This window comes from Akebia trifoliata, chromosome 8, assembly GCF_017979445.1.
Source record: "Akebia trifoliata isolate Shusen 1 chromosome 8, ASM1797944v1, whole genome shotgun sequence".
Taxonomy (NCBI): Eukaryota; Viridiplantae; Streptophyta; class Magnoliopsida; order Ranunculales; family Lardizabalaceae; genus Akebia; species Akebia trifoliata.
Window position 1 is genome coordinate 44,437,536 of NC_141382.1, and position 72,089 is coordinate 44,509,624.

Consider the following 72,089-nt stretch of genomic DNA (forward strand, 5'->3'; position numbering starts at 1 on the left):
TTGGAGAGATAGTTAGCTTGCCACGTTGCTAGTTTCCTTTCGATTCTTTCTATTATCGGATCCCAAACTGCCACCCTCCTATATGGGGTCCCCAACGGAATCCCCAAATAAGAAGAAGGTAGTCTACCAACCTTCCATCCCAACGAAGCTGCAAGAAAAGTGACGCATCTAACCATATCCACCTGAAATATCTTGATTTTCTTCATGTTTACCTGGATGCCTGACACCGCTTCAAAACAACATAATAAACCACCTAATCTCCTTGTTTGATCTATAGAATCATCTAAGAAGACTAGTGTATCATCTGCGAATTGAAGGTGCGAAATAGAAAAAGTGCCTTCTCTTACTTTGAACCTCGAGAAATAACCATTTGCCACCCCTCTCTCCATCATCTTCCCAAGTGTTTCTGCCACAATGATAAACAAAAAGGGAGAAAGGGGATCCCCTTGCCTGAGACCTCTTGTGCTCTTAAAAAAATCATGGGGTGTCCCATTCACCAAAATCGAGAAGGACGGGGATGAAATGCACGCCATAACCCAAGAGATCCATTTCTAACCAAATCCCATTCTACCCAGCATGTATTCTAAGAATTGCCAGTTGATGTGATCATAGGCCTTTTCAAGATACACCTTACAAACCAACCCCCACTTTACCAGATCTCACTCTAGAATCAATACACTCATTTGTTATTAAAACCCCATCCAGAATTTGCCTCCCTTTGATGAATGCACTCTGATTACTCTCTATGAACCCTTGTATGACACCTTTCAGTCTTGTAACAAGGAGGTTCGTGATAATTTTGTAACTAGTATTCACCAAGCTGATAGGTCTCAAATTTTTAACATCTTCGGTTCCTCCTTTGGAATTAAAGCAATGAATGTACAATTGGAGCTGATGTCAAGCACTCCATCTCTGAAGAATTCCTCTATTACAGCGATAAAATCACCCTTGATAATTTCCCAACAAATTTTATAAAATTCCACAGGAAAACCATCCGGCCCAGGAGCTTTATCATTCTTCATGCTTGAAATAATATCCCAAATCTCATCTTTTTCCACGGGTCTTTCCAGTCAATCACGTTGAAGATCAGAAACTCTATTAAACTGCAACAATTCTGGTTTTGGTTTGATAAGGATATCATCGGTATACAACTTCGTGTAGAAATCTACAACCCCTTTAGCAGCTGCCTCTTCCCCCTCTAACCACTCCCCATTCACATTTATTCTTGTGATGCGATTGTTCCTATTCCGGGCATTAGCCATGCAATGAAAAAACTACCTTTCACAACAGTATTGATATGGGTGTGATCTAATGTTTGTTGTTTTCACGTTTCGATCGATGATAATGTGATTGGCATCCGTATGGAGGTAGTGTAAGCCATGTGCAGCCCCAATGTAGATTTGAAGCCTTTGGTTCCATGGGAGGGGTGGCTTATTATTAGAGGTGCACATGGTTTGGTTTGGTTCGGGTTGGGAGCAAATTTGAAATCGATCCGAACTTGATCGGATCTACAAATCTGGAATCAGAACTGAACCAACAACCCCCTAGAATCGAACCAACCCAAACCGACCATAGTTTGGTTCGGTTCGATTCAATTCTCGGTTCTCTAAACATATAACCCCATCACACATACATTGCAACCCTCATTTCTACAAATCCAGCCACAACAATAGCAACACATGAATCCACACATTCATTTCAACCCCATTTCTACAAACCCAACTACTACACCACCACCACATTAACCCCCATTTTTAAGGGTAGTTTTGATCAACTAGATTACCACCTCAGTAATATAACACCACAGCCCTTTAAGTAGCTTCGAAAAACTCAATCCAACATGAGTTTTTTTTTTTCAGATTTGAGGAGAGTGAGAGCTAGGGACTCAATTTTTTTGAAGCGAAGATGAGAAAGGGACGCTATTGTTGGTTTTTTGTTGAAGTTTTCTTGTGAGATTGGTGGGATTTGATCTTTGTTTCTTTCTTGAAAGATATTGAGGGAGAGATGGGTGTTTGATTGAGGTTAGGGTTTTAACATAAAGCTATCAAGTTGAGAGAGAGAGAGTACCTCTTCATTTTTTTCGACGAGGCAGTAGTAGTGGTGAGGGGTGATGAGTGACGAAGGTTGAGGTTCGACGGCTAGGGTTCACCAAAGTATATATGGGAAAGAAAGAGTTATAGATTCTCTTTCATTCTTCTTATATTTATTTTTTAAATAAATGTAACTATACCAATATTATATAATATATAAGGATGTGGTTCAGTTCTAGGATTACCCTGAACCGAGAATCGAACTGAATCAATCGATTTTTTGAAAAAGCAACCTAGAATCGAATCGATGACCTTAAAAGCGAGAAACCAAACCAATCCGAATTGACTTGGTTTGGTTTGGTTCGGTTCTCTGTTTGAATCGATCCAAGAGGCACCCCTACTTATTATGGATGGTCTTATAGAGGTGCTTGTGAAGGGTTCCATGAACCATGTAATCGTACACAAGGATCATTTCACAATTCTCTTCGCAATACCCAATTAGTGAAACAAGGTGACGATGTCGTAGTTTCGAAAACATTTTAATCTCTATCAGAAACTCATGAATCCCCTGCTTAGAAAATGGGTATCTACTTTTAATAGCAACTTTAGTCATCCCACCATCAATTTCACCCTTGTAAACCTTACCAAAACCACCACCACCCAAGACTAGATCGTTGTCAAAGTCGTTGGTAGCAGCATTGATTTCCAAAAATGAGAAGTTACGACAAAGATTAGAAGGTGTTGAACACAAGCACATTATATGTTTTATTTGCTATTGAATTTATAGATGATTACAATAACAGAAAACCAAAAATACAGGGCAACACTACTAACAAACTTCCTAAAAACACTATACTACTCAACTACCTTCCTAGAATATATCACTTAACTAAGTTGAGTCAAAGAAAGAAGCAACTAATTCTTAAAATTCTGCTATCAAAATAGAAACAGTCATTGAGACTATTTTCTGTCATACTTTCTCAGTCAAACACACAGATGGTGATGACTCTCAACATTTCCTTTCAACACCAACTCTTTATTTATCACTCCGAGTTCCTTCCTGAACTTCACGAACTTCTTGTAACACAATCCTTTGGTGAATATGTCAACAATTTGCTCATCTCTGTGGATTGGTATAAGATAAATTTCTCCTCGAAGTATTTTCTCCCTGATGAAGTGATGATGGACTTCCACATGCTTTGTTTTAGATGGAAAATAGGATTTTCTGCAAGCTTGATCGCACTTTCATTATCACAATGTAGCCTTACCACCTAATTTGTAGATTGATGCAAGTTTTTTATCAATTGCATCAACCATACACTTTCCTATGATGCCATTGTCGTTGCACAGTATTCTACTTCAGTTGTGGACAAAGATACAATTGTTTGTCTCTAGCTGCACCATGAAATAGCTCCTGAACCCAAAGTGAAAAATATCTTGTGGTTGACCTTCTAGTTGAAAGATTCCTCATTAAGCTGAGAAATCTCATGACAAATCCCTTTGACCTTCATGAAGTACTGAGAAATCTTCATGTTCCCTTTGTAGACACCCCATTTTTGCACTTGCTTGATTAATCAACTCGTCAACCCGATTGCGATGGTTCCCAATGATAGATGGTTATTCCAATGCTTTGTTTGTTACTAGATATGTTTCAGAAATTCAGATGAGGTATCTCAAGCAAACAAAATGTAGAAACCACGCTACGCTAGGAAAATGTGCCCCAAAAACATAGAAATCATCATTTTTCAGATAAAGAGAAGCTTCACGATAAAAATTACTAAAAAATGATCAAATTACCAAAATACCCCTAACATTAAAACATCCCTAGAGCCCACAGTATGCTTAGGAAAATCCTTTCAAACACATAAAATAACAAATTGAAGTCAAATAAACTATTTCGCAAATTTTCACCAAATTCGATAAAATTATAAAAATACCTCTCATAAAGTTCACAATCATTTCATTCCAAAAACTTCATAAGTGACACAAATAGATAATTTCATTGAATTCCTTATGAAAAACCGATTCCAAAATATCCTGGAATATCGAAAATCGACTTGAAACGCAAAAATTCTCTTTAGGGGCAAAACGGTAATTTTTCAATTAAAAAAATTTAAAATTTCAAAATTAATAAATAAAAAATTAAATTATGTAAAGTGAAACATTAATAAAATAAATTTAAAAATCTGAACCAAGAAAATCGATCAATCAGGTTCTCAAGCAAAATTGTTGATGGTTGCCCAGATATTTATTAAAGGGCCCCTCCATCTAGGAGCCCAAAGAATTAAAGATATAAAAAAGGAGGTTTTTTAAATATATATATATATATATTCTTAGTCAATTTAATAAGACCAAAGTCAAACCCTAATCTAAAGAAATCTAGTCAATCTAATAAGACCAAAATCAAACCCTAACCTTAATATAATTCTAATTTAACTCTAAAACTATCTTATCTTATCTAAAATAAACCTAATTTAACACTAACTCTATCTAAAAAATTCCTAAAAAAATCTATAAATAAGGACCTTTATAACTTAATCTTGCAGGTCAAAATAAATCCTAAGAAAAGTAGGTCAAAAAGCTTCCTAGCATCTTCCAAATCCTAATTTTGAAGTCCTAACTCCTTACCTAACATCCATACCCCAACTTTAGCTCAAAAAACACCTAGAAATCCATAAACAAATCAGAAAAATTCAGATCTAAGAATGAGGTACTTCGTCTTGGAGATCTAAAGCTAATCCGGTGACAGAACGAAGCAAGGAATATTAATCAAGGGGATCTCTCTGCCAGCTCTGAAGGAACCACCGTTACGATCATCAAGGTAAATATTTTTTATTTTTTATTTAGGTCTTTTTAGCAATGTAGTCTTCTTGAAAAATAGTAAAAACAGGCGTTTAGCGGGCGGGGTTGGTGCCTAACACCTTCCAACCTCGTAACTTAATCCCCGGACTTTTAGAGTCGATGTTCGGTTCCTAGACCGTAATAACTAGGTGGCAACTCCCATACCTCAAAAGTCAAAAGCGAAATGGATCTGTGCACCTCGCGGATCGAGGGCGCTTTCACCCTTGAGAGATTGAATTGATTTCATTCTCAAGCATTTGTAGTCGAGCATCATTTGTTTTAGAGAACAAAGTAGCAAATGAATCCATGCTTCATTTGGAGTTCAAACCTCTCGAATATGATCGAGCAGTTCCTTTTGGATGGTTACTTTCAACACGAACAAAGCCTCGCCGGCTTTAACCCTCCACTTCTTTGAAGCATCTACAATCTCTATAATACCATTGGGAGGTCTAACATCATCACCATTCTCCACCTCCCACAAATCTTGTCCTTGAAGATAGTATTTTATGCAAGACTTCCAGTATTGGTAATTTGTGTTGTTCAGTTTTTCAATGCTGTTTATTGAATTGACAAGATCCATTTGATTGATCAAGCCAATAACAATGTATAAAGTGAGATGCTAGATCTGCAATCTTCTTAACCTGGTCCTTGATCGAAGTTGTTATGGATTTACTTCTCTCTCTAATTGAGAACACCAGGCTTTTTTGCTTTGATACCAAATTGTTGAACACAAGCACATTATTTATTTTATTTGTTGCTAAATTTATAGATGATTATAATAACAAAAAACCAAAAAAACAGGGAAACACTACTAACAAACTTCCTAGAGACACTGTACTACTCAACAACATTCCTAGAATATACCACCTAACTAAGTTGAGTCAAAGAAAGAAGCAACTAATTCCTAAAATTCTGCTACCAAAATAGAAACAGTCATTGAGACTATTTTTTGTCATACATTCTCCGGCAAGCACAAAGATGGTGATGACTCTCAACAGAAGGGAGTCACCCATTCGTTCCAATACTTTCTGTGAATGTGAATTTCCAAACAGAGAAATGAGGAGCCACCCATGCGTCCCAGCACTAGAACTCGAGTCAAAGAAGAAAAACAACAGCAATGCCACCTACAACCCCTCCTGCAATTATTGCAGCCCGATTCTTCAAGTTCCTAGAATTGGATGGTTTTGTGAAAGGCAAGCTGGCCGATATCTGTTTCGGAGCAGGAATTGGATTAGGCCCAGCAAGGTTTCCATCACTATCATTTACTTTAAAAATCTCGAGTCCATTTAGGATCACATTGTAATATTCGGGATGATTTAACGTTTTGGGATGTAATGCAAGCCATAGATCCTGCTGGCCTTTCCCCTGGGGAACGAGCACAACGTAATCTCTATACACTGGAATTCCATTCCCTCCTGTCCAGCCAGCTACATCTGCTTCATCGTCAGCAGTTTGATTATTGATGAAGATCTTAAAAACCCTTTGATTGGGTCGGGTTATATATGGGATAATCTCACAGAAATGGAGTCTAACCAAGTAAAGAAACCCTGGGTCAATTTGGAAAACCCATGTCAGGTTGTAATTCAGGTTTATGCTTGAGCTTGGTCCCATTGATCGAGCTGTTGCATAGATGTCTGTCGGTGCAACATAGGCCGGCATGCTTTGAGGATATTTGATTTTGAGATTTGAATCAGCAAAAGATGTCACACCAACTGCAGCAGAAAAGATGTATGTTGAATCATCAGCCCATGATCGAAACATGCCAGTATCCTCTGAAGGTGATATGTAGTTTCCACCCACATTCAGTCGGATGATATTCTCAAGGGCGGTACTGTTATCAATGTAGAATGGACTCGATTGGCCTACAATAAACACCTTTCCATCGGCAGTGTTGTAGATATCGGGCATCGAAATAATCTCAATCCCATTAACAAAAGCATATGCATTGGACGTATTCGAAGATGGTTTGAACGTTATGTTCAATTTTCCATTCTGTACATTGACAGAAAATTCCTTGACGATGAAGGCAGAGTTCAGAGCTTCGGTAGTTTGGGAGACGTTGAAGTTGCTAAGTAGAGTGTAGGGATCATAGGATACGGAGAAGACTGCATTAGAGGGATTGAGATTCGCATAAATAGAAGGGTAGAAGTAGAGACGGACAAATTTTCGGCCTGGTACAACTGGGAAACTGTAGGTGAATACGGAGTGGAAGATACGTGCGGTCATGTAAGGGATTTGTGTGACAAACGAGTTTTGAGAAGAAGCGGGAGATGTTATTGAATTATCTACTGAAGGTAAGAACTTGGACCCAATATCAGTGAACCATAACTCGGAATCTTGTGTGTCTGAAGGTCCCCCACAGTTCAGGAAGATTTTGTCGGTTGGAATGTACGATGAACTGTTAGCACCGGAGATTAGATGGAGAACAAAGAAACATAGATATAGAGAGTTCGACATGAAAATCATTCCCTATATAAAAATATAAAAAAAGAAGAATATTAAAATCATAGAAAAGAGAATCAGATTCCAGAAAAATTAACTCAGAAGCACTTTCAATATCAAATGCAAACTATTTTCAATAAAATCATAAAGATCATATGAGATGTGCTGAATAGCTCCTTTATATCAAACAGAATTCGACATGAAATCGAAAGAAAAAATGATCAAAAATAATTTTCCAATCTACAGCATCTTTGTAGAAGCTCGAAAGAAGATCCGAAGAGAAAATACTTTCAAACGAACTTATTTCGGTCAAAATTCAGTCGAGATTGATACAAGAAAATACTCCAAACTTCTAAGATTGATCTGAGTTAGTAAAAATTAGAAAGAACACTTATTTCAACATGAAAATACCTTATACCAGTAAAGAATCTGATCAGAAATGCCTGATCGATCCAGATTGTGAGAGATTAGAGTTTAATCTCCGAAATCGGGCAAGAAACTGAAACGAAGCACAAATATTTATAAATAATTTATAAACCAAGAAAACAACTCTTTTATCTACGGAATTATGATTACTTAAGAGTGGGAAGCAGAGCACTCAGCACTCAGCACTCAGAAGTGAGCACCACACGCTAATCTGTACGCGTTTCTCGTTGAAGTACAAATCTTGCGGATTCATGTTGTTTCCATTAGTCAACTCGGCTGAGTCAGACAGTTTTTGAAAGGCACAATAACGACCGAGTCCATTTAGACACATGGTTCACCAAAGCACTAAACTTGATTGTACTTTTATAAGGAGTATTTTAATATAAAATGTGCTCAAAATGTGTCCAACCTTTTCTCACATAAAAACATTTCCATACTCCGTAATATATTTCTAAAATCGTTGAGTCAACTCATTAATCATCTGAGTTCATTTGACACGATTGGATTTTGATGAAACCAAATCACTGGGTCACCTTGACAAATTATCGAATCAACTTGTCCACTTTGTTGACTCAATTAAAAAATGTATCGAGTCAGATCATAAACTCGACCATTGTATTTCTTTTAAAATATTTTTTATATATATATATATATATATATATATATATATATATATATATATATATATATATATATATATTTGCATGTATTTTTAATATTTAAAATTTTATTCTATTTTTGTTTGATTCATGAGTTTTCACAACTCATTGGACATTTGAGTGGTATGTTTTGAGTTTTAAAATTAGAGTGGGGCCAACTCATTAGTCACCTGAGTTCACTCGAGCACCACTCCTGTAGAAATGGCCATTATCATCCAAAAAGATGCCATTTCTATATATATTTAAAGGGTTGGCTCCTAAAGGGTTGTTTTTGACGATTTTCAAGGCAGAGTTACCTCGAAATCGAACCAAATCAAGTTGAATCGATGGATATTAATGGTTAAATCTTGAGGTACAATCTGGAGGTCACTTAAGCATTATTCTTAAATAAAATAATTACATGGACCCCACAGAAATAATGTCCACACGACAGAAGACTTTGACTTCAATTGACGTACAAGCCTTGGATCGAGAGAAATATCTCTAAAACTTTGACTAAGAGACTTTCGTGGGCCCACTAAATAGGCATTGAGTGCAGAGCCCACGTAAACCGATATGTCATCAGAGGAATTCGGGTTTGATGCGAACTCCTCGCACCCAAAAGCTATGTAAAGAACACGAATTCATTGTATTTCCCGAAAATAATAATAAACTGGTAGAAAAACATAAGTGCGTCAATGGGTCGGTCTAAAACTATGAATATTAGAATAATAATCTTTGTATTTTATCGATTTCGATTCTTATTTGCTCCGATTCTAATTTTAAAATAAATGGAATTGAAATCAAAATCATGAAAAATCACGGGTATCCATCGATTTTGATTCTCAAGAATCGAATGAGAACAATTATTTCAAAATCATTATAAAAAAAATTCCTTCTAAAAAATAATATATTATTTGTAAAGTATCAACTTAATAATAATTTATTCCATTAAAATGATGATTTAATGATTTTTATTTTCAAATATTAAAATTTATTTCCTTAACAAGTAATAAATTTAAAAAGAAATGACTCATTGTAAGCTCAAATATTTAGTTTATATGAAATTTGAAGAACTTTATATAATATATGTTAATTTTAAAATATAAGATTACCTTGAATCATGTATAACGTAAAAATAAATGAAAAAATAAATCAATTCTGGGTACCTGCGAGTACCCATTGGATAGAACCTAATGACTTTGATTCATATCGGTTCGATTCCATATTAGACCCGACTCTAATTGGCTTTAATATAAATTGGGGTTTTCGATTCCGGGCAAATGGGTACCCATTGACAACCCTAGAAAAACATACTAAAATATCCTACACAGAACCATAGGTTTTTCTTTGTGTATCTCAAGGAATAAATATTATACACAAGAAATAAAAAATTATATGGTTTCATGTGTTAGAGTTTATTAATATGCACATTCCACTTCAGTTGAGTATGTTTGAGTATCATTTTTATTTCACTATTGTTGAGGTGACATTGGATTTACTACGGTTACTCACATTTCTGACGTGGAGGTGCACACATAACTATAGATCTATTTTTTCTTATCTCAAGGAAACATATCTATGGTTTTGTGCACACCCCACATCAGAAATGGGAGAATCGCAGTAAATCCCAATGTCACCCCAGCACAACTCTTTTTTAGTGAGTTTATCACGACTCATTTCTTGAGAGTTGATGTGACATCTTTTTGGACCCACTAAGTCTAGAAGTTGGATCTCTTGATGAACTTATGTGCACAAACATTCAACTTGATTAGTGACGTATAGTTATTAGATTTAGTGATTTTTTTAATATTATATCGTAAGATATCCTTCACATGCATGTCTCCATCTTATGAAAGTTTACCAACTTAGAAAAAAGTAAATTTAGATTTTGAAACACAATCTGAAGAAGCAAACCCCTGTCGCTAGTTCGGTTTGCAACCTGAGCGAGTTGGAGGCAGACCCAAGCTCAACTCAAGTGGTAGAGTCCTCAACCAATGTTCAACTCAACCCACACATTGAGCATGAGTTCATTAACCTAAGCTCAAGCCTAGTTTGAGCTTTTAAACTTGGGTTGAGATCTGATTGCTCAAGTTTGGTAGTTTTGGGTTCATTGGCCATCGACATAGATTTATCCCTACTTACCTGATATGTATGATTTGTGGGGCATTACATGTACCCGGGGGATTTGGGTGAGATATGGTACTCTGAGAGGCTAGTTGTCTCATCCTTGCTAGTCCGGCCTACAGATCCAGAACCCTCGTCATATAATAAAAAAAATTATGTTAAACAAGAAATACAATAATTAGAAATAAGATTTTACATCTTAAACAAAAATAATAATTAAAAAATAAATAAGAGAGTTAAATATTAAAAGAGAGTTAAATATTTTAATAATTATAAAAATAATATATTTATTTTAAAATACCAAAAACGAATTAAGTCGCTGAACAGCCTAACGTTTTAGTACTCATTGGACTATCCAGCATTTTTAATGTAATTATAAAAGCACCACACGAATTAATAAGGGCATCCCACACCATAGTCAAATTGTTTAGTCTTATATGGGTTAAAAATTTTGGTGAGGATGATCTCCTCGTTATAAAGACCATCCTCACAAAAAATTAGCTCATTCCAAAACTCTTAAGTCGTATAAGAAAAAAATATTCAGTTATGAGTTGTCCTTATTAATTCATGGGGTGTTTTTATAATTATCCGTTAAAGCAAAGTTATTAAAACGCTGGACAGGGCATGTTTGGTACAACAGTGAATTTTAACCACTAAAACATTGGACAGTCCAGTGAGTTATTAAAACGATGGACAGTCTAACTTAATTCTTTTTTGGTAATTTTTGAAATTTTTTTTTTTTTTTTTTGTAAATATTAAAATATTTAATCGTCTTTTAGTAATTTTTCTTGTAATTAATGTAAAAAGTATCTATGTATTATTATATAACCTTAGGTTCGGGTTCAACTTGGTTTCCGGATCCATCAACCCAAGCTTAATCTGAAATAAGGTTGGGTTGAATTATTCTAACTCAAGCTCAGCTCATGTTCTGCATACCTCAACCCAGGCTTGTCCATCAATCTGGTGGAACTCGGGCAAGCCCGCCCAAGTTGCAGCCCTACCACTAGTTTTGCCACTGAGTTTGATTTCTAATCATTGATTTGGTTGTATTAGATACTTAATTCTAACATTTGTAAGTCCTTAATTATACTGAACTTTTTTACAAGAAGATATGGTAAGCATATCATGTGTGAGTCGATCGGATGGGATTTGTCACCAAACATTTTTGAGAGAGGGGATCGTACTTTTTAATATTGATATTCAACCAGCTAATTTAGATATGAATTTACATTTCGTTATTGAAAAATATAAAAAGGGCCATCAATTGGGCCAACTTGCCTGCGATTGCGAGTCAATGGCTTAGAAAGTTGATTCTTAAGACCGAGTTGCTTCGAAACTCAATAGAGTCAACAATTTTAAAGCTATGCCTCGGTGATCTTTTCTTGGAAGTGTGGATACGAAATCATATATATTTTAGGTTATTTTTCATTTTTTTTTTTGAGGAGGCTTATGATAATTTGCAAAAGTATTTGTCTAAATCATTTGTATTTTTTCTATAATATGGGCTGCCATCTACCCTTGTTTTGATTGATTAATCTTATTTTCAGTTCTACACTCAAGTGTTGAGTTTTGAATCTTATAACATGGATGAGAGTTAATCTATAAACAATAAGTGTTTGTTGAAAAAATAAAAAAGCACCTTGAAAAGTTTGATATTTCTCTTCCTGAATGTGCTTTGTTGCACACTTAATTGGGCTAATTAACCTCATCATGATATTGAATACTCCTGTCCATGCCCGGTTAATATAAATGGAATGGACTTGGTCTAGGTTTTGTTAGGCCTGATTAAATGATCCGTTTAGAGCCTGATCCAAGTCCATCATGGGTCAACCCATTGACAACCCCACTAACCTAGACCCCAAGGGACGACTGTTTGAAAAGTCTTCCCACTTTGACCTCGAACCTATCCAGGGAGCACTGCATGTTTAGTGGTACACTCGATGACGATTACACATCTTTGGGGTTCTTCTAGCATTGTGTAATCCTCAGACATATGTGTTGTGTATGAGACATCTTGTATTCTGTTGGCGCTACACAGAGTTGTGGGCGGTGTAATCTTGAGATATATGTGTGCTGCTGGCACTACCTAGAGTTGTGTAATTCCAAGGCACATGTGTATGAGATGTCTTGTAATTGTGTAATATTTTCTTAAGTTTTTTTTTTTTTAGGGAGGGGGGAGTGTAAATTCCAAAAAATTTAGGTATTTCCGAAATGTTGCTAATGTTGACTAAGTCGTCACATAGTGTTGACAATTTGATAATATTTTGTCAACATTACATGAAAGTTGTGTCAACATTAGCAAAATTTCAAAACATCGAAAACTTTTGTAATTATAAAATTTACCTTTTCTTAATTGGGGAGATTTATATGTTTTAGTAACTCCCGATCTTATAAATAGAGATATCTAGAACTGTAAAACTAAAGAGAAAATGGTGATTATTCTTGTTTTGGTCCATGGACGTAGGCCCACTGTAGAACCACGTAAATCCTTTTGTGTTTTTGTGTATTTGTTGTTTTATTTATTTTACAATATGATATGCCGCTGAGTGGAGGTTACAAACCAATGAAACTCATGAAGCGTATAATTTGTACAAATCTTTCTATTTTTCAATTCCATCTATACATTTATTCATTCTTAGAAGCATTTACTTGCATATATTTCTAGAACACCTCCAATAGAGAGAGAATGGTCAATTTTAAAGAACTTACCATCAACCTCTTTCAGATATGCTCTTATCTTATTCAGAATGGCAGACTTGAAGAAATATCTCAATATAAATTTCAAACATAGGCTTCATAAGGCCTAGGATGAACATAAGAAAATTATATAATCAAGAGAAATTGAGGGATGTTAGTTATTTTAAGTTTCAATACTTGGTTCAAATCTTTGAATTAAGCGATGGAGTAATCCGTTGCTCTGTTCAAAGAAAGCAAGAAAGTGACCTGATCCTAACTTGGAGTAGATAGAAGAGCCAAGTGGCCCTAGTGTAAGTTTTCGCATCATCATCAACATCACCATTTTTTGTTTTTCAATGGAAGAACAAATGGAGAGGATTGAAAATTAGAATCCAGTTTTGGGTCCCCAAAGAAACTCTATTCTCCCTCCAAATTTAAAGCAATTGTCCAATAAAAAACTAATACTACAAATTCCTTGAAAATGACAAATCAATAGATTAAGAAGCTAAAAACTACAAAAAGAGAAAAACAAAAATCATGATATGTCATAATATTCTGAACATATTTTATCGAAGCAAAGACAACTGCTGCTTGTACCATTGGCTTGGCTAAGGTTTTGGCTTCTAAAAATTTGGGAATGATATTGTGGTTTTGAGTCCCATAGATCTCAATTGTGATCCTATCGCATCGCATCCCCTCGCTAGTGTGCTTCAGGATTATTCAACTTTCCTCCTAAGATTCAACGGATAAACCTTCGATTACAAGCACAATAACGAAGATGTCAGAACTCTCAGATGTATTCCAGTGATAGACAGAACAATAGAAAAAAGAGAGATCGGAGTAAAGTGGGAAAATACTAGAAAACTAGACGATATGGATTTTTTCTCAATGTACAAAACCTTCTGAAACCTAATTTAAATAGAATTTAGAACTCTAAAGAGTTTTGTTCTCTCTCAACTCCGAAAGAACTCCTCAAGGAGTTTTAAATCGAGGACACTTGCGATAATGAAGAATAAGTCAAAAAAAGAAAGAGGAATTAAATAAAATAGTTACAAGAAAATTTTAACAAAAAGAAATAAGAAATGCCCACAGCCAATGCTCGACCTGACTTAGTGTGCTTGTGTTATTTTGGAGAGTCTCTTGAATGCTTCTACCAAGAGTATTACACAACATTTTTTTTTAGGGTATGTTTGATTGCATGGAAAGTCACTTTCCATGGAATTTGAAATCTATGAAAAATTAGTTGTGGAAAATAAGTAGGGTTGGAAAATCAAATTCCATTGTTTGATTTCACATGGATAAAATCATGGAAAAATATAAGAAAAAGAAAAAGAGGAGAAGGAGGAAGAAGATGATAGGAGGGGGAGAGGAAGAAGAAGATGACGAGGAAGAGGGAGGGGGGAGGATGTGACGACGAAGGTGACGGCAACGGTGGCGGCCACGACGGCGACGGCGACGGCGACTGTGTCGGTCACGACAGCGACGACGACGACGGCGGTGACGGTGACGACGGAGGTAAGTGAGGAAGATGGGGGGAGAACGTGGTGGTAGTGGTGGCGGATGAGGTGAGGGATGGAGAAGAATGAGAAGAAGAAAGATAAAAGGTGGTCGGAGACGGAGCCGATGGCGACGGCGATGACGACGACGACGAGGTTAGTGTAATGGTGATGGTGGTGGTGGTGGTAGTGGTGGTGGTGGTGGTAGTGGTGGTAGTGATGGTGGTGGTGGTGATAGGGAAGAATTGATGATGGAAAATATGGATGGATTTCATTTTCCCACCCATATAGGTGGGAAAGTGAAATCCATGATTTAGTGGACTTTTTGAATGGGGTGAAAAATGAATTCCATTTTTATGTGCAATCAAACACTTGAAAAATATCATTTTCCATGAAAATTGATTTTCCCCCTATTTTCTATGTGCAATCAAACATATTCTTAATGGTTATCCGTGGAAAAAAGCAACTTACACTGAAGGGAATAAAGTAAAAAAGAGGTCTTGCGATGACAACTTCCCAATACAAAGTACAGAAATTTCATTTAAACTTTACTTTTTGAAAAAGATACTTTTCTATAACAAAAAAAATTAACATTTTCTTCCTTTTATTTTGAAGCTTCTACAAGTTCTTGTCTGTTGGAAAATTATTTTTGATCATTTTTCTTCGATTTCACGTTGAATACTGTGTTTTTCTCCATTTTCATGCAGTGTCTCGATGGATGTAATCATGTAAGGAGCTTTTCTACTCATCTCATATGATCTTTACTGATTTTAGTGAAAATAGTTCGCATTTCATATTTGAAGAGCTTCTGAGTTATTCTATTAAAAATCTAGTTCTTGTCGTTCCCATTAATTTCTTGGAAGATTTTTGCCTCTAGAAATTAAATTTCTTCATAAAGCTTGGCTGACGATTCAATGCACATCGATCATCCACTAGAATTTAGGCTATTCAAAGTTCAAATTCGGTTTAGATTCGTTTTTATCTGTTTGTTACTCTATGAAGAACTCCAAGAATAATCATCTTGTACCCATTTTAATCTCTCTCTATCTATGTTCTTTTCAAACCTCGGCGGCTAATAGTTCATCATATATTCCATCCGATAAAATCTTCCAGGACTGTGGGGGACCTTCAGAAACACAAGATTCAGAGGGCTGGATTTGATTCACTGATATTGGTTCCAATTTCTTACCTACTTCAGAGACCTCATTAACATCCCCCGTTCTTCTCAAGACCTGCCTGTCCCACAAGTCCCGTACATTACAACACGCATCTTCCGCTCCGTGTTCACTTACAGTTTCCCAGTTGTACCAGGCCGAAAATTTATCCGTCTCTACTTCTACCCGTCTTCATATGCAAGTCTCAATCCCTCTAATGCAGTCTTCTCCGTATCCTCCTAGCCCTACACTTTACTTAGCAACTTTAACGCATCCCAAACTACAGAAGGTCTGAACTCTGCCTCAATCCTAAAGAATTTGCTGTCAATGTGCACAATGCAAGACTGAACATAACGTTCAAACCATCTGTGAATGCGTCCAATGCCTATGCTTTTGTTAATGGGATTGAGATTGTTTGGATGCCCGATATTTACAACACTGCAGACAGAAGGGTCTTTATTATAGGCCAATCAAGTCCATTCTACATTGATAACAGTACCGCCCTTGAGAATATCATCCCACTGAATGTGGGTGGAAACTACATATCACCTTCAGAGGATACTGGCATGTTTCGATCATGGGCTAATGATTTACAATTCATCTTTTCTGCTGCTATTGGTATGACACCTTTCGCTAATTCGAACCTCAAAATCAAGTATCGTCCAAGCATGCCTGCCTACATTGCACCGACATTCGTCTATGCAACCACTCGATCAATGGGACCAAGCTCAAGGGTAAACCTAAATTACAATCTGACATGGTTTTTCCAAATTGACCCTGTGTTTTCCTACTTGATTAGGCTTCATTGTTGAACCAGTTATAACACAGCCCAAACAAAGGGTTTTGAGATCTTCATCAGTAATCAAACTGCCGAGTATGAGGCAGATGTCACTGCCTGGACAGGAGGGAATGGAATTCCAGTGTATAGAGATTACGTTGTGCTTGTTACCCAGGGGAAAGGCCAGCAGGATCTATGGCTTGCATTACATCCTAATACGTTAACGCAGCCCGAATATTCTAATGCGATCCTAAAAGGACTCGAGATTTTTAAAGTAAATGATAGTAATGGAAACCTTGCAGGGCCTAATCCAATTCCTGCTCCGAAGCAAGAATCGATCAGCTTGCCTTTCACTAAAACATCCAGTTCTACGAACTCAAAGAATAAGACTGCAATCATTGCAGGTGGCATTGCTGCTGTTTTTCTTCTTTGCCTCATTGTGTTTCTGCTGTCACGACACCGGAAACAGAAAAAGGACTCAAGTTCCAGTGCTGGGATACATGGGACTGCAAAGACAAACACCACAGGAAGTTACACCTCGTCACTCCCTTCTAACATTTGTTGCAAAATTCTCATTTTTGGAGATCAAGGCTGCCACCACCGACTTCAACGAGGCTCTACTCTTGGGGGTTGGTGGTTTTGGGAAGGTTTACAAGGGTCAAATTGATGGCGGAAGCACTACGGTTGCCAATAAACGTGGGAACCCTCTCTCTAAGCAGGGTGTTCCTGAATTTCTGACAGAGATTAAAATTCTTTCGGAACTCCGATATTGCCACCTTGTCTCACTGATTGGGTGCTGCGAAGAGAATTGTGAAATGATCCTTCTCTACGATTACATGGTAAATGGAACCCTTTGCGAGCACCTCTATAAGACCAACAACACACCCCTCCCATGGAAGAAAAGGCTTCTAATCTGCATTGGGGCTGCGCGTGGCTTACACTACCTTCATACAGGTGCCAAACACAATATCATCCATCAAGACATGTTGACAAGAACTGGGTTACCAAGGTTTCCGATTTTGGGTTATCTAAGACGTGGCCTTCAACAGATCACAACCATATCAGTACTATTGTGAAGGGTACTTAACGGTTATGTAGATCCGGAGTACTTCATGTGGCAACAATTGACAGAGAAATCTGATGTGTACTCATTTGGTGTTTGTACTATTTGAGGTTCTCTGTGCACTGCCTGCATTGAATGCAACTCTGGCAAACGACCAAGCGAGCTTGATGGATTGGGCTTACGTTGCCAGAAGCATGGTGTCCTTGATTAGATCATTGACCCATACCTGAAGGGGGAGATTGCTCCAGAGTGCTTTAAGAAGTTTGCGGAGACCGCTGAGAAGTGTGTGGAAAATAAAGGGATCGATCGACCATCAATGAGTATGGAAGACAATGGTGAGGCACATAGCGATGTGGACATTGAGGAGACCCCATTCACGGACAAATATGAAGAAAAGAAGGATTCAGATGCGTCGTTGGAATTATATAGCAATGTAACTGGCTTGATGGGCAATGGGTCAACTATGAGCATTGGGGGTCGGAGTATCGTTAACCAGGATTCCAATGGGTTGACACCTAATGCTGTGTTCTTGGAGATCCTAACAGGGAATGACGGTGAGATTGTGAGTGATTATCACCCACCGCACTGATGTATAATTTATATACTTACAAGAGAGTAGAACGATATTTATTTTTGTTGTAGTAATTATTTTAAGGATATTTTTAGGCTTCTTTTTCCAATGGAGTTCTGGATTTGTCCACAAAATCCCAAGCAGTTCTTTCAAGCCGACCGACTCACAAATGTTTCGCCCGATTCTTGATGGACCTACAAATTGAAAAAGAAAAAAAAAAAACAGACTGATTTGTAATTAATTTCTAGCAATCAGATTCAATCATTGTTTCTGAGATCAACATCAAAAAATTAAATGTTTTGTTCCGAATTCAACCAAAAATATTTTGAAATGGAACAAAACGGATGTAAGGCTCAAATGCCTTTTAAAAGACTGCTCCTATGTTAAATTAAAATCTGCAAGAAAACAGGTTGAATAAACAAGAAAATGTTTTCAAAGCAATCGACTCTTCCATTAACTAAGTCTATCAAATGATCAAAGCAGTTGTTGATTTCCATGACCTGATTGATTGTTTCTTTGTCCAAATTAATCAAAATATGATTGAAAACATTGGGCCCACTTAGGTATGATGCTCACTAAATTTATCCCATCTCATATACAATGGACTTCAACAAAAAACAACAAAAGATACTGTATGCCATTTGAGCAAACTATTATCCCACAAGATTGGACTGAGGTGTTCTCCTATGCATCACGCGCGTATCTTCTCACGTAATCCCTCCTACATTCTTTCCCTGGATTCCACATTTCTTGCAAGGAAACAAATGTTTCCACCTCCAAAAATAAAATAAACATAACCATATCTACCGACATAAATTACGTATCACTAAACATAAATTAGGTATATTTTGAGAAAAAAAAAAAAAAAGTGTCCTCCGGATTGCTGTGGCATTAGATCATGTTTTTAGATGCCAACATGCAATCAAGAAACTTTCCTCACTTTAGAAGGAAAGTATTTTCTTCCCAAAACTAAAAGATTAACCCTTAATTATTTGAAAAATCTCTTAAAACATCATCTATATTTTATAAATTTTGAAAATAAATTAAATTATAAAAAAGTTCTCTTCGATAAATGAGTGGATTCTAAGCATATTTTCATCATTTTCAACTCAAGAGCAACCCAATGCTTCAGATCTCCACATGCAAAACACTCGTTGTTGGTTAAACTAAGAAGAAATAGAAATCAGTAACCCCCCCTCTACAAAACAGATATGCTATTTTCATCATTTTTCAAATAAAACGAAGTTAATGGACTAAAAAATATTGAAATAACTCATCTAAGCCTTCTCACAGCTTCATCCATTGCATCAAAAGTCGTGTCTAAAAAAACACAATGAATTTGTGCTCTTGACATGGCTTTGGATGTGAGGAGCTTGCATCAAACTTGAAATCCTCTTATGACACTATTGACTTACGTGTCCCTACATTCCTATTTAGGGGTGTCAAATGAATGGGTCGGTTCCAGATCAATTCCTATGATACTTAGGACCATTATAATTATATTTTGAATCGTGATAAAATGACTCGCCAAGTGGCATACTCAATTGAACCACTAACGTGGACAAGTTTGAAAACCATAGTTCTTTCCACCTCGGGAGACATGGCTCCCTCGGGATGCACTTTTTTTATGGGGAAATTCAATTGTATATACCGAGGCATACAGATCTACGATTCCGAACTTGTCATGTCAGTGAGTCAATTGAGTATGCCACCTGACGAGTCATTTTATCACAACTCCTATATTTTTTCAATTCTAGTTGTCGATTCTGGCTCTAAGAAAATGAATGAGAAAAAATTATTTCAAATCACAATAAAACAGTTTTTCCTTCCAAAAATTAATATGTTATCTATAAAATTATCAAGTTAGTTAGAACTTGTTCTACTAAAGATGAGTCGTGCTAGAGTAAAATTGAAATTGACATTGTTTGGAACATTGGTGTGCACAGAATCATAGATGCTTCTCACTCGTATCTCGGTGAAAAACATCTATTGTTCTATAGACACATCCACGTCAGCAATGTCTGAAACGATATCAATTTCAGTGTTACTTCAGCATTTTCCACTAAAGATATAAGTTAATGACTTTTTCGAAAATAAAAATGTATCTTCTTCACAAAGAATAAATTTTAGAAGAGATGACCCATTTTGAATTTCAATGCATAATTTATATGAAAAAATTGAGAGCTTTGTATAACATGTATTAATTTTAAAATGGAAGCAGACCTTAAATCATCCATTGTTTAAAAAGAAATGACAAAACAAATCAATTCCGGATACCCAAATAATGGAATCTAACAGTTTCGATCCCTATTAATTGTTTCCAATAAAAAGGAAACTGAAACCAGGTTTTTGATTAGGTTCCAGTTAAATCGGTATCCATTGACACCCCTACTCCGAGTGATTGTTTGCTCATTGCCCAACACCATTTTGAAATGTAGCGCTGATGACATAAGCAATAATAAGAGAATTTCTCTCCTGCCCATAGTAAAAAAAATTGAAATTTCATGATAAGATCACCTCGTGGCATTCAAAAATATGATCTGATGCAACAGTGTTGTAGAGGATGAAATTTTATGAATTTCAAAAATAAAAGTTATTTTTCATTGTTGTATTTTAATTTTAAATTTAGGTACTCCATAGCTGTCCAATTTCAACACCACTGATCAAGCTCGAAAAATTTTATTTTATTTATTTATTTTTTGTATTTTTTTCCTTGAGGTTTCTCAAGAACTCTAGAAGGTTGTGGTGTTCAATTGCCCATATGATTATCCATATGATCTTAGAGGACGTGGAAGAAATCTAAAAATTAATATTTCTAGGCAGTGGTTGTGCGGGTAAGAGAGAAATTTCTCTCTTATTACGTACATCATGAGTGTCCCATGTCAAAACCGTGTTGAGTAGCAAACAATCACTTCCCCTGCTCCCACGTCTATTTGGTGGGTCCACGTAACTATCTTATTAAAAATTTTGAGGACTTTTTCAATCACTTCCCCTGCTCCCACCTCTATTTGGTGGGTCCACGTAACTCTCTTATTAAAATTTTTAGGACTTTTTCAATCGGCCAAAGTATTGTAGACTTTGATGTCACGCGAAGTCAAGTTCTGCTGTCACTAAGCTACAACTATTGTTGGCGGGCATATCGTTGACACATAGTGACCGTGCAATCCTATTGGAGGATTGCTTGAAATATTTTTGCAGCAATCCCTCCATCTTAACTTTGGTTACAATTCTTATACTCTTTATTAATTAAATTTAAATTCAAACACGGTCATTTTCAATTAAAATAGCAAAACACTTGTCTTACTAACGTAATAATATTTTAATCCTTACTAAGGGTCTTTTTACTCATATGAATAACCACATCACCAATCCAACACTACCACAGCCCTCTAAATTTCATCGAAAGCCTCAGATCAAAATAGTAAAATTCAAGAAACAATTTTTTTTAAGCTTAATGTGTAAGTTTTTGAAAATTACTGAACTTCCCAATAATTCCCAAACTTAAAATTGAAATACAGTGATGAAAAACAATTTCTTTTGAGATTTATTTTTCCAAAGTTTATATATTTTTATCCTCGACAATATTGAAGCAGCCAATCATGTTTTTGGATGTCATTGGGTGAGCCCAAGGTAAGTCGAAAACAGTAAAATATTTTAGAGAAACATTTTTCCTACTTAGTAAGATTTGAAATCTTATAAAGGATCATTGAGCTCAAATGGATTACCAAATTGGCAATCCAAAACTAAGGTTTCTGATCCTGAAAAAAAAAAAAATTAAAAAAATAATTTATGACCACAAATGAGATTGGGTAGTCCCTTCCAATGCCAAAATCGGACAAAACATAGAGAAGTTACCACATTCTGGGCCATGGAACCAATTGACATGCCCAACGCCAATGCACATCCAACCTTGGTGACAAGTGTAATCCCTTAAACCTTCTTTCTGTTGTGTATGTGAGCACTCTTCTGAAGCTCACTTAGTAATTTGGTCAAACACCTATTAGATACTTAACTAAATACCTTATATGCTACACCTTCCAAGATCTTGTTTAATAATGGCAATGAAGGGTAATCCAACTAATAGTAGCAAATGCAAAGAAGATAAACAACCATACGAAGAAAATAGTAAGAACATAATACCCACGACACGAGATTTTACGTGATTCACCCAAAGGTTACGTCCACAGAGGTATGAGTGTTGGAGCTTAATTTCACTAAAAAAAACGGGGCAAATCAATACAAGGATTCCCTTTATCACTCAGATTCACCTTCTTCTATATCTCAATCTTCTCAAACCTCTCAACCTCTCATCTCTTGAATTTCTTTCTTTCTCTACTCTTTATTTTTAAAAAGACTTAGACTTAAAGTTAGACTTCTTATAATAAAAGAACAAAATCCTTTTTAGAAGCACTTCATAAGTGAGTCACTTACATAAGTTACAAGTCCAACCCAAATTATCTAAGACCTACCCAACAATACACAAACTTGGACTAGGCCTAATTGATTTTTGAGCCATACTCCAATACTTTCTTCCAAGCTTGTTGAGGGCTGAAAACATAGCTTTGGATCCATCGGCCATGGCAAAAAACGCTTCCCTTATTGGTTGATACAGCGAGATATGATTAAGTGTTGAAACGGTAGAGGTTGAGGGAGTGATACATAAGTATTTGAACAGAATTGAGTAAGTGATGAGTTTTATGACTCTTGTCCAAATGTAAGTCCTTACTAAATAGATTATTCGAAGGGCTGGATTGATAGTTGGACATAATATTAGCTAAGCTTATCTACCCGTGATTGAGTAATCTAAACCATTTGTTCTGTGGGCCAATTGTTCTCAAAAATGTTTGATGACAAATTCCATCTGATTGACTCACACATGATATTCATACCATATCTTCTTGTAAAAAACATCAGTATAATTAAGGACTTACAGATGTTAGAATTAAGTACATAATACTACCAAATCAATGATTAGAAATCAAACTCAATGGCAAAACTAGTGGTAGGGCTGCAACTTGGGCGGGCTTGCCCGAGTTCAACCAAATTGACGAACAAGCCTGGGTTGAGGTATGCGGAACATGAGCTGAGCTTGAGTTAGAATAATTCAACCCAACTTTATTTCAGATTAAGCTTGGGTTGAGGGTTCGGGAAACCAAGTTCAACCCGAACCTAAGGCTATATTATAATATATATATATATACTTTTATATTAATTATAAGGAAAATTACTAAAAGAGGGTTAAATATTTTAATATTTACAAAAAAGAATATGTTTTTTCAAAAATTACCAAAAAAGAATTAAGTTGTTGGACTGTCTATTTTTTTACTAACCCGTTGGATTGGCCAATGTTTTAATGTGTTAAAATTCATTGCTTTACCAAAAATACCCTTGGAGTAGTAAAACACTGGACAATCCAGCGTTTTAGTAGCTTTACTTTAACAGGTAACTATAAAAGCACCCCATGAATTACTAAGGGCAATCCAACCCATAACTGAATATTTTTGTCTTATATGGCTTAAAAGTGTTTGAATGAACTAATTTTTTGTGAGGACGATCTACATGATGAGGAGATCATCTTCACCAAAAATCGGCCCATTACTAAACTTCTAATCCCATAAAAAAAAGTTCAAGAATCGTAAATCGTCCAATTTTTTGTAAACCAGTTTTGATGGGGTTAGAAGTTTCAGAATAAGCTGATTTTTTGTGAGGATGATTTTCTCATCATAGAGATCATCCTTACCAAAAATCAACTCATTCCAAAACTTTTAACCCATATAAGACAAAACAACTTAGCTATGGTGTGGAATGCCCTTATTAATTCGTGTGGTGCTTCTATAATTACATTTAAAATGTTGGACAGCCCAACGAGTACTAAAATGCTAGATTGTCCAGCGACTTAATTTGTTTTTGATAAAAAAAATTTTAAATAGATTCTTTTTTTGTAAATATTAAAATATTTAACTCTTTTTTAATTTTATTATATGACGAGAGTTCTGGATTAAAAGCGCCATCGATCCGCGAGGTGCGCAGATCCACTTTTGAAGGTTTGAGAGTCGTCACATACTTATTACGGTCTAGGAATCGAACATTGACTCTAAAAGGTAAATAATACTAATCTACGAAAGAAAATACGGGTTCAGGGATCACGTTACGAAGTTGGAAGGTGTTAGGCACCAACCCCGTCCGGCAAACGTCGATCTCTATTATTTCTCAAAAAAGATTGTATTGCTAAAAGACCTAAAATAAATAAATAAAATAATAAAAAAATAAAAAAGTTTACCTTAATGATCACAACAATGGTTCCCTCAGAACTGGTGGAGAGATTTCTTGCTTGTGATTCCTTGTTTCGTTTCCGTCACTGGATTCACGTCTGATATTCTAAGATGAAGTATATTCTTCCTAGATCTGAGTGTTTTTTAATTTTTTGATGGATTTTTGGGTGTTTTAGAAAGGTTTCTGGGTGTTTTTTGAGCTAAAGTTGGGGGGTATGGATGTTAGGTAAGGAGTTAGGATTTCAAAATTAGGATTTTGGGAAGGTTGGGGAGGCTTCTTGACCTACTTTTTCTAGGACTTTCTCTTGGATACGAAAATAGGTTGTAAAGACCCCTATTTATAGATTTTTTTTAAAACTTTTTAGATAGAGTTAGAGTTACATTATATTTCTTTTAGGTAGTTTTAGAGTTTGATTATGTTTCTTTTAGATAGTTTTAGAGTTTAATTAGAATTCTTTTAGGGTTTTGACTTAAGTCTCACTTGATTGACTTGATTTTAAGATTTTGACTTAAGTCTTATTTGATTGACTTGATTTTAAGATTTTGACTTAAATTTTACTTGATTGACTAAAATTTAGGATTTTGACTCAAATCTTACTTGATTGACTTTAATTTTAATTAAGATTTCACTTTACATTAATTAATATTTTAATTATAAATTTTAAAATTTTTAATTATTAAAATTACAATTTAGCCCTCGAAGAAGACTTTTTGCATTTTAAGTTATTTTTCAATGTTTCAAGATATTTTGAAATCATTTTTCGTAAGAAATTCAATGGGAATATTGGTTTGTGTCATTTATAAAAAAATTTGTGCGAAATGGTCATGAACTTTATGAGGGCATTTTCGTAATTTTATCAAATTTTGTGAAAATTGACGAAATGATTTATTTGGTTTCGATTTATTGTTTTATGTATTTAAAAGGATTTTCCTAAGCGTAGTGTAGACTCTAGGGATGTTTTGAAGTTAGGGATATTTTGATAATTTGATCATTTTTTAGTAATTTTTATCGTGAAACTTCTTTTTGTCTACAAGATGATGATTTCTATGGTTTTTGAGTTATATTTTTCTAGCGTAGCGTGGTTTCTACAGTTTTGTTAGTTTGAGATACCTCATCCGAATTTCTGAAACATATTTAACAACAATATATAGCATTGAAATAATCATCCATCATTGGGAACTGTTGCAATCGGGTTAACGAGTTGATTAATCAAGTGAGTGCAAAAATAGGGTGTCTACATGGACCCATAAGCCCGACTAGCAAGAATGAGACAATTTGCCTCTCAAAGTACTATATCTCACTCAAATCCCTCTAGTACATGCAATGCCCCACAAACCACCAATACCAGGTACGTTGTAATAAATCCCTATAGGTGGCCAATGAACTCAGAACTACCTAAATTGGGCAATGAGATCTCAACCAAAGTTTAAAAGCTCAAGCTAGGCTTGAGCTTAAGTAAATGAACTCATGCTCAATGTGTGGGTTGAGGTTAACATAGGTTGAGGACTCTACCACTTAAGTTAAGCTTGGGTCTGCCTCAAATTCGCTCAGGTTGCAAATCTAACTAGCGACATGAGTTTGCTCCTTCAAATTATGTTTCAAAATCTAGAGGTCTCTAAATTTACTTTTTTTTTAAGTTGGGAAACTTTCGTGAGATAGAAACATGTAGGCACCAAAATTTTGAGGAGGCCTTTACAAATTTTATAAATAAAATTCTCTAATTTTATTAATAGGCCTCGTATCCAAATTGAGTCCATTAACTGGGAACGTGCCTCCTACAAGCCTGGGTTTTGGATTTTCACAGATAAAATCCATTATCTAAACAAAACCAAGTGATCCACATGAATATTGGGTCTTATACCCAAATAAATGAGTTTGAGCCAATAATAATCCATAGAATCCTTAAAAATTGGATTTGGACAAGTTTAACCTTTAAATAAATTAATTAAACCTCTTTAAGTTGGGGTATAATTAGAAAGCTAAATTATATTTAAGTCTATAAATACAATAGCTTCTCTCATTGAGAGGGGATCTAGATTACTTTATCTCAGAAGACAAAAGGTCTCCCTCTAGAGAAGAAGAAGTTCTCAAGTCCTCCTCTAGAGATAAAACAAAAGTTCTTCGGAAATCTGAACTCCGATTAAAGAGAAGATCAAGCATAAAGCCCTTTTCTAGAAGTCAAAGAAATCATTCTCAGTCGATAAAATGCGACGTCCGAAGAAAAGAAAATTAACAGAAACCTCTACAAAAGATCAAGCACAACAAAGTCACCGTTAAAGTAACATTCTCAACTGATAAAATGCGAAGTTCGAAGAGAAAAAATATTATATACGTCACCATCATATTTTTGTACTTGACTGTTAATCAAAGGAAACATTCTGTATCTCCTTTTCTTCAAAAATCAATAAAATCATTTACGATCATATTTTACAAATCTCGAGGTAGATTTGTTGAAATTTATTGTTAACAGTCACTAATCAAATTGAATATTTGTGTACATAAATTCATCAAGAGATTCAACTTATAGAGTTAGTGGGTCCAAAAAGATATCACATCAAACATACTTAACTAAAGTGGAATGTGCATATTAATAAACCCCACAAATTCTAACACACGGAACCATAGATTTTATTCATCCAAATACACAAGGAAAAGCCTATGGTCCTGTAGAGTATATTTTAGTATGGTTTATTATTATTTTTTTAAAATACAATGAAATCGTGCTCTTGACATAGCTTTTGGGTGCGAGGAGTTCGCATCAAACTCGAATTCCTCTGATGACATATCGGCTTACGTGTGCTCTGCACTCCATGTCTATTTAGTGGGCCCACGTAAGTCTCTTAGCCAAAGTTTTAAAGAATTTCCTCTCGATCTAATAGTTTGAAAGACTTGTACGTCAACTGAAGTCAAAGTCTTCTGCCACTAGGCCCACCACTGAGGATAAACGATACGATAGATATCTAGTGGAAGATAAATAACATGTGGGCATTATTTCTGTGGGGTCCATGTAATTGTTTTATTTAACAATAATGCTGAACTGACCTCCAGATTGTACCTCAAGATTTAACCATTAATATCCATTGATTCAACTTGATTCAGTTATATTTAACGTTTCTAAAAAATAAAAATAAACATTATTCTCTATTAAAAATCCTAAATCCAACTTGTATCATCGACCAGTCCCATTAATAATGGTAAAAAATATGCTAAAATTTAACTACAATTCATCAATCAGACTGAATTTTAAATATATCATCCAACAACAGTAGAGCCAAACACTCCAAAGGCTTAAAATATGCCATTTCTAAGAATTAAATTTCCTCGTAAAGCTGCACTGATTCAGTGCACATCGATCATTTACTAGAATGTAGGTTCTTTGAAGTTGAAACTCGTTTCCATCTTTTCTCTTTTTTTTTTTCTCTCCATGAAGAACTCCACTAATAATCATCTTGTACCGATTTCCATCTCTCTATATCTATGTTTCTTTGTTCTCCATCTAATATCCGCTGCTAACAGTTCATCGTACATTCCAACCGACAAAATCTTCCTGAACTGTGGGGGACCTTCAGACACACAAGATTCCGAGTTATGGTTCACTGATATTGGGTCCAAGTTCTTACCTTCTGTAGATAATTCATTAACATCTCCCGCTTCTTCTCAAGACTCGTCTGTCACACAAATCCCTTACATGACCGCACGTATCTTCCACTCCATATTCACCTACAGTTTCCCAGTTGTACCAGGCCGAAAATTTGTCCGTCTCTACTTCTACCCTTCTATTTATGCGAATCTCAATCCCTCTAATGCAGTCTTCTCCGTATCCTCTGATCCCTACACTCTACTTAGCAACTTCAACGTCTCCCAAACTACCGAAGCTCTGAACTCTGCCTTCATCGTCAAGGAATTTTCTGTCAATGTACAGAATGGAAAATTGAACATAACGTTCAAACCATCTTCGAATACGTCCAATGCATATGCTTTTGTTAATGGGATTGATATTATTTCGATGCCCGATATCTACAACACTGCAGATGGAAAGGTGTTTATTGTAGGCCAATCGAGTCCATTCTACATTGATAACAGTACCGCCCTTGAGAATATCATCCGACTGAATGTGGGTGGAAACTACATATCACCTTCAGAGGATACTGGCATGTTTCGATCATGGGATAATGATTTACAATACATCTTTTCTTCTGCAACTCTTGTGACACCTTTCGCTAATTCGAATCTCAAAATCAAGTATCCTCAAAGCATGCCTGCCTATGTTGCACCGACAGACATCTATGCAACCGCTCGATCAATGGGAACAAGTGCAGCTGTAAACCAGGATTACAATCTGACATGGGTTTTCCAAATTGACCCAGGATTTTTCTACTTGGTTAGGCTCCATTTCTGTGAGATTTGCTCGAATATAACCCGGCAAAATCAAAGGATTTTTAAGATCTTCATCAATAATCAAACCGCCGAGGATTATGCAGATGTAGCTGCCTGGACAGGAGGGAATGGAATTCCACTGCATAGAGATTACGTTGTGCTCATTCCCCAGGGGAAAGGCCAGCAGGATCTATGGCTTGCATTACATCCAAATATGTTAACCCATCCCGAATATACTGATGCGATCCTAAACGGACTCGAGATTTTTAAAGTAAATGATAGTAATGGAAAGCTTGCTGGGCCTAATCCAATTCCTGCTCGGAAAGAATTGGTCAGCTTGCCTTCGACTAAAACATCCAGTTCTACAAACTCAAAGAATAAGACTGCAGTCAGTGCAGGAGGGGTTTTAGGTGGTGTTGCTGCTGTTTTTCTTCTTTGCCTCATTGTGTTTCTGCTGTCACGACACCTGAGACAGAAAAAGGACTCAAGCTCCAGTGCTGGGAGGCATGGGACTGCAAAGACAAACACCACAGGAAGTTACACCTCGTCACTCCCTTCTAACATTTGTCGCAAATTCTCATTTTTGGAGATTAAGGCTGCCACCGACAACTTCAACGAGGGTCTGCTCTTGGGGGTTGGTGGTTTTGGGAAGGTTTACAAGGGTCAAATCGATGGTGGAAGCACTACGGTTGCCATTAAACGTGGGAACCCACTCTCTGAGCAGGGTGTTCCTGAATTTCTGACTGAGATTAAAATGCTTTCAGAACTCCGACATTTCCACCTTGTCTCACTAATTGGGTGCTGCGAAGAGTATTGTGAAACAATCCTTGTCTATGATTACATGGCAAATGGAACCCTTTGCGAGCACCTCTATAAGACCAATAACCCACCCCTCCCATGGAAGAAGAGGCTTGAAATCTGCATTGGGGCTGCGCGTGGCTTACATTACCTTCATACGGGTGCCAAACGCACTATCATCCATCGAGACGTGAAGACAACAAACATCCTCTTGGATGAGAATTGGGTTGCAAAGATTTCCGATTTTGGGTTATCTAAGGCGTGGCCTTCAACAGATCACACCCATATCAGTACTATTGTGAAGGGTAGTCTCGGTTACGTAGATCCGGAGTACTTCATGCTGCAAAGATTGACAGAGAAATCTGATGTGTACTCATTTGGTGTTATACTATTTGAGGTTCTCTGTGCACTGCCTGCGATGAATGCAACTCTGGCAAATGACCAAGAGAGTTTGGTCAATTGGGCCTTACGTTGCCAGAAGCACGGTGTCCTTGGTCAGATCATCGACCCATACCTGAAGGGGAAGATTGCTCCAGAGTGTTTTAAGAAGTTTGCGGAGACTGCTGAGAAGTGTGTGGAAGCTAAGGGGATCGATCGACCATCAATGAGTTACGTGCTATGGAGCCTTGAGTTTGCACTAAAGCTGCAGGAGGAGAGTATGGAAGACAGTGGTGGGGCACATAGCGATGTGGACATTGAGGAGACCCCGTTCACAGGAAAATATGGAGAAAAGAAGGATTCAAATGTGTCGTTGGATTTATGTAGCAATGTAACTGGGACTATGAGCATTGGGACGACTATGAACATTGGGGGTCCGAGCATCGGTAACCAGGATTCCCATGGATTGACACCTAATGCTGTGTTCTCGGAGATCCTAACAGGGAATGACAGTGAGATTGTGAGCAATTATCACCCACCGAACTGATGAATAATATGTTTGATCATGTCTTCCTGTAATTTATATACTTCTAGACACTAGAACGATATTTATTTTTGTTGTAGCGATGATTTTAAGGATATGTTTAGGCTTCTTTCTGCTGTGGAGTTCTGGTTTTGTCCAAAAATTCCCAAGCAGTACTACTTTCAAGCCCACTGACTCATGAATGTTTCGCCCGATTCTTAGTGGACCTACAAAACAAAACAATCGGATTCAATCATTTTGTGCTGATTTCAACCAAAAATAGTTTGAAATGGAACAAAACTGTGAACAATTAATTTTATATAAGGCTCAAATGCCTTTTAATAGACTGCTCCCTGTTAGAATTTAAAAATATGTTAAACGAAAAGCTGCAAGAAATCATGTTAAATAAACTAGAAAAAGTTCTCAAAGCAATCGGCTCCGTCATTAACAAAGTCTATCAATTGATTTCCATGACCTGAGACCTGGTTGTTTCTCTGTCCAAATTAATCAAAATATGATTACAAACATAGTGCCACTTGGGTATGAACACTACAGTAAATTTGGGATATAGCGCCGGTCGCAGACTGTCGCTATAGGGTAAAACTGTTGCAAATACATATAACGTCAGCCACTCGGGCCATTGGTGATCGTCGCTAAAACCTCCATGGCTAAATGTATTACCGACGGCCAATTATTTACAAAACGTCGCTGTAAATGGGACTTATAGCGACAGCCACTATTAGCCGTCGTTATAGGGTATTTTTATAAAAAAAAATGATTTTACACCTGCCCCTTCACATGTTGCTGAATATTGCATATATCCCTATATTTTGAAATTGATGACCTAGACCCCAACTAGCAATATGAAAAGACCCAAATGCCCCTCATTTTCAACTTTCATAAATCTAACTATTTTTTGAATCACATGCTGAAAATTGAACCCACCCCAACTAGAAAATTGAACCCACCCCAGCTAGCGACATGAAAGATCCAAATAGTTACTGTATCATTGCAAAATCTGTTCCAAACTGCCAATTAGCCTGACAAAAAGATAAATCAAATACAAATGAGTGAAAGAACTTCATGGAAAATTCAAATTGGTTCAGTCCTCATCAAACTACAAGCTCCACACTGAAATATTTCCTTGTTCTCATTTTCTGAATTTAGTTTTTATTTAAGAAACACCACCAGTTTTATATGAATATGTACACAAATTCTACCTCAAAGAACAATTTTATATCTTGTTTCGACCATCTTTCCTTCATCATCAGGGTTTACAGTTGCTTCGTCATCATCGGGGTTTAGACCTCACATTGAAGCAAAGGGGTCATCTTCATCATATGGTGCATCCTGAGCAAAAGAATTACTAACACTGCATAATAAGAATAAAATATAGTTACACATAGAAACTAATAAATGGAAACTCCAATAAGAAAATGAGCCTATATCTTATCCATTTTGAACTTGTCAAAATAGTAACATATTTATTTTAGATTGAAAGTTTGTTTTCTAGATGAGTAAAAGATTTACAATGTTCAAGACACTTGCCTACAATATAAAGCTCTACATGGTAAAAAGCCAGCTGAAAAAGCACGGGGTGAATACAAGTAATGTTAAAAACTTCTTATTCTTCTCCTCTTGACGACTTTCATAAACACAAGTACCAAAGATTACTTGAATGCACAAGATTTCGATTTCCACACGTACCCAAAAGTCAGATTTTCATTTTTTATTTATAACATGTTAATGCAATGTCCCAAAAACCCGGTGATGCTTCTATCCATTGCTCAGGTGCTCCTTTCATGGTGCTCATCTCTCAGTAAAATGGCTAACAAGCACAAGTGTGGGTGCAGGTCACAAACCAGAACGAAAGCAGGTTCTCATTTTACCAATATATATTTCAGAACTAATCGTGGCTATCACGTCTCCTAGAAATAATATGCATTCCATTACAATAAAATGTCATTATATAGGAAAGCAGTTGTGGGACTACCACATTCAACAACCCTTTAAAATCCCAAATTAATGCTCTTTTAAAGACAAATGAGCAATGTCTTCCCTTATTGCCCCATTGGTTGATATATTCATTGACATAGACTCAACAATCTTTCCAGATCAATTTAGTGGTCAGTTTTTCTGCAATGTAGAAATGGGTCTTGGCCCCCTAAATCTACTCCTATCACCAATTTGAATTGTCCATGAAAAGAAATAAGACAACAATATGCCATGCTCCATTTCCATGGTAGTTTGCAGTATATAAAAGCAAATCAATCAACAATACCACAACTAATGCAGATAAAAGGTAATTGTAATTTGTGGATCCTTTGGTAAATATTCCTAATACCTTTGAATGGGAATAGACTTCTTCGACGCTACTGGATCTTTATTCTTCAAACAAGAACATGAAGGTGTTCAGCAAGACAAGCAATGACATTGAAACATGCAAATACTAATAAAAATACACAATGCTGGTGAAGACAGCATTGTTATTATTTCTACTATAAAAAGATTTATAACACAATTAAATAACTTGGATATGTACCAACATTTGTTCCTTGGCCTCTACAAAATTGTATCAAATAAGACAAAGAAATAATAATAAAATAGATTTGTTGCATAGGGTGGCAGATCCCAACACGCTATCCAAGTGACTCATCTAACAACAACACATCTTAATCCAAAATCAGAAACCAACAAACAAGAAAAAAGTTATGTAAGATTTTACCAAAACAAGCAAAAATAAAAAACAGCTTTAAGTATTTGTTAAAAATCTAAGAATGTTTTCTAGTTTCTGATTTAAGATTTTTAATAGAGATAGATACCTGAATGAAACTAGAGACCAATTTAGGCCAATTAACATCGATGTAATATACATGTTCCCACACTTAATTATATGTTTTATGATTATGAAAAAAATCCAACCATCAATGCATCTCATGAGCAAAATAACACACTATTGAAATAAAAATAAATAAATACTATAACATCAAGCATAATCATCAAATCCTACATTAAGCAATGAAACCAAACACAAACAATCATAATACCATTGAAATTAACCATAGACCTACAAAAAAAAATTGAATTAGTATATCCATAAAAAATTGAATTATCCGTAAAAAATTGCACCAAGTATATCAATTCTCTGAACTTGCCAAGTAAATCAAAATCAATCACAGGTTCAGATTGTATTGAGAACCTCTACATACCTTGATCTTCCCAGCAATCAAACATGCCTCATGTGCACTGCAAATAGACAATCAGCCCCTTAGGCAAGAGGCAATATCTATACTAGCCAAATAGAGAGTAGCAAAATTTGGAGGCATTTCTGCAACTTACTTGCTTGCCCATAAGACCATTAGTAGCTTTTTCTAGCCAACTGTCAGTTACTGCTTGCAATGCAAAGAGACTAGATTCAGCTTAACAAATTGAAATTCAAGAGTAAATAATCACTACAACTTAAGTGACTACTTGTCTATTAATACTCTTTCTTGAGCTCAATGCTCCATAACTGTAAATAATCACTAAAATAGCGTTATGGATCGAAGGAGAAAGATACAATTATTTCTGTTGTGGGCTCTAGTGATTGGGTTAAGCGTGTCACCCCATAACACATTTTCCCCCAATTTGATGGATAAAAATAAAATGAAGTAAAGAGTTAATCCCTAAGCAAGAATATCCATTTCACAATTAAAAAAGACAAAAAGAGATTTAAATTTACCATTCTAACAGTATTGGACAAACCAAAGAATTCAAGTCTTAAACCTACCAAGGCATGTGGAATCTATATCATGACTACAATACCATACCTTCAACAGTCTCACTTCCTCATATGAATTCTTTTTCCAATTCAAGCCTTCTATTTCAACCTTGGGAGGATCAACTTACAATGTTATAGTAGAAGCACAAACATAATAAAAAGTAAAAGCTTTATGCACTTCAGTGTCATTTAAGCTACAAATACGCCCTCAAGAGTTTTATAATACTAAAGTTTCATTCACTAAAAGAACAATGCAACACAAATAGAAAGCTAATAAATGCACATAACAAGATCATACGAATTCAAATAATCACTTCATGCCCTAAATCTAAATAATAATAACAAAATTGTGTTGTTCAATTCCAAGTGTCCTCAATCTAGCTCTTGAAGCCAAAAACATTATTTTAAAATTTGAACAGATTGATTGACCAATTCAAATCAGACACAAACTTTGGTGGGTTGAGCTTACTATAAAATCCCAAGTTTTGAGAAAATCAAACTACTCATACGTCCAATTGAGCTGGTTGGATCAATTTCCCAACTAGCCCAACTGAGTGAGTGAAGAAGTCTGTAATCTTTGATCGTGTGGCGCAAATGGTATCGATCGATACATTCCAATATTTGGAACTATGGTTAGCATAGGATAGGGGTATTGAGTCAGATACCTTGTGAGCAGGAAAAACATCTCCTTTAGTATATTGAACCTCAATAAGGGTTTTCCTCACTAGTCCCGGTTAATTTTCCTAAGCAAAGAAACAACAGACCAACCATAAGAAGAGCAATCAATCAATTTAGTGTGTATTTACTGTTTATCAGATACCAATTAAAAAACTAAAAAAGAATGAAAAGTCCAAAATAGATAAATAGCCCTAAGCATCTACGCACTTGAGATTAAGAATGGTAGAGCCTCTCTATTGAGCAGTATCGAGATTTCTCGATGAGCCTGAATTAATGGAGGTTGATATCTCAACTTCCTAATAACAGTGAGAAAGTATATATGTGTATCGAGGACATTTAGTGTTCAACAACAATTCCTCATCTTTACAGTATAGAAGAAAAAAATGAATCAATTTAATAGACAAAAAACACATAAATCTAATCTAATATGATCTCTAAAACAGCAGATCATTACAAAGATGCAGGAAATGTATCAATCTAATATAAGCATGAAATACCTCGAATTCCTAATTTCTAGCAAAATTACATTGATAGTCAATTAAAAACCATATGACACCAAAGAAAAATCAAATTTTATAATTTGATTGGATTTCCATGATTTGATCGGGTTGTTCCAACAAAAAATAATCTAAAAATTGAGAAAGAGATATTGAACTTACATATCAGGATATCCTTGGGCATCATCGGTCGCCTCTCGTTCCTGAAACTTATCTTTATCCGATTGGTCAGTTGTGTTTCGGACTCGGAGACAACATAGATGAAATTCAAAGAAGTGTAGAGAAGGAAACAGGGCTCATCAAATCTTCGTCTGCTTCATAACCAATGTGAAACTAGCTGAGGTGATCGATTAATAGATGGAACAGGAATCCTAATTTGAAGAGTTCATCTATTGATCGTATCAGTTAAGAACTCTAAATTGCAGGGATTTATCTAGATCGAAACCTAGAGAGTTGAAATCTGATTTCGTCTGAGAGAGATCAAAACCGAGTTCAAATCCGATTAAGTTTGAGAGAGATCAAATCTAATTGTGTAGAGAATCTAATAAAGATTTAAACCCTAGAGAGTTCAAATCCGATTGTATGAGTAAACCAAGAGAAATCAAATTCGAATGCATCTGAAAGAAAGAGTCGATGTGATTATAAAGATATAAAACCCTAGAGAGTGGAGATTACTGGAGAATCATGGATGGGTGTGGAGCGCAAAAACGAATGATGATCGGACCCAAACGACCTCAGCAAGCGAAACCCATGTCGCTGTTATTGGGACGACAGATGGAATCAATCGCTTAAAAACGATTGCTTACTACTGCTGTTTTTTCTGCAAAGTTGAAGTCGTAATTTAGCTAGGATGACATACTGGAGTGAGAGGCGGAGAGATCAGCGTCGATGTCAAGGGTGAGAGGCAGAGTGTTTTTGACTGAGACGAACGACGGTCGAAATTTGTCGTCGCTATAACCAATTTTTCCTGTGGTGACAATAGTCCATTCACAAGAATAACTATCCAAAAAATTTAATAACTACCCAAAATGCTAATAATCTAAACAATGCAAGCATCTACAAGAAATGTGAAACACTAAGTAGGCGTTTGGATAGGACTCCTTGGCTACTTCTTACTCTTGCGGGGAGTTAGAAGTCGTTTGGATGCGTTTGTATGAACTACTCCCTCGAAGAGTTACTCCGCGCAAGAGCAAGAAATTACTCTTTATGAAGAAGTCAAGAAAACCTATTTCTCAAAACTCTTCTTGCGGGGAGTCAAAATCTAACGGTTTGTTTTACCAAAATACCCCTAACTTTATTAATTTTCTATGAAAATATTTCTAATTCATTTGCCCTTAAATCAAACAAAAGAAACATTTATTAATATTAAATTATTTTTTTTTAATTTTGAGTATAATGGATTTAAACACATTATATTAATATTTAATATTTAAAATATTATATTATATTATATTAATATTTATTATATTATATTATATTAATATTTATTATATTATATTATATTAATATTTATAGTTAAACACATTATATTAATATTTAATATTTAAAATATTATATTATATTATATTAATATTTATAGTTAAAATGTCAAAAATAATATAGTTTGAAGGCATATTATGACACTAAAAGACAGTCTGTCAATTTTTTTTTTAAATTTGAGTATAATGGATTTAAACACATTATATTAATATTTAATATTTAAAATATTATATTATATAATAATATTTATTATATTATATTATATTAATATTTATAGTTAAAATGTAAAAAACAATATAGTTTGAAGGCATATTATGACACTAAAAGACAGTCTGTCATTTTTTTTTTAAATATTATGTCATATTTTGTCAAAAATAGTCAGTCAAATTTTTTTTTAAAATTTTAAGTATAATGGATTTAAACATATTATATTAATATTTAATATTTAAAATATTATATTATATTATATTAATATTTATTATATTATATTATATTATATTAATATTTATAGTTAAAATGTCAAAAACAGTATAGTTTGAAGGCATATTATGACACTAAAAGATAAAAAACAGTAACTGGTATAATATAAGGGTATTCTGGTCTTTTTTCTAGAAGTCATAAGAAGTCAGTATGGTTCCCAAACAGACTTCCAGCACAAAAGTACTTCTGCCAGTACTTGATAAAGTTGATTGCCAAACGCCATTTCTGCACAGAATTACTTTTCCAACTCCTCCATAGAGTACTTCAGCTTCTGTTCTTTGGAAGAGTAGTTCTGCTCTGGTATCCAAACAGGCCCTAAGGTGCTGTTTGTTAAACTGAAAAAAATAAGTGCTGAATAGCATTAAGCGCTAAAACTTATAAGCGCTGAATTTAAGTGCTAAAAAAGTTGTTTGTTTAGATGCTGAATCATGTTTGTTACACATTGCTGAAATTGATAAATTGTCTTTGTTACCCTTACAATCATATTATACATTGTTTGCATGTTTTAAATGCTTATTTATTATCAAACACAATAAAATATATTATTTCTTATAAAATTAAAATACAATTATTTTTAAATAATAAATAATACTCAAATCTTCAATTTATAAATAATAATTTCTATTTATAAAAGCCCACAAATTTCAAATTAAAAATAATAATGTCATACAAGTCATCAAAATTTGAAATCAACTTTAAAAAGAACTTAATTTTTTATGAATAATTTTCGATGAAAATGAAGGATGTGTAATTATAAAAGCACCCTATGAATTAATAAGGGCAACCCACACTATAGCCATTTTTTGTTTTGTTTTATATGGATTAAAATTTTTGGAATGACCAAATTTTTAGTGAGGATAATTTATATGGTCTAGAGATCATCCTCACCAAAAATCAGTTTATTTTGAAACTTCTAAGTCGTTAAAAATAGTTTTCAAAAAAAAAAAAATGGACAATTTACGATTCTTGAACTTGTTTTGATAGGGTTAAAAGTTTCAAGATGTGCTGATTTTTTGTGAGAATGATCTCCTCATTGTAGAGATCATTCTCACCAAAAATCAACTCATTCCAAAATTTTAACCCATATAAGACAAAATAATTTAGCTATGGTGTGGGTTATTAATTTGTGGGGTGTCTATATACTTATCCATGGGATATAAGAGGTAATATCCTTTTAAGAATAAGGGCATAGTTGTCCATGCTCAAAAAAACAAAGGGCATACTTGTCCGTGTTGAAAAAGCGAAGTGCTTACCGCTTCAGCACTTTTTTTCAGCATCAAAATAGTGCTGAATTTTTTCCACTTATTTTCAGCAATAAGCACGAGTAAACAAACGTGCTATTTTGACAAAAGTGCTGAATTTAATTTTTTTCAGCAATAAGCACTGAAAAGTAGCGCAAACAAACACCACCTAAATCCACAAGTTAAAAAACAAAAAATTTAATAATAATAATTATTATAATGTATGCCATTTAAGCAAACTATTATCCCCCAAAATTGGAATGAGGTATTCTCTTAGGCATCACATATCTTCTCGCATAATCCCACCAACATTTTTTTTTTCCTTGAATCCACATTTCTTGCAAGAAATATTTCCGCCTCCAAAGGATTGCAAATGCACAATCGAGATATCTGATATCGAATCCTTCTATCTTCATCAACTCTGCGCACAGCATGTTTGCTAATGACATAGGATCTATTAATTTTGCAATATGTTCTATCCTAACATTCATTCCTTTAATCATCTCTCATAGCTTCAACGGTATGTGTCTTCGTATATTGTTGCCTCTTATGTATAGGAAGTATCAGCCTCTTACCAATACTAGCATTCGACACACTCACTCACTCTTCAATACCATATAAGTTTACATGCTCATCTACTGTCATCTTTGCCATCTCCACCATCAATCTTGTCAACATCAATGCAATTGAGTCCACAAATAGCAAAGCTTCCATTGGGGTGGTCATTGCCAAAGATTATTGACAATTTCTCGAAATCCCATTTGGGGCTCCTACCACCAAACCATTTGAACTTGTCAGATGAGTATAAACATAGTAATTTAGAAGAAAATTATGAGTTTTAAATTACTTTGTTTATACTACCTAATTTTAAGCCTCGAAAATAAGCTTCTGTCCTTGACCCTGCACTTACTAATGGTGTATTTGATAAGAAAAATTCGAAAATGAGAGTTTGCAAGTTGTTAAAGATTGTGTTTAGAAAGGTCTCTCAACTCACTATAATTGTAAACCCGCCAACTCTCCAACAGTCCAACTTCCTTAAATTGAAGGGGTAACGCTTGCACTCATCCCTTTTCTTAATTTTTATTATTATTACGATATTGTGAAAATAATAATAAATTAAAAATTAAATAATAATAAAACTTATATTGCTATTCTATTCTAGTATAGTAATGAAAAAAGAAAAGATAAAAAAATAATCAGCAATAAAAAAATTATTTATAATAATAATAGTAAAATCTATATTATTTTATAATAATAATAATAATAAAATTAAAATTAATTCATAATAATAATTATAAAACTTATATTACTATTTTATTACATTAATGAGAAAAAAAGATAATTAACTAATTAATTAATTATAATTATAATAATAAAATTTACGAAAAAAACATATATTATTATTTTATTATAGTAATAAAAAAGAATAGGTAATAAAAATAAAATAATAATAATAATAGTAAAGTCTATATTACATTAAAAAAATTGTAACACTAAGAAAAATGATTAAAAATTAAATAAAAATAACAATAAATAATTTAAATAAATTTAAATTTAAAATAAATAAATAAGAATTTCTCTTCTACCTTAATTAAGAAGTTGGACTTTTTTTTTTTTTTTGAAGTTGCCTCCTATCACCTAATGGAGTTGGAACTCTATATAACTCCAAGGTGAATTCTTGTAACCAACCAAACATAAAAATTATAATTAGCATTTAGTGTCAACTTTCAGAAGTTAAACTTTCGAGAGTTGAACACTTGAAAGTCCAACTCTTACTTGAATTCTCACTTATAAAACACACCCTAAATTTTAAATGATAGTTTAAACATACCCCCTTACTTTGCATTGGATATTTGAGATACCCCTATAATTTTAAATTGATGACATATCCCTTGGCTTCACTCTATTTTAAAATTAATTTTAACTTTTTCAACCTTAGCAGACTAGCACACGTTCTATTTGTTATTATGACTAGAAGGAGGCATGTGCAAACGCACATGTCTCTAAAGGATTTGGTTGTAATTTAAAATATTGTTAAGGGTGGTTTTGAAAATTATTTAGTAAAAGAAGAATATTTTTGTAATTCTAAATACTACCGAACGTAATTTTAAGGTGCGGGATTGCAATTTTCTTTGTCATTGACTAAAATCATCATGATTATATTAACTTTAAGGGTCCCGTTCAGCACCCTAAGTTTTACCACACACTTTAACAAACGTGTTTTGTCTTACATGGGTTAGAAGTTTTGGAATGAGCTGATTTTTGGTGAGGATGATCTCTATGGTGAGGAGATCATCTTCACCAAAAATCAGCTCATTCCAAAACTTCTAACCCCATCATAAATGGTTTATGAAAAATGGACGGTCCACAATTTTTCAACATGTAAACATGGGGCTAAACATTTCGGAATGGGCTGATTTTTGGGGAGGATGATCTTCTAATCATATAGATCATCCTCACCAAAAATCAGCCCAATCCAAAACTTATAACCCATGTAGGACAAAAAACATTTGTTAAAATGTGTGGTAAAACTTAGGGTGCTGAACATTTCCCTAACTTTAAATGTTAAGGTGGGGGCGTTTATGATAACTCAAATTTTGGTGTCCAACTACTTTTTCTCCGCATTCTCTCATTATAATATAGAAGAAATTCATAATAATAGTAAAGAAATGAAAGAAAACCTTAAATCATCTTTAGTATAAAAAGAATTATGACAAAATAAATCAATTTTGGGTATCCATCGGATGGAACATGGCTGATGCTTTCAATTCCTATCAGTTGAATTTCATTTTAGACTAGAATCTAAACGATTCCAATAAAAAGGGAACTAAAACCAAGTTTTCGATTCTAAAATGGGTATAGATTGACACCCCTATTGTATTATATATTAGGGGGGCAGGCAATGGGTCGAGCACCTGGTTTTCGATCGATTCTCTCTTTCACTCAAATTTCCAGCCGTTGAGCACCTCACCTTGTGTTCTTGTGTCTGGGAAGTTTGGCTGGTCTGCCAACATGAAGAGGTGAATTTCTGTCATTTTATTTGGCAATCAGCGGTCCACGGGTATTTGTAGCTGTTTTCGCTGATCCATGGTTTCCGAGTTCCTTGCAGGCTGATGAAGGCACAATCGCTCGGTGACACATCTAGCTTGGACTATATGAGAGGCAGAAGGGTTTTTGAAATCAATCCAGAGCACCCAATCATCAAGAACTTGAATGTACGGTATTTGTAGATCATCTGCTTTAGTGGATTCGTGTGTATGTGTATGGAAATTGATGAATGTGGATGTGTGTGTGTGGACAAGTACCGTTCGGAGAACAACAATCATCTCATTCACTTTTCTACTTGTGAGATTTATGGGAAAATGACTGGAAGTTTCCTTGATAAGGATCGTCCCCTTCATCGGGTATCTTGATTACATCTATTTCAATATGCATCATGACATCAAAGTGTTTGTATAATGAATCTTGTTGAGTTTATTTTTGCGAACATTAATTTAAATAAGGATTTTGGAAGCTGACGAGTATTTGCGTCATTTATAACTTAGGTGCTGTTTGTTAAACTGAAAAAAATAAGTGCTGAATAGCATTAAGCGCTGAAACTTATAAGCGCTGAATTTAAGTGCTGAAAAAGTTGTTTGTTTAGATGCTGATTATGTTTGTTACACATTGCTGAAACTGATAAATTGTCTTTGTTACCCTTATAATCATATTATACATTGTTTGCATGTTTCAAATGCTTATTTATTATCAAACCAATAAAATATATTATTTCTTATAAAATTAAAATACAATTTATTTTTAAATAATAAATAATACTCAAATCTTCAATTTATAAATAATAATTTCTATTTATAAAAGCCCACAAATTTCAAATTAAAAATAATAATGTCATACATGTCACCAAAATTTGAATCAAATTTAAAAAGAACTTAATTTTGGATGAATAATTTTCGATGGAAATGAAGGATGTGTAATTATAAAAGCACCCTATGAATTAATAAGGGCAACCCACACTATAGCCATTTTTTTGTTTTGTTTTATATGGATTAAAGTTTTTGGAATGAGCAAATTTTTAGTGAGGATGGTTTATATGGTCTAGAGATCATCCTCACCAACTCGTTAAAAATAGATTTCAAAAAAAAAAAAAAGGACAATTTACGGTTCTTGAACTTTTTTTGATAGGGTTAGAAGTTTCAAGATGTGCTGATTTTTTGTGAGGATGATCTCCTCATTATAGAGATCATCTTCACCAAAATTCAACTCATTCCAAAAATTTTAACCCATATAAGACAAAATAATTTAGCTATGGTGTGGGTTTATTAATTTGTGGGTGTTTATATACTTATCCATGGGATATAAGAGGTAATATCCTTTTAAGAATAAGGGCATACTTGTCCATGCTCAAAAAAACAGAGGGCATACTTGTCCGTGCTGAAAAAAGCGAAGTGCTTACCGCTTCAGCACTTTTTTTCAGCATCAAAATAGTGCTGAATTTTTTTCACTTATTTTCAGCAATAAGCACGAGTAAACAAACGCGCTAATTTGACAAAAGTGCTGAATTTAATTTTTTTCAGCAATAAACGCTGAAAAATAGCGCAAACAAACACCACCTTAGTAATTATTGGGCAATTAGTCTATTTGGTGTTTAGCGAAGATGAAATTCTGGTGTTTATGCAATTTTTTTTAGGCACTTTGGTGTATTAAAGGCACCTTTTTTTTTTTTTGGCATTTATGCGATCAATTATTAGATGGGTAGAGATTAGAAAGCACAGGCTTTTATTTCTTTGAATTTTCAGATTTTGAGGGGAAGGTTGGTAGTTGGGAAAGGGACGGACTGACCTTTTTTTTTGTTTTTTGTTGATTATTCATAAATAAATGTGATCATAATTTTTTGATGGGTCAACGTTGATTGGTACAGGTGGAGGATCTGATGCGATTGATGGAAGGAGAGCATGTGGGGCCCTTCAATCTTGGTAACCCTGGGGAATTCACCATATTAGAACTTGCTCAGGTGTCTCTCCTTCTCTCTTTTCTATTCTATGTGATTTTTTGTTGTTGAGGGTGTTTTTGTCAATTTTAATACTCTTTTGTACAAGACCATGGTCAAGGAGTATGTCATGAGTTTGAAAACATGGATTTTTTTCCCTGGTTTAGAATTGAATTTAGACAGACCATTGATAAATGCTAGGTGACCCCATTCTGTGGGCATAGACCCAAAAAAAAAAAAAAAAAAAATCCAAAAACTGACAATTATCTTGAACTCATGGGCATAGGTTTTTTATTATCTTGAAGCCATTCTGCATGTCTTAGGTCAGAAAAATTCCTTACTGTGTTGGCAGAATGCTTCAAGTTTTAGGCTCTTTTAATAGTGTTTGATGACATAGCGTGCGTTTTTATCACCGCAGTCTAACTTGATAAAATGAACTTACGAATGTTTTCTTTAATTATAATGTACTCTGAACTACATGTGCAATAAATTTTTGTCACAGTTCCTAAATTCTGTTCTCAGAATTTGAAGCACATCCTTACACCAGTGGGGCACCATAAGGGGCTGCTGAACCGCTCCCATATATATATATATATATATATATATATATATATATATATATATATATATATATATAGATAGATGTTCAAAATTAAGAAAGTGTTTTGTACATTAGTCATTCATGATTAAGGATCATTGAAAATGATCAACGATCGTCGAAAATGATCACAATCGCCATTAGAAAATCTAATTCTCTGAAGAAGATGAAAAAATGATAGTTTGATCATTTCAAAGACCTTATACAAATGAGATGGGATCCATAGACTATTATGAAAAGAAAAGTTTACTAAATGGACTATTAAGAGATCACCCAAACTTAGGGACTATTTAGACAAAAACTCCTCCACCAAGATCCTTTAAGTAATTCTCCCAAAAATTTAAGTTCCATATTCACTACCAAAAATAAAATACCGTTATTAAAAATAAAATTATATAAACCCGTATCAATCAACATAAATTAAGTATCGCAAAAACATAAATTAAGTATAAAATCCAAAATTCATAGAATTTTGTCCTCTACATCCTTATGGCATTAGATCATGTATTCGGATGCCATGATGCAATCGAAAACCTTTCCTTAACCCTTAATTATTTTAAAAAATCTCTTAAAACATTCCCTATATTTTATAAAATTTGGAGAGAGAAAAATTCTAATAAAAATAGGTAATTTTAAAATTTCTTAAATAATTTTTAATATTTAAGGTACCTCCTATATTTCATGATTTAAAACGAAATGTTAATGACACAAGAACTAAATATGTCAAAACGAGTTAAGCGGATTGATGTCCCTAACATAGATACAACTTGTTTATTAAGGATGTTAGAAAAGTCGACACCATTATAACTCAAACCCAATTAGGCTTGATCAAAAGCCACTAACTTTAAGTCATTTCCAAGTCGTGTTCATGTGTCGTATTCGTGGGTCGTGTTAAGATTGCCACCCCTACTCTCATGTCTATTTGGTGGATGATTGCTGATAATATTGGACTTTTGATGCATGGACTTGACGCACACTGATGTGGATGCACATAACTTATTAAAAAAATAATAATAAGAGAAAGTTTCTCTCTTACCCGTTATCTGTCCACATATTTATATTTTTAGATTTCAAATCTTAAAAAGGATCATTGGGTTCACATTGATTATCGCATTGATAATCCAACAGCAAAGACATCTAGATTTCATGAAAATATTCATATTCAAAAAAACAAAAATTTAAAAATTATTTTTCGAGTTTGATCCATGGTGTTTGAAACATGCGGCTACCGAGCACTCACATTTAGAAATAAAATTCAACGGCGAAAAATAATTTTTTGTTTTTTGTTTTTTGTTTTTTACTTTTTGTTCTTAAAGTTCATATAATTTTATCCTCTACAACTCCATTTCATCGGATCATGATTTTGAATGTCACAAGGTGATTAAATCTAAAAGTTTTTTTTTTCACTATGGGCAAGAGGGAGAAACTCTCATTTTTTTTCTTTTTCTTTTTCTTTTTCTTTTTTTTTTTTTTTTAATTTTTTTATCTTTTAATAAATTATGCATTTCCACGTCAGTGTGCTTCAAGTCCGTCAAATTATGGGCAGTCTTGGTGGATCCACCTAGTTTTCTTTATTAACATTTTACGGATTTATCCCCCGGTCAAAGTCTTGTGGAAGAAAAATGATGTGTGGATGTTATATCGGTGGGGTTCACGTAATTGTTTTAGTTGGACCACTAGCACCGTCTTAAATACTTGCGCAGAATATAAGGGCCATTGTTTGAAAATTCCACGATTCAACTCGATTCGTTTGGATTTCGAGGTAACTCACCTGGACTCTGTGATTGAGACCCGGTAGTTAATATGCTTTTGCTGTGGTTTTGGTTCACATTTACCAAGGAGAGAGGAGTATTTCTTATCAGATTCTCTAGTGTTCGAATCTATTTTTCTCTTCCAATTACAAGCTATAGTAAATTGGAAAATTATTTTTGATTGTTTTTTTACTCTCGATTTCTTTTTCTTTTTTTCGTTTTCTTTCAGTGTCCCAAAATTGATTTAAGGAGCTTTTCTTCACATCTCATATGATCTTTACTGATTTTAAAGGAAATAGTTGGATTTTGATATCGGAAGAGTTTTTGAGTTGTAATTGGTACTTTTCTATGATTTTTATATTTACTGATAGCTACTAGGTTAACATTTAAGATGTTTTGAGTAAAGGCCAAGATTAAGATCCAACTTTTAGAGATCATCCTCACCAAAAATCAATCTATTCTGAAATTTTTAACTCCAATTTACAAGTTGAATCGTGAACCATCCATTTTTTGTAAACCAATTATTATAAGAGTCATAATGCCTAATTTGCATGCACACATCCCACTTCTGTTCATCTTAAGATGACATATAAAGTGAATCACAGCTAGAAGCTAACAAATGTTATAAATAGTGAATGATTAGTTCTATTGGCACCCAAGTAAGGGATTAGTGATTAATGGAGGTGAAGATGTGTTCAACGGGGATTTGCACTAAACTCATGGGATCAACTCTCCTCAAGCCTTTACCACTTAGCTAGATGGGATTTTAACCCACCTAGTATTTTATTAGTCACTTTACACTCATTTTACTCATTTCACCCACTTACTAAACCTTCCACTAATCATCGAACGAACCTTCTAAAGAACTTACGCATATAATAGTTCTTGATCATGTCAAGTAATAATTGGCATTAACAGTGGTTTCTGAACAAGGGAACTCACTCGATTGGAGTCAATGATGACGAAGGGTGGGAAGCCGGAGCTCTTAACTTACTCCCGCATGCGCCTGCTGGATATAGTTGTTTGTGCGCCTGTGCGAGGTTGAGGTGGAGAGGTGAAACTTGGATAGGAAATGGTCCTAGACAATTAGACATTCAACCTGTAATCGCATCAACCCAATTGCAAGAGCGGAGCTCTACCAACTAAGCTATATCTCCCCGAGCCAATTAGAGCATGCATGAAGGACTCTGATGCTTCTTCTATTTTTTTTCCCTGGTGCAGCTTGGCCTCTCCTTCTCCTTCTTCTTCTTCTTCTTCTTCTTCTTCTCTCTCTCTCTCTCTCTCTCTCCTCTCTCTCTCTCTCTCTCTCCATATTCATCTCTCTTTTTTTTTTCTTTTTTTTAATCAAGAAAGGAAGATAGAAAAACCACTATTAAAACCCCAAAATGATGATTTTTTATCAAAAAACTTGAAGATTTTTTAGAGATTTATTCAGTAAATTCATATTGAACATGCTTCAGTTGATTTAGTAGGTACCCATTAAATATTACAAAGTCAATTCGGTATGTACTGTCATTACCAAACACAAAGATTTACATGAGAAAGTTATGTTCAATAGGCCCCTACCATACATTATAAAACATATCTGATAAGTACCTACTAACAGAACTTTCTCGTGTAAACTATTTATGCCTAACAGTTTGATTAAGTTTTGCTTTTGCATGTTATTTTTGACTCACTATTATAAATGAGTTGACTCATCATTGTGAATTAGTTTTTGGTTCTGTTTAATTAAGGCTTTGACCAATGTTCAATTATTGCATAGTGTTTATAGTTCGCCTCACCCAACTTGAAGTGGATGGCTTATAATATTTGAATGTGTGTAAAGTTTGACGTCGTATTATTAGGTTGTCAAGTGCTCTAAATGTTAAAATTTTATGTTGTATAGCTTAATTGACCTCATAGTTTTATTGTTTTAGTTGCATAAGGATTCTATATACATTATAGATATCAATATTTAAAGAGTCTCAATATCATTAGAATTATGAATATTCTTTAAAGCTAGTAAGAGACATTGATGGATAAGAAACTTACTAAAAAAATAACTCTATGCCCTCAACCTTCATCTATAAAAAAGGATCAATGACCCCATAATAGAGCATACGAATAGAAAGAATGTATGTGCGAAAAATGCACAAAATAAAGAATTCATAAAAGTTATATCAATCAATCACTAATACCTAGCCAATCCATATAGAGAGAACGGAGAAGGTAAGTATAGAAGAAATGATCAATTTGATGAAGATTTCGAAAGCTTCGAGGGACACATGAATAGAGAGGCACACCTCCAACGTTTAAATCAACGGTTTCACAATTGCACAAGGTAAGTACCCTTAATTCATTTTACATTGAATGAATAGCATGTTTGAGACATGTGATACATTAAATCATATTGGGAAAAATCAAAGTATATTAAGGTTATGTTTTAGGATTTTGAATGCATAAAATCTAACATGTGGTATTAGAGTCATAGGTTCTTGAATCTTCATATCTTGATTTCGAACTATTCATACATAAAGGTTGTCATACTTTAAGATAAAATTCTTGTTCCAATTTCTTGATCTCGTTATATATATATATATATATATAACCATGATTGCTATGATTGAAATTCAATTTCAATATTTTTCGTTTAATGTCAAAATTATTACTCTATAAAGTTTCGAACCAATTGATTCCATAATTATGAAATTCAAGATTTCATGTGTATGTATATATATATATATGGGGGCGTTCAATGGCAAACTTTTTAGCAAACTTTTTGGCAAAACATTTTTCAAAACATGAGTTAGAAGTTTTGGAATGAGCTGATTTTTGGTGAGGATGATCTCTACGGTGAGGAGATCATCCTCACCAAAAATCAGCTCATTCCAAAACTTCTAACACCATTAAAAATAGTTTACAAAAAATGGACGGTCCACGATTTTTCAACTGGTAAACATGGGTTAGAAGTTTTGGAATGGGCTGATTTTTGGTGAGGATGATCTACTCACCGTAGAGATCATCCTCACAAAAAATCAGCCCATTCCAAAACCTCTAACCCATGTTTTGAAAAATGTTTTGCCAAAAAGTTTGCTAAAAAGTTTGCCCTTGAACGCTACCCATATATCTATATATATATCGCAGATTTTGGTTTTATGAAATTTAAGATTTTGTGTGTGTATATATATATTGCAAATTTTAGTTTATGAAAAAGATTTCGTAGATGTATATATTGCAAATTTCGGTTTATGATTCTGAAATCTCAAATTTCAATCTACAAAATTTCAATTTTGTATATACATAATTGCAAAATTTCGGTTCATGTAATTTCAGATTCATATATACGTACATTGCAGAATTTTTGTTCATGTAATTTCAGATTTCTCATATACATATATTGCAGAATTTCAGTTCATGTAATTTCAGATTCATATATACATATATTGCAGAATTTCGATTCATGTGATTTTAGATTTCGCATATGCATAATTGCAAAATTACGATTTATGAATTTCCAGATTTTTTATGTAATTTCAAATTTCAGTTTTATAATTGCTCTCAGATTTCGATTATATATTAATCACAATTTTGATCCAAAATTGATCTTGGATTGTCATAAGATTATTGATTAAAGTTTTATGACATATCATGTTGTTGGAACATTAAAGAATAATCTAAGGATTATATAAATATTGTTGAACAATTTATAGGAACATAAATTCTATTAATTTTGTAGCTATCAAAGTGGTCTTAATTAGTAAATTTTATAAAATATATAATTATATTAAATTTGATCATCAAGGTGACATTAAAAAACAATGAGTCGATTGAGTATGCTACCAGACATGTCATTTTATCATAACTCTTTTTTTTTTTCAATTCCAGTTCTTGTCCATTTTGGTTCCAAAAAACATGAAAGAGAAAAATTTATTTCAAATCACTATAAAACATTTTTCCTTCCAAAAAAAATTAACATGTTATCTATAAAATTATCAATTTAGTTAGAACTTGTTCTACTAAAGATGAGTATTGATAGAGTAAAATTGAAATTGACATCATTTGGGACATTGGTGTGCACAGAATCATTAGATGCTTCTCAGTCGTATCTCGATGAAAAGCATCTATTGTTCTATAGACATATCTATGTCAGCAATGTTTGAAACAATATCAATTTCACTGTTACTTCAGTATTTTCGACTAAAGATATAAGTTAATGACTTTTTCAAAAATAAAAATGCATCTTCTTTGCAAATAATAAATTTTAGAAGAGATGTCCCATTTTGAACTTCAATGCATAATTTATATGAAAAGAAAAAATCAAGAGCTTTGTATAACATGTATTAATTTTAAAATGGAAATGGACTTTACATCATCCATTGTACAAAAAAAAAAAAAAAAACAAATGACAAAACAAATCAATTCAGGATACCCAAATAATGGAATCTAATGGTTTCAATCCCTATTGGTTCATTCCATTTTAGACCAGACTCTAATTGGTTCCAATAAAAAGGAAACTGAAACTAGGTTTTTGATTTGGTTCCAGTTAAATCGGTATCCATTGACACCCCTACTCTGAGTGATTGTTTGCTCATAGCCCAACACTATGTTGACATGTGGCGCTGATGACATAAGTAATGATAAGAGAATTTTTCTCTCTCCTGCTATAGTAAAAAAAAATGGAAATTTTTTGATAAGATCACCTTGTGGCATTCAAAAATATGATCCAATACAACAGTGTTGTAGGAATTTCAAAACAAAAATTAATTTTCATCGTTGTATTTTAATTTTAAATTTAGGTGTTTGGTGGCCTTCCGTTTTCAATACCACTAGTTAAACCCGAAAAAATTTGTTTTATTTTTATTTTTTTTACCATAAGGTTTTTCTTGAAATTAAAAAGGGTTTGACGTTGGATTGTCAATATAATCATCCATGTGATCTCACAATATTTTTTAAGATTTGAAATATAAAAATTAAGGGCCTGTTTGGATACCAGGAGCAGAACTACTCTTCCAAAGAACAGGAGCTGAAGTACTCTATGGAGGAGCTGAAAAAGTAATTCTGTGTAGAAAGGGCGTTTGACAATCAACTCTGTGAAGTACTGGCAGAAGTACTTTTGTGCTGGAAGTCTGTTTGGGAACCATACTGACTTCTCATGACTTCTAGAAAAAAGACCAGAATACCCTTATATTATACCAGTTCTGTTTTTTATCTTTTAGTGTCATAATATGCCTTCAAACTATACTGTTTTTGACATTTTAACTATAAATATTAATATAATATAATATAATAAATATTAATATAATATAATATAATATAATATTTTAAATATTAAATATTAATATAATATGTTTAAATCCATTATACTCAAAATTTAAAAAAAAATTGACAGACTGTCTTATAGTGTCATAATATGCCTTCAAACTATACTGTTTTTGACATTTTAACTATAGATATTAATATAATATAATGAATATTTTAAATATTAAATATTAATATAATGTGTTTAAATCCATTATACTCAAAATTAAAAAAAAAAAATTGACAGACTGTCTTTTAATGTCATAATATGCCTTCAAACTATATTGTTTTTGACATTTTAACTTATATATTAATATAATATAATATAATAAATATTAATATAATATTTTAAATATTAAATATTAATATAATGTGTTTAAATCCATTATACTCAAAATTTTAAAAAAAATTGACAGACTGTCTTTTAGTGTCATAATATGCCTTCAAACTATATTGTTTTTGACATTTTAACTATAAATATTAATATAATATAATATAATATTTTAAATTTAAATATTAATATAATGTGTTTAACTATAAATATTAATATAATATAATATAATAAATACTAATATAATATAATATAATATTTTAAGTATTAAATATTAATATAATGTGTTTAAATCCATTATACTCAAATTAAATTTTTTTTTTAAATATTAATAAATGTTTCTTTCATTTGATTTAAGGGCAAATGAATTAGGAATATTTTCATAGAAAATTAATAAAGTTAAGGGTATTTTGGTAAAACGAACCGTAGATTTTGACTCCCCGCAAGATGAGTTTTGAGAAATAGGTTTTCTCGACTTCTTCACAAAGAGTAATTTCTTGCTCTTGCGCGGAGTAACTCTTCGTAGGAGTTGTTCATCAAAACGCATCCAAACGACTTCTAACTCCCCGCAAGAGTCAGAAGTAGCCAAGGAGTCATATCCAAACGCCTACTAAGATTTCAAGGTTGTGATTGTGTGGGGAGGATAGAAATTCCTCTCTTATTATTTACGTCATCAACGGTACATTTTCAAAAACCGTGTTGAATTGTGAACAAACAATCACTTCCCCTACTCTCACATCTATTTGGTGGGTTCACGTAACTTTCTTATTAAAAGTTTTGAGGACTTTTTCAATCAGCCAAAGTCTTGTAGACTTTGATGCCACACGAAGTCAACTTCTACTGTCAGTAAGGTACGACCACTCTCACAACCCAACAATGGATTGAGATGTGGCATGAATGATGCATACTTTAATTCATCCGAGAGTAATTGAAGGTGAAGGAGTAATATTCAATTTCTTCTCCAATCAAAAAAATGGTATTGTACTTTCATTTGTTTTACTAGTTTTTACTCATAAAATCTTATCTTTTTATTTCTTTATTTTAATTAAAATGAAAATGAATATAGATTTATTCATTGTTGAGTATCATTTTATTTAGATAAAAAATTTCTCTCTCCTACTTGCACATATTTTGCCCACGAATTAATTTTTAAGATCAAAGTTTGAAAAGAGCTATGGGATCATATGGATTATCAAATTGGAAATCAAACCCCATATCCTTTTAAATTTCTTTAAAAGCTCGTGGTCAGAAAAGAAAAAAGAAAGGTATTTCAATCATGAACTCTCTGTATTTTTTTTTTTTTTTTTTTCTGAGCTTTTCTACTCATATGATCTTTACACTTTTGATATTGGAAGAGCTTCTGCGTTTTAAGTGGATTTCTCTGAAATCTGGTTCTTTTCAATGATTTTGATCTTTACAGCTAGCTTACTACTCTGTTAACGTTCAAGATGTTTTGAGTAAAATCTATTTCTATCTGTTCCAATTGATTTCTTGAAAGATTTTCGCTTCTAGGACTTAAAGCTTTTAAGTTATTTGAAGGTCAAATTCAGTTAAGATCGGTTTACATGATCAGTTTCTCCTCCACTCCATGAAGAAATCCAAGAATAATCATCTTGTGCCCATTTTAATCTCTCTCTATCTATGTTCCTTTCTAACCTCGGCTGATAATAGTTCATCGTATATTCCATCCGACAAAATCTTCCTGGACTGTGGGGCGTTATCTTCAGAAACACAAGAAGATTCAGATGGCCGAATTTGGGTCACTGATATTGGGTCCAATTTCTTACCTTCTGTAGATAATTCATTAACATCTCCCGCTTCTTCTCAAAACTCGTTTGTCACACAAATCCCTTACATGACCGCACGTATCTTCCACTCCGTATTCACCTACACTTTCCCAGTTGTACCAGGCCGAAAATTTGTCCGTCTCTACTTCTACCCTTCTATTTATGCGAATCTCAATCCCTCTAATGCAGTCTTCTCCGTATCCTCTGATCCCTACACTCTACTTAGCAACTTCAACGTCTCCCAAACTACCGAAGCTCTGAACCGTGCCTACATCGTCAAGGAATTTTCTGTCAATGTACAGAATCGAAGGTTGAACATAACGTTCAAACCATCTTTGAATGCGTCCAATGCCTATGCTTTTGTTAATGGGATTGAGATTGTTTCGATGCCTGATATCTACAACACTACAGATGGAAAGGTGTTTATTGTAGATCAATCGAGTCCATTCTACATTGATAATAGTACCGCCCTTGAGAATGTCATCCGACTGAATGTCGGTGGAAACACTATATCACCTTCAGGGGATACTGGCATGTTTCGATCATGGGATAATGATGAACAATACATCTTTTCTGCTGCATGTGGTGTGACATCTTCCGCAGATTTGAATCTCAAAATCAAATATCCTCAAACCATGCCTGCCTATGTTGCACCGACAGACATCTATGCAACCGCTCGATCAATGGGACCAACTTCAAGCATAAACCTGAATTACAATCTGACATGGGTTTTCCAAATTGACCCAGGGTTTTTTTACTTGGTTAGACTCCATTTCTGTGAGATTTGCTCAAAAATAACCCGGCCCAATCAAAGGAATTTTAAGATCTTCATCAATAATCAAACCGCCGAGTATGAAGCAGATGTAGCTGCCTGGACAGGAGGGAATGGAATTCCACTGCATAGAGATTACGTTGTGCTCATTCCCCAGGGGAAAGGCCAGCAGGATCTATGGCTTGCATTACATCCAAATATGTTAACCCATCCCGAATATATTGATGCGATCCTAAACGGACTCGAGATTTTTAAAGTAAATGATAGTAATGGAAACCTTGCTGGGCCTAATCCAATTCCTGCTCGGCAAGAATTGGTCATCTTGCCTTTCACTAAGACATCCAGTTCTACAAACTCAAAGAGTAAGACTGCAATCAGTGCAGGAGGGGTTTTAGGTGCTGTCGCTGCAGTTTTTCTTCTTTGCCTCATTGTGTTCCTGCTGTCAAGACACCTGAGACAGAAAAAGGACTCGAACTCCAGTGCTGGGAGGCATGGGACTACAAAGACAAACACCACAGGAAGTTACACCTCGTCACTCCCTTCTAACATTTGTCGCAAATTCTCATTTTTGGAGATTAAGGCTGCCACCAACAACTTCGATGAGGCTCTGCTCTTGGGGGTTGGTGGTTTTGGGAAGGTTTACAAGGGTCAAATCGATGGTGGAAGCACTACGGTTGCCATTAAACGTGGGAACCCTCTCTCTGAGCAGGGTGTTCCTGAATTTCTGACTGAGATTAAAATGCTTTCAGAACTCCGACATTTCCACCTCGTCTCATTGATTGGGTGCTGCGAAGAGTATTGTGAAACGATCCTTGTCTATGATTACATGGCAAATGGAACCCTTTGCGAGCACCTCTATAAGACCAATAACCCACCCCTCCCATGGAAGAAGAGGCTTGAAATCTGCATTGGGGCTGCGCGTGGCTTACATTACCTGCATACAGGTGCCAAACGCATTATCATCCATCGAGACGTGAAGACAACAAACATCCTCTTGGATGAGAACTGGGTTGCAAAGGTTTCCGATTTCGGGTTATCTAAGGCGTGGCCTTCAACAGATCACACCCATATCAGTACTATTGTGAAGGGTAGTCTCGGTTATGTAGATCCAGAGTACTTCATGCTGCAAAGATTGAGAGAGAAATCTGATGTGTACTCATTTGGTGTTGTACTATTTGAGGTTCTCTGTGCACTGCCTGCGTTGAATGCAACTCTGGCAAATGACCAAGAGAGTTTGGTCAATTGGGCCTTACGTTGCCAGAAGCACGGTGTCCTTGGTCAGATCATCGACCCATACCTGAAGGGGAAGATTGATCCAGAGTGTTTTAAGAAGTTTGCGGAGACTGCTGAGAAGTGTGTGGAAGATAAGGGGATCGATCGACCATCAATGGGTGACGTGCTATGGAGCCTTGAGTTTGCACTAAAGCTGCAGGAGGAGAGTATGGAAGACAGTGGTGGGGCACATAGCCATGTGGACATTGAGGAGACCCCGTTCACAGGAAAATATGGAGAAAAGAAGGATTCAAATGTGTCGTTGGATTTATGTAGCAATGTAACTGGGACTATGAGCATTGGGACGACTATGAACATTGGGGGTCCGAGCATCGATAACCAGGATTCCCATGGATTGACACCTAATGCTGTGTTCTCGGAGATCCTAACAGGGAATGACAGTGAGATTGTGAGCAATTATCACCCACCGAACTGATGTATAATATGTTTGATCATTTCTTCCTGTAATTTATATACTTCTAGAGACTAGAATGATATTTATTTTTGTTGTAGTGATGATTTTAAGGGTATGTTTAGGCTTCTTTCTGCAGTGGAGTTCTGGTTTTGTCCAAAAATTCCCAAGCAGTACTACTTTCAAGCCCACTGACTCATGAATGTTTCGCCCGATTCTTGGTGGACCGACAAAACAAAACCATCGGATTCAATCATTTTGTGCTGATTTCAACCAAAAATAGTTTGAAATGGAACAAAACTGTGAATAATGAATTTGATATAAGGCTCAAATGCCTTTTAAAAGACTGTTCCCAGTTAGAATTTAAAAATATGTTAAACGAAAAGTTGAAAGAAATCATGTTAAACAAAATAGAAAAAGTCCTCAAAGCAATTGGCTCCGTCATTAACAAAGTCTATCAATTCATTTCCATGACCTGAGACCTGATTGCTTCTCTGTCCAAATTAATCAAAATATGATAACAAACATAGTGCCCACTTGGGTATGAACAATAGTCCATTCACAAGAATAACTATCCAAAAAATTTAATAGCTACCCAAAATGCTAATAATCTAAGCAATGCAAGCATCTACAAGAAAACACTAAATCCACAAGTTTAAACAAAAAAATTAATAATAATAAAAATTATAATGTATGCCATTTAAGCAAACTATTATCCCCCAAAATTGGAATGAGGTGTTCTCCTAGGCATCACATATCTTCTCGCATAATGCCTCCAACATTGTTTTCCTTGAATCCACATTTCTTGCAAGAAATATTTCCGCCTCCATGGGGTCTCTCTGAAGGATTGCAAATGCACAATCCAGATATCTGAAATCGAATCCTTCTGTCTTCATCAACCCTGCGTATAGCGTGTTTGCAAATGACATAGGATCTATTACTTTTGCAATATGTTTTATCCTACCATTCATTCCTTTAATCATTTCTCTCATAGCTTCAATGGTATATGTCTTCTTATATTGTTGCCTCTTATATATAGAAAGTATCGGCCTCTTACCAATGCAAGCATTCAACACACTCACTCACTCTTCAATACCATATAAGTTTACATGCTCATCTACTGTCATCTTTGCCATCTCCACCATCAATCTTGTCAACATCAATGCAATCGAGTCCACAAATAGCAAAGCTTCCATTGGGGTGGTCATTGCCAAAGATGAATGACAATTTCTCGAAATCCCATTTGGGGATTAAGTTCAAATCCCCTCGTTGGCCACCCCCCTAGTGCTTTAAGAGGCCAGTACAGTTGGCTCGTGTTGGAAGGGGTGATTCACATGTCCACGGGGAATAGTTGGACTAAATCTGGATAGCCATGTATCAAAAAATAATAATAATAATCATTGAGTTATTTAATCTTTGTGAATTGCCTATCAAAAAAAGAAGGTTGGAAACAGTAATTCATAGACGAGGACGGACGTTACTTCTCAAATTCAGTGTTTTTTATTCCCTACAAGTTTTACACTTCTCAAGACTACTTCGTCAATTTTCAGTTTCACGATGGTTACCTGTTATTTACTTCTTTCACGGACAGCTGGAGCAAGAGATGGAGACTGTAATTGAGGTACTGCAGCCAGGACTTTTGGGCATCATAAAACACAAGTTTTCTGCCAAAGAGGTACGTGAAGCAAAGGCCACAGTTGATAAAGCGGTTGAGAATTGGAAGAGGAATGCGGCCTTAGAGAAGAGATCCTACATCTTGAATGATCGTATTGATATGTGATCGATTATTAGTTACCCCTTTTTTCTGAATTATTGGAAAAAATATAGTTTCTGTTCTTGAATGATCATATTGATACATGTTAGATTATTTGTTGCTCCCTTCCCTGAATTATTGGACAAAATATAGTTTCCATATAGTACACAATCTCTTCTTTATGCCTGGTTAAAATATCCGTGTAACGTTGTCTATCAAAATTTATTCTGAAAGACAATTTCCTTCATGAGAATTTTTTTTTTTTTTTTTTTTTTTTAAACCAAAGAATTTATTGAAATGAGGACTAGGAGTCCTTGAATCTTCATAAGATGTTCACATGGGTTGCTTCTCTATTTTGGCTAATCTATAATGGTTAGTGAAAGTGTGTGCTTATTTGTTTCACTTTTCTCATTATTACGGTCTATAAAAATCGAAAAGTTGAGTACAAGTCCTCGTGTACGCATTTCTGTTTTTTTTTTTCCTAGCATTTTCTTTCATCCATCTCTGCTACTCATTCTATGAACATTTTATTTCTTGGTTGCCAATATTGTGCACCAGAACTGTGGCTGGTCTTCTTGTGGTTTTCAAAAAATTTCGTTTTGGTTTGATTGGTATGTATTGTTGACATAAGACTCTGGAACCAAATCTTGACTTTAACTGCTCGACTGTAATTTATATTAAAACTAAATCTTGATTGGTATGTATAGTTGGCATAAGACTGGAGTGGATAATGATTGGGATTTATGTTAAAAAAATTCTCGACTAAGATTCCAACGAGACCGAAAGACAACATCACATGCATAAATAATGTTAACCTGATAATTCTGCTCTTTGGTTGTTGTTTTGCTGAGCACCTCCCAACAAAACAACACTCCTAGGGAGTAGGGACATGTGCGTGTCTACCCGTTCTTTATGAGGTTCTCTTATCGTCCTAAATTTTTTGTTATGTTTTCATAGTTTCTTGCATCTGCACCCAGACCTAGATATTGTAAATGGAAAATCTTGTGTTTATCCTGTTTCCTATTTTTCTTTAGTATGGTTTTGTTAATTTCTATAGAATAGCTTATGTAAAACTCTTGATTTTCTTGTAGACAACAATTTAGCTATATATGACTTTCATATTATTGCTGGTTATAGTTATAACTTTGTTGTTAATGTTTTTTGGTATAAACTTGAACTAAATCTATCCAAAAGAAAGGGATATTAGTTGGAATTAATATTTTCCCTGTAGGTTCATTTGTATTCATGTTTTCTAATGTATTTTCCTTGTTATGTGATTGTATTCATAAAATATAATGCAGTCCTCTGTATGAAATTTGGTCGTTCCTTTGGTGGACACATGTAGCGACTCGGACGATTTGACCTGGACCCCAGGTTTCTACGTAGTTTACATTTTTTCCTTCCCCCACCCCCAACAAAAAAAAAAAAGAAATAATGCAGGGATGATAATGGTCCAGTAGCAGAAACTAATGATGCCATTACTAGTTTTTCAATGTACGCATGAATATCCTCCAAGCACGTCTGCCTATGTTGCACCTACATAAGTCTATGCAACCTCTCAATCAATGGGTCCAAGCTCAAGCATAAACCTGAATCACGATCTAACATGGGTTTTCCAAATTGACCCAGGGTTTCTCTACTTGGTTAGACTCCATTTCTGTGAGTTTTGCCCGTAAATAACCCTGCCCAATCAAGGGGTTTTTAAGATCTTCATCAATAATCAAACTGCCGAGGTTGAAGCAGATGTAGCTGGCTGGACAGGGGGGAATGGAATTCCAGTGTATAGAGATTACGTTGTGCTCGTTCCCCAGGGGAAAGGCCAGCAGGATCTATGGCTTGCATTACATCCTAAAACGTTAAATCATCCCGAATATAACGATGCAATCCTAAATGGACTTGAGATTTTTAAAGTGAATGACAGTAATGGAAACCTTGCTGGGCCTAATCCAATTCCTGCTCCAAAACAGGAATCAATCAACGTGCCTTCCACTAAACCATCCAATTCTAGGAATTCAAAGAATCACGCTGCAATCATTGCAGGAGGGGTTGTAGGTGGCATTGCTGCCGTTTTTCTTCTTTGCCTCATTGTGTTTAAGCTGTCAAAATGCTGGAGACAGAGAAAGGACTCGAGTTCCAGTGCTGGGAAGCATGGGACATCAAAGACAAACACCACAGGAAGTTACACCTCGTCACTCCCTTCTAACCTTCGCCGTAATTTATCATTTTTGGAGATCAAGGATGCCACCAACAACTTCGACGAGGCTCTACTCTTGGGTGTTGGTTGTTTTGGGAAGGTTTACAAGGGTTAAATCGATGGTGGAAGCACTAAGGTAGCCATTAAACGTGGGAACCCTCTCTCTAAGCAGGGGATTCCATGAGTTTCTGACACAGATTAAAACTCTTTTGGGACTGCGACATCACCACCTGGTCTCACTGATTGGATTCTGCAAAGAGAATTGTGAAATGATCATTGTCTATGATTACATGGCTCATGGAACCCTTCATGAGCACCTCTATTAGACCCATAAGCCACCCCTCCCATGGAAGCAAAGGCTTCAAATCTGCATTGGGGCTGCACATGGCCTACACTACCTTCATATCGATGGCAAACACATTATCATCCACCGAGACATGAAGACAACAAACATCCTCTTGGATGAAAAATGGGTGGCGAAGGTTTCAGATTTTGGGTTATCTAAGACGTGGACTTCATTGGATCACAGCCATGTCAGTACTGTTGTGAGAGGTAGTTTCGGTTATTTAGATCCAGAGTACTGCATGAGGCAACAATTGACAGAGAAATCCGATGGGTACTCATTTGGTGCTGTACTATTTGAGGTTCTCGGTGCACGGCCTGTCTTGAATACAGCTCTGGAAGAGGAACAAGTGAGCTTAGTGGATTGGATCTTACACGTTGTCAGAACAATGGTATCCTTGATCAGATCATCGACCCATACCTGAAAGGGAAGATTGGTTCGGAGTGCTTAAAGAAGTCTGCGGAGACCGCTGAGAAGTGTGTGGTCGATAAGGGGATCAATCAACCAGCAATGGGTGATGGTTCTGTGCAGCCTTGAGTTTGTATTACAGCTGCAAAAGAGTGGAAAATATGGAAGAAAGAATGATTCAAATGCAACGTTGGATTTATATAGCAATGCAACTTGCTTGATGGGCAGTGGGTCGACTATGAGCACTGGGAGTTGGAGCGTCAGTAACCAGGATTCCAATGGATTGACACCTAATGCTGTGTTCTCAGAGATCCTAACAGGGAATGACGGTGAGATTGGGAGCAATGATCACCCATTGCACTGATATATAATATGTTTGATCATGCCTTCCTGTAATTTATATACTTCTAAGAGAGTAGAACGATGTTTATTTTTGTTGTAGGATGATTTTAAGGATAATCAAGAAGCACCTTCATGCCCACTGACTCACAAACGTTTTGCCCGACTCTTGGACCTACACAACTAAAAATATAAAATAAAATAAAAAAAAGAGAGAAAAAAAAAAATCAGCCTGCTTTATAATTTCTAGCAGTCTGATTAAATCATTTTGTTCTGATTTGAGCCAAAACCATTTCGAAATGGAACAAAACCGTCGACGATGAATTTGATATGAGGCTCAAATGCCTTATAAAAGACAGCTCCCTATTAGAAATAAAAAAAATATGTCAAACAAAAAACTGCAAGAAACAGATTAAATTGATGAGGCCCCCTAAAGCAATTGATCAAAGCAGTTGTTGATTTCCATGACCTGATTGTTTCTCTGTTCTTGATTAATTTGAAAACATAGTGGCCACTTAGGTATGAGGCCCCCTAAATTTATCCTATCTCACATACAATAGACTTCAACACTAGTCCATTCACAAGCACAACCATCCACAAAAAATATAAATAACTACCCAAACTGCTCACAATCTAAACAATGTAAGCATCTACAAGAAATGAGTAACTCTAAATCCACAAGGGGAAAAAAAAAAGATAAAAACAATGTATGCCATTCTAGCAAACTATTATCCCACAAAATTGGACTGAGGTGTTCTCCTAGGCATCATGTATCTTCTCGCGTAATCCCTCCAACATTCTTTTCCTGGATTCCAAATTTCTTGCAAGAAATATTTCTGCCTCCAAGGGGTCTCTCCGAAGGATTGCAAATGCACAATCCAGATATCTGCTATCGAATCCTTCTGTCTTCATCAACTCTGCGTATAGCGTGTTCGCAAATGACATAGGATCTACTAATTTTGCAATTTGTTCTATCCTAACATTCATTCCTTCAATCATTTCTCTCATAGCTTCGACAGTACGTGTCTTCTTATTTTGTTGTCTCTTGTGTGTAGAAAGTATCGGCCTCTTACCAATACTAGTATTCGACACACTCACTCCCTCTTCAATACCATATAAGTTTACATCCTCATCAACTGCTGGCGGGTCATCTTTGCCATCTCCACCATCAATCTTGTCAACATCAACGCAATCGAGCCCACAAATAGCAAAGCTTCCATTGGGGTGATCATTTCCAAAGATGATTGACAATTTCTCGAAATCCCATTTGGGGCTCCTACCACGAAACCATTTGAACTTGTCATATTTCTGGAACAATATACGACGTATGAGTTTCAAAATATAATATTAAAATGCATTATAGTAAAAAAAAAATGTTAACCAAGTACAAGTATCATACCTGAAGCAGCTCTTCCCACTTTTCCTCAGGTGCAGCGATGATTTGTTTCACGGGGTCCCATTCAAATCCAATCTTTCCTTTCAATTCAACAAAAGCCTTGTATTCAGCCTTCATTGTACGAAGCCGACTTTCTATATGTTTCTTTCCTACTACTTGACGGGTCTTTTGAAAAATAGCATCGATTAACACTTTCCACACACTATCCTTCCATGCATTACCATGCTTGTGGCCTTGTCTAGCCTCTTCAACTAATGTATCAATAAGAGATGTATCCATGGAGTAGTTCCATCTAAGTTGTTTACCCTTTTCCTTGCCTTCTGTTTTTGATTGTGAGTCATTGTAATCCATTTCTAATGCTGTTTGCTGCTAAGATTAAATAAAAATTAATATTACAACAATAAATCGAACACCAAAAGAGTGAAACCTTTGTAATCTCATGAGAACTGTTGCTCTTAGAAGTCAAAAATAAATAAAAAATGCCCTAGATGCCCTAGCTAGAAGTCTTGGCAACACCTTCTCCCCAGAACCAGAACAAGATTTTACAACGGTATAGTCTAACATAAAAAATCCATATAATAAAAGGATAATAAAGCAAAACCATCCATTTATACCATGTCTCTTCAAAGTAGTAATTATCATACATTTCTTAAAATTACTAGATAATATACACTTCAATAATAGTTCATTAGGTCCAAAAAGTCATTTCACTATATCTGCATAACACAATCCAAAAATTAGAATGCTAAAAGACTGACAGCATTAATCCATGCAAATAGACTAACCATTTATTTAATCAAACCCAAATTTTTGGGATAAGGCTTGATGATAATCAACGTCTACTGCACCATTTTATCCCTAAATTGAACTAATCTAGCTTGTTCTGCTCTTTCTGTTGGTTGGTTATCAGCAGATACAGTTGGCACCTCTTCTGGAGTGGCTTAAGTTTTTTATATCTCTTGATCAATTTCTTTTCTCAATAGATCACTTGAATCAACACCCATGACGTGGTTGTATAATACAAAACAAGTTAACATTATCTTTAGTTGTCTTTTATGGGAAGAATGAATCAATTGATAAATTACTCCGAAATATGATATTGGTCTTTGTTGTAGGCTGTAGCATTTATTTCTGTATGGCGCTCGAAAACAGGTTAGTGGGTTTATCCTACTTCCATAGGTAGCATTTTCCTAATAGGGGGGGAGGAAGTATGGGACAATGACTACTATAATCAATATGGATATGGCTTGAACGGGATTTCTCAAAGAAGCTTTGAATAAATTCACGTATTTTAGCCTTTGTGTGGATCTTTCTCCATCCTTGCAAATGGTTCATTGCAAGGTTTAAGATTTCGTTTTGGTGAAGGGAATGGTTCAAGGCTAAGGATAAGAAGTTCTCTGTCAAGTCTTTCTATTATTGCTTGCTTCCGTCGAGTGAGGTTTCTTTCTCTCCATCTATCATTTGGTCCGCTCTTGTTCCTTCTAAGGTGTCTTTCTTTTTATGGCTTGCCTCGTTGGGTAGAATCCTCACCTTGGATAATTTGATCTGTCGGGGGTGGATCATCCCAAATTTTTGCTATCTTTGTTCGAGGGACGGGGAGTCTGTCAACCACATTCTTATTCATTGTTCTTTCTCTCGTGTTATTTGGATGTTCTTTTTATCTCGTTTCCAAGTGGATTGGGTTCTTCCTTTATCTTTTTTTGCGCTTTTAGAGGGTTAGAGTTTAAATATCTTCTCTTCTAGAAAAATGCATCTTTGGGCTATCCTTCCTTTCGCCATTGCTTGGGGTCTTTGGACAGAGCGCAACAACAAAGTGTTCCATTACAAGGAGAGCTCGTCTCACACAGTGATTTTAGAGATTTTGGGATTTCTTTTCTTTTGGTCAAAGTTGAATAAAGACTTTGAGGGAGTGTGCTTCCAAGATTTTGTATTTAATTGGGAAATCGTTTGTGACTTGTAGCACTTCGCCAAGCGTGTATTTTGCCTTTATTTCTTTCTTTCCTTGTTGGTCTTTCTTGTCTTGTTGTTTGGGGGCTATCTCAGCCTCCTCTTCTCCTTTTCTTCATTAATAAAATTTATATTTATCAAAAAAAAAAAAAATCAAAACATTCACCAAAAGGGAACAAAACATTCAAAAAAATTCAAAACATTCTGAAATAATCATAAAAATAAATAATAAGCATTTTAGTGATAAATATTGTAAAATAAATGTTTTAGGTTAGAAAATGACTCTTACAACATTTTGTCAAATATATCATACTTTTCATGCCTTCAAGAATCTATAAACCCTCCATTATTCTCCCAAAATCCTGTCTTGTTCTTAAGGTTTGAAGGAGATAAAATCTCAAGGTTAAAGATGAGAATAAAAAATTTAGAGGTTGCATATAATGAGTGTTAGGGAGAAAAAAAACAATTTTTTAGCAAGAGGTAGAAGATGAGTACATTTATATCTCTTAGAGAAGACCGAGGCCAAGGAATATATTATCAGTTTGTAAATACAAGATGTATCTCAAATATTCATCAAAGTGAAAGGGACCATTATATGATTCCCTTAGGAATAGTCACGGTTTCTAACTTTTCTTCTCATTCAGATCTGGCTTCAGTATATTCCTATTGGAATGATTCAATAGAAACATTTAAGACGAACCAGAACATTTTTTTTATATTTTTTGCAAATCGAGACATACCAGAACATATTAAGGGTGTGTTTGATAAGTGGTGTGTTTGAATGGTCAACTTGCCAACTCTCAACAAAGTTTGTCGTTTTTTGTATTTAAACATTCACCTCTCAGGGTGAATGTTGAGAACAATCGTTGTGAACTCAGTTACAACCACGCTCTCCATCCAGGTTGGTTCTCTCTCTCTCTCTCTCCCTCTCCCCCCCTCTTCTCCCCATGGATTAAAGTTTTCTATGATGGAGGGTTCACTCATCCCCAATCGACCCTTTGATCCCTCAACCATTGTTGATCGTCTCAAATCCAACAATGGCGGCACAGGTGAAACCCTATTTCTAATCCTTTGCCCTACAATCAAACCCTGTTTGAAGGTTCATTCATCCCTAACTCTCATCATCTACCATACATGGAAGTTCTAATTAACCCTCACTATGAACTCTCGATAGTCGAACTTAAAGAGTTGAACTCTTGAAAGTTCAACTCTCAAGGTTAACTCTCACTTATCAAACAAACCCTAAAACTTTTCACGACAAACCGGCATAGACTAAAACATTCATCAAAACCTTCATTCTAGACATGTTTCGTATCAAAATGTTCAAATAAAGAAACCGAAATTGTACAATATTTTAAACCATAGTTCATTTACTGGCCAATGAATCAATCTTAGGGCCTCTGACAAGGCAACCCACACTTTCCTTACCAACCTATCTAACCCACAAGAGCCTTATCTCATGCAAATGCCAAGCAAATTACTCTTAAAACTTCCACTCCCTGATTTTGAACCCAAAACCAAATCTCACATTTACACCTTGCAAACGAAGGCTTTCCCTTAGAGAAAGCTGACCTACATTCAAACAGAGATTGCGTGAGCAAACTACCAAAGACTCTTGCTTCCAACTAAGACACTAATTTGCTAATGTGCAATCTTGGACCAGTCTAACTAGGGCTTAAATCAGGTTTGGGCCAGATAGGTGTCTACCCCTATCCATATCTGGTATTTAATTCGGGTCCAAATCCGGATCCGACTTTGATCCTACTAGCTCAAACCATACCCGATTTTTTTACTTTCATTAAACCCACATCCGGATCCAATCCGACCAAATTAATTGATTCGGGTCGGATAATTTCAAACCATTACAAAGTAATTTATTAAAAAATGTGATTTGAACTCAAGACCTCTCCCCTTTTGAAAAGAGGCTTTAACCACTACACCTAATACTCATTTGTTGATAAATGATAGACTAAAAAATATAAAAATATAACATATACAACATACAAAATACTATATCATTCGGATATAAGCGGATATAGTGATGGGTCCGTATCAGACTCGGTTCAAGGGGCATCAACCCATATGCGACCCATATTTTAATTCGGATATATTTGAGAAACCAAATCCGCTAAATTTCGGATTCAGATCACTCAGATTTCGAATAAAATCTAACCCATTTTAAGCCCTAAGTCTAACACCACTGGCCAATTCATTCTATCTCACACCTTAGCCATACATTAACCTGTAACCAAGAGAAATATATTGAAATCCCTATCATTTACACTAAACAAACTTTGTCATTCAATGCTTGAATGATTGTAGCCAATATTAAAAGTTGATCAGAGAAATTTAATTGCATGAAAAAAAGAATATGGTCAAATGGCATGCCTTCATTTCTATGAAAAAGTTTATATTCCGAGTATTGACTAACCCATGGTAGATTATGGGGCTTGTGATTTTCTATAAATCCAATGTAGGAAATGTACTCACATGGTCAAATGGGCTAAGATCAATCAACAAAAGCAAGCTCATGTAGCGAAGTTGGCAATCATGGTTTAAAATATCTTATCAATTGAATGTTTCTGTTAATGAGAAAATCGATACAGTATCGGCCTATACATTTGATACAAACCAATACATTCCCGAAACATTCAATGTTTCGACGTCAATGTTTTGTATCGGTCTGGGCCAATACCGATACGTATCGACCTATTCATTCTAATATTTTAAACCATGGTTGGAATATAGATTTCTCCACAAACCTCATTCCTTTTGAACAAATATCTCGACCATAATATTTTATTTTTTTTCTGTGGTCACTTAAAGCAAAGTTAGCAAACAATTCTCATGGATAGATGTCATTTAAAAGGTCAAGGTCAAGACACCCTCTCAAAGAGTTGCATAGGAAAATGTGATATAATAGATCTATTTGTTTTAGCTTAAGATCAAAGGGTTGCCTCTACTCGCCTTCTACATCTACTACCTCTAATGTACACATAAATCAACATCAATCGACTATGATTGGCCTCTACCCACACAAAAAAACAACACTTGAGCAACAAAAACATATAGTTCTTTATGTTATTCTCACCTTTGTGTTGGTTCATTACCTACTATTGAAGAGTAAAAATACCATCATCCGTGTATGTGAATCCGTATCGAGAAAATCGGAGTCTCCGCCTAGTTCTTGACGGTCTAGAACTGACATTGATCTAAAAAAAATTGATTAGGGTATGATCTACAAGAGAAAATGGATTTAGGGACCAAGTTACTATAATGGGAAGTGTTAGGCACCAATCTTGCTTGGCAAAAGTCAGTCTCTACTAATACTAATGATTGTTAAATTGCAAGTTGGCCTAAAAAATTGTGAAGAAACTTTTACCTGAAGAATAAAAATAAAGGTTGTTGCGACTGATTCCCTCGTGTATATATGAAAAAGAAACAAACTCCAATAAATTCCAGATTCCACCTTGCTCTGACTCTTGTTCAAATCTAACTTTTTAGATGAATATTCTTCATCTTCTTGATTATTTTTGAGTTTTTATGGATTTTTGAGGGTGTTTGTGATGGCTTTGAAGAAAAAAATGTTATTAATGGGGGTGTTTGGGGGCTTCAATTTTTTATGGTTGAGCCTTTTTTTTTTTTTTGCGCTTTTTAGGAGGTTAAAAAACTAGGGCTATGGAGGCATACAAAAATTGATGTTTTAGGTTATATTTATAGATTTTTCTTTTCTCTTTTGGTTGGTCGAGTGAAGAAGGGGTCTAAGTCATTAGAATTTAGAAGGCTTTTTGCATTTTACTTTTAGAAAGATTTTACTGTAAATTTTCAATGAGTAAAATGATATTTTTGTTTTAAGGATGGCCTTTTGTAAAAGTTTGGTGGGACCCTCATTTGTAGGTTTAGACAAGGGGTTTCTCACTTTTTATTATTTATTTTTTTCCTTTTTATTTTTTGTTTACTTTTTTTTTTTATGGTTAAGAATTTATTTGCTTTTTATTTACTTCTCTTTTTAGGTCTCATAATATTTTTAATTGTGAGACCCTCATGCATGATTCAACCAAGGAAGGTAACACAAAAAATTGGTTAAATTTGAACTCCCTTTTTTGTGTTTCAATTGATTTGATTGATTGATTTTTAATTTTTATTCAGATTTGATTTTTCAAATGATCTTTAATTAGGATTTTTTAGACCTTTTCGCAAAGTGTAATGACTAAACCACTTGTTTTAATTTGAATATTCTAGAAGATAGGGTCCCATTTGAATCGTTTTAGGGTTTTTTTATTTATTGTGGGTAATCGAATGGTTATTGAAGTTTAACTTGACTTTGGTTAACATTATGTTTTTTAAAATTTTAAAGTTTCAATTTTAAAAAGTTTCCAATTTGGGGTTTAAAGAATTTTGGAAAGTTTTTCAAATTTCATGAATTTCAAAGCAAAGGCATGATTGTGAGTTTTGTCAAGATTATGCCAAGCGTTTGCGTAGAAATTCGTCAATTTTGAGAGAAAAAATCATTTGTTCTTGGGAGGTATTTTCAATCTAAGATAGTATTTCTTGAGGTTTGAAGGTATTCCGGACACTTTTGCAAGAAATTCGTTAGAGTGTTATTTCAAGTGTTTCAAAGTTTTTCGATGTCAAAAGTTGGTCACAATCTACCAGGGGCATTTTAATCATTTTTTAAATGTTCTGCAAATTTTTGCAAAATGGTTTATTTTATCTCAATCGTTGTTTTCCACGTCTAGAAGTGTCGTTTCCTATGCGTAGTGAGGTTTTTAAGTAATTGTGACAGCAAAGGCATTTTTTGTCATTTTTTGCAAGTTTTGTGTTTGTATGAGCCCACGAAAATTGTTTTCTAAAGTTTCTTGGGTGTAAAACGATCTCTAGAAGTCCAAAAAATATTTAAAATGACAAAAAAACTTTTAGAACACTACTCATCATTGAGAATCTATGACAATGAGGTGACAATTTGATAGATCGGGTGAATGCAAAAATGGGACGTCTACTTCGTAGACTCCTTGACACTCTCAACTCAACCCAAAATCATATTTCCCTCGTGGTTAATTTCCAACAAAGAACTATTAGGCTCACCACCTCAAGGCTTTAACTAGATTTTGAAACTACTAAACACTTGTTTTGCCAATAATGCATTTTACAACAGGTACTCGGCCACACATAATAAAGAGAAAAAGACAAGTACTTGACCATGATTCAAAATATCAATTTAATTTGAAGAACTCCTTTTCTTCCTATAGGAATATAATATTCACAAAATTTGAATAAAAATAGCCCAATTTGCTAAATGTTCAAAAAAATTGACACTAAAATGCCAAAAGTCATAGAAGTTCCGCAAATTATTCAGTGACTATGGAACTACCAGAACAATGTAAGAAAAACACATCAATATTGTAATAATAATAATTTCTTCAGTGTTTTAGGAATCGAAAGATGATTGGACCAAAAACTTGTTCAATTGGTTGAACCAGGGGGCGGAGCCAGGATTTTCTGCCAGGGGGGCAAACTATAGTTAATGGTAAATTCGAACTTGAAGATGATTGGTCTTCGGTAATTTCTCATTAGTTTATGAAAGAAGGCCCCAGTCAAGGGGTAATGTCACCAATTAAAAAATACAAGGTATCTCAAATATTCACCAAAACTCCTACATAACTACTTGACCTCGATCTTCTCCAATAGACTAATGTAAAATAACTTTATTACCTTCGTCTTCAACCTGAAATCAAGAAGCCTTTGATTTTTCATTCCAACACAAGCCATCTTCAACCTCTTGGATAAAAAAAACTCTAATTTTCAACATTCAGATTAATCTACTTTATTCTTCAAATATAAAAAAATGGTTTTTTTTAAAATAGAAGATTATGAGATTTTTTTTTTTTAGTAGAAAATTATATGGTTTTCTATAAGGGGTTAAAGTGATGTTCAAAATGATGGATTCAAGATGAAATTTAAATTAATTTGCATTGCTATAGAGGTTGAAGAGCTTGGAGATGACTGATTTTAAGAGGGGAAATTAAAAAAATTTAACAATTTTTATATTACATGTTGAAAATGAGGGTATTTAGGCCATTTTATGTTACTCTAGTAAAGAAGAACAAGGTGAAAGGGGCATGTCATCAATTTGAAAACATAGGTGTATCCTAAATATTTAACAATTTGATAAAGGATGTCAAATCACTCAAAAAAATTGGTGGTGGTGGTGGTGGTGGTGGTGGTGGTGGTGGTGGTGGTGGTGGGGGGGGGGGGGGGGGGGGGGGGGGGGGGGGGGGGGGGGGGGGGGGGGGGGGTAGGGAGGGAATTAGGTTAAAGTGGGTATGTGTATGTCATCAATTTAAAAACATAAGTGGGGTATCTAAAATATCCACCAAAAGGTGGAGGGAAAAAAGTTAAATGGGGAGTGAGGGGGGGCAACAGTCAATGGGTATATCAACATTTGAAAACACATGGTATGATATGCGGGGGCATTATAAATTACAAAAAGTAAATTGGGGGGGTGCCAATTGTCCACCTTGGGCCCTCTTTGGCTCTAACCCTGGGTTGAACCATGGTCAGACCATTGTTCAATTTGATCGGACCGATTTTCATATAATTAATTAACATAGAAAACAATCAAAACTTTTCTTTTCCATGTTGGCCATTTATTCTATCACATGCCCATCTAAGGTGTGGTGGGGTACATTTATTAAATTCCCTAATTTAATTGTTTTATAAAAGAAAATTTTAAATCTATATTACTAAGATTTGTTTGCTAATTAATATTTCTATTAAAATTTAAAATTTAACTTTCTAAAACCAATGGATCGATTTAAGAAAAAAAATTTCCTTAAAAGAATTTTTTTATAAAATCACTTAACAAATCCATTCGATTTTTGAAACAAAATCTTATCTTTAAATTTCATTTAACAAACAAAAACTTTCTTAAAAGGAAAAAAAATCCAAATTTGGTTAAAAAACAACAGATTCAATTGATTTGACAGTTGAAACCAACAGTTTTTATGTATATCCTAGTTTGGAATCAAACCAATATATTAACAAAACTCGGTCGGACCTGGTCAGACCACAGGTTCGGTCTGGTTTTCAAAACTCTAAGCATCGTTGAAGCCTTGTACCAAAAATTTCAGGTCGGCTAAGCAAATCTTGTACCTTCATTCGATTCTTTTTCTTGTTTTTTGATAAGCAAACAAGAGATACAAATTAAAGGAATGTGAGAGAGTATTTCAAAATTATCATTGGCCAAAAGGTACAAATTATAATATCAGTATTTCCAAATTACCCAATTTATTTCTCAAAATCAAATCATTCATTACCATTGTCATCATCAAAGCTTTACCCCCAAAATTTAGGGTATGTTAAACAAATCTTGTTCATCCATTCAATTCCATCCAAAGCCACGTTTTTATCATTGAAAAGGTGCTCATATTTACTTTTACTATCTCAACCCACATTCTTTTCAGTCTTCCTCTCAAAATCAAATCATTCAAGTATAAAAATAGCAAAATGATTTCCCTGTGATATAAGATCATTATGGATTAACAAGACAATCACAAGTAAATGATTGAATGAGTGGAGGCCCCGAAACTGAAGCAGATCTTTCAACAGGAGGAGAAAATCAAGAACTGGGCCTGGTCCGGTCCAGAAAGAGAACTCTAAACAAAATTAGGACAGGTCATTAGATGGTCATCTCAACTCTGGCCAAAGGCCTGAAGAAACCTTGGTGCAATGTAGTCATGCTACTACGCCAAAAACATTATACTAGTTGGTGTAATCGTGAACATATTTCTGAT

At 34.7% G+C, this 72,089-nt stretch overlaps 1 protein-coding gene, 2 long non-coding RNA genes and 5 pseudogenes across 5 annotated transcripts in view; 5 read left to right on the forward strand and 3 right to left on the reverse strand.

Annotated features, from left to right (window-relative positions):
• Positions 1-5,340: 5,340 nt before the first annotated feature.
• Positions 5,341-7,918, reverse strand: LOC147397057 (receptor-like protein kinase FERONIA pseudogene; annotated as a pseudogene). Its single transcript, XR_015181149.1, has 2 exons — positions 7,725-7,918; positions 5,341-7,340 (listed from the first exon to the last, which is right to left on the reverse strand). The product of XR_015181149.1 is annotated as a receptor-like protein kinase FERONIA pseudogene (transcript).
• A 7,936-nt stretch (positions 7,919-15,854) lies between these two features.
• LOC147397058 (receptor-like protein kinase FERONIA pseudogene) lies at positions 15,855-18,433 on the forward strand (annotated as a pseudogene).
• Positions 18,434-27,924: 9,491 nt separating this feature from the next.
• LOC147397059 (receptor-like protein kinase FERONIA pseudogene) lies at positions 27,925-30,691 on the forward strand (annotated as a pseudogene).
• A 971-nt stretch (positions 30,692-31,662) lies between these two features.
• LOC147397060 (uncharacterized) lies at positions 31,663-39,034 on the reverse strand. 2 transcript variants are annotated; one of them, XR_015181150.1, is made up of 6 exons: positions 38,896-39,034; positions 35,689-36,601; positions 35,017-35,094; positions 33,801-33,980; positions 32,936-32,979; positions 31,663-31,963 (listed from the first exon to the last, which is right to left on the reverse strand). It is a non-coding gene; the product is annotated as an uncharacterized LOC147397060 (long non-coding RNA). The 2 variants fall into 2 exon arrangements; XR_015181151.1 differs by lacking the exon at positions 32,936-32,979 and having other exon boundaries at positions 38,896-39,033.
• Positions 39,035-41,391: 2,357 nt separating this feature from the next.
• Positions 41,392-44,255, forward strand: LOC147397061 (uncharacterized). Its single transcript, XR_015181152.1, has 3 exons — positions 41,392-41,746; positions 41,836-42,130; positions 43,645-44,255. It is a non-coding gene; the product is annotated as an uncharacterized LOC147397061 (long non-coding RNA).
• An 8,144-nt stretch (positions 44,256-52,399) lies between these two features.
• Positions 52,400-56,016, forward strand: LOC147397062 (receptor-like protein kinase FERONIA pseudogene; annotated as a pseudogene).
• A 3,338-nt stretch (positions 56,017-59,354) lies between these two features.
• Positions 59,355-60,768, forward strand: LOC147397063 (receptor-like protein kinase FERONIA pseudogene; annotated as a pseudogene).
• Positions 60,769-61,530: 762 nt separating this feature from the next.
• LOC147397064 (uncharacterized) overlaps positions 61,531-72,089 on the reverse strand; it is an 11,357-nt gene continuing 798 nt past the window's right edge. Inside the window, exons 2-3 of the mRNA XM_086452466.1 lie at positions 62,353-62,715; positions 61,531-62,261 (exon numbers count right to left, since the gene is read on the reverse strand). Of these exons, the coding sequence (XP_086308592.1) occupies positions 61,713-62,261; positions 62,353-62,700 (897 nt within the window). The 5' untranslated portion in view covers positions 62,701-62,715 and the 3' untranslated portion in view covers positions 61,531-61,712. The remainder of the gene's footprint in view (positions 62,262-62,352; positions 62,716-72,089) is intronic.